Source organism: Stegostoma tigrinum, chromosome 21, assembly GCF_030684315.1.
Source record: "Stegostoma tigrinum isolate sSteTig4 chromosome 21, sSteTig4.hap1, whole genome shotgun sequence".
Classification (NCBI taxonomy): domain Eukaryota; kingdom Metazoa; phylum Chordata; class Chondrichthyes; order Orectolobiformes; family Stegostomatidae; genus Stegostoma; species Stegostoma tigrinum.
The window spans coordinates 57,466,514-57,533,523 of NC_081374.1; the positions used below are offsets into that span (position 1 = coordinate 57,466,514).

General features: G+C 44.3%; 1 long non-coding RNA gene across 9 annotated transcripts; it reads left to right on the forward strand.

The window, feature by feature from the left end:
• Positions 1-27,501: 27,501 nt before the first annotated feature.
• Positions 27,502-60,435, forward strand: LOC132210857 (uncharacterized). 9 transcript variants are annotated; one of them, XR_009447045.1, is made up of 9 exons: positions 27,502-29,066; positions 35,742-35,888; positions 38,850-39,118; positions 43,050-43,249; positions 43,748-43,894; positions 44,090-44,218; positions 47,713-47,854; positions 54,320-54,394; positions 60,314-60,435. It is a non-coding gene; the product is annotated as an uncharacterized LOC132210857 (long non-coding RNA). The 9 variants fall into 9 exon arrangements; XR_009447046.1 differs by having other exon boundaries at positions 27,503-29,066; positions 44,102-44,218; XR_009447043.1 differs by lacking the exon at positions 44,090-44,218 and adding an exon at positions 48,423-48,547 and having other exon boundaries at positions 27,713-29,066.
• The last annotated feature ends 6,575 nt before the right edge of the window (positions 60,436-67,010 follow it).

A 67,010-nucleotide genomic window follows, 5' to 3' on the forward strand; every position in this document is an offset into this window, starting at 1 on the left:
CAAGTCCAACCTATTTGACCTCCTTAGAAAGAAGATCCTTCTGTACCTAGAATCAACTTAGTTAACCTTCTCTGGACTGCCTCCAATGTTGAGATTTCTTTCCTTTGATGAAGGGCCAAAACTATTTGCTGTGTTTGATATGTGGTCTGTCTCGTACTTTGTATTGTTTCAGCAATACTTCCCTCTTCTTTTATTCCATTCCTTTTAAAGGCCAACAGGACACCTCCTTCTTAGTTGCTGAGCATGGTTGCTAACTTCTTATGATTCATGCACAAGGAGCTTCAAATTCCTCCTGCACTGCAGCTTTCTGCAATCTTTTTTCCATTTTAATAACATATAGCTCTTTTATTCTTCTTGCCAAAGTGCACAACCTGACATTTTCCACATTATATTCTATCCGCCAAGTTTGTGGCCATTCACTTTCCACGGAAACATAAGAAGTAGAATGAGAAATGGGCCATTTGGCCCTTTAGGCTTGCTTTATCATTCATTATGAATATATCCAATCATCCAACACAGTAGCCTGTTCCTCCTTTAACCTTATATCCTGTGATCCACTTAGTTCCAAGTGCTAAACCCAAACTCCTTTTTGAAACTGTGCAATGTTTTAGCATTGATTGATTTCTGTGGTAGTGAATTCTGTAGGCTCATCAGTCTCTGGGTGAAGAAATATCTCCTCATCTTAGTTTAAGGGTATGAAGAATGACTGTGACTCCTTTGTTCTGTACATCCCTGCCATCAAGAACATCTGCCCTCCATTTGACTTGTTTAGTCCTGTAAGAATTTTAAGCTTCGATGAGAAGCCCCTTCATTCTTCTGAATGCCAGTGGTATAATCTTATCTGACGCAACCTCTCCTAATATGCCAGTCTGCCTTCCAGGAATCAGTCTGCTAAACCTTTGCTGCACTGTCCCTAGAACAAGAGTGTGCTTCCTTAGATAAAGAGGCCGAAACTGCACGTAATATTCTTGGTATGTAATTGCAGCAAGACATCCCCACTCCTGAATGCAAATTCTCTCACTATGAAGGCCCTTCTGCTATTTGCCATCTTTACTGCTTGCTGCACCTGCATGCTTACCTTCAATGACTTAAGTACAGGTTTGCCCAGATCTTATTCTACATACCCATGTCTTAATTTATATCCATTCAGGTAATGATCTACCTTTCCGTTTTTGCTCCCAAAGTGAATAATCTCACATATATCCGTGTAATACTGTATCTGTCTCACATTTGCCCAGTCATTCAGCTTGTCCCAATGACACTGAAGCATCTCTGCATCCTCCTTACAGCTCACCCTCTCATCCAGCTTTGTGTCATCTGCAGATGTGGAGATAGTGCATTTGATTCCTTCGTTTGAATAGGTGGGTAGCCGGAGTCTGAGCACAGATCCTTGCGACACACCACCTGTCTCTGCCTTTGGAAAAAGACCATTTATTCCTATCCTTTGATACTTGCTGACCAGTTTTATTTCCATCTCAGTATATTGCGACAATCCCATGGGCTTTAATTTAAAGCACTAATCTCTTGTGTGGGATTTTGTTAAAAGCCTTCTGAAAGCCCAAAGAAGCCACATCTAGTGGTTCCCCCCTCATCAACTGAATGAGTTACATCCACAAAGAATCCCAAAAGATTGTCAAGTATGATTTCCCTCTATCCCTTTCATAAATCCATGCTGTCCCTGTTTGATCTTGCCACAGTTCAGCTGTTAAATATTTTATAGTAAAGAGACCTGAAATTCCTCCACCCAGAGAATCCATTGTTCCTGGTATTATGGCAGGGTGTGGGAATGTCCTTCGTTGCCTGAGGAGCCTGGTACCGCTAGAGAAACCGGGTTTCAAAACTTATGAAGAAATGGTAGGAATAGTGGCAGCTGAGAGATGAGCACCAACACAGACTCACAACTGCCATTGGTGTGAAAGAGCACTTCAATCAACAGCAAATTGCTGGTATAAATTAGTCGTATGCAGAAACTGCGGCAATAAAGGGCCCATTGAATGGGTGTGTTTGAGAAAGAAATATGAACAGTGTACAGCAAAAGTACTGAAAGTGAAGAGTTGGAAAAAAATCTACATGTAACAATGACAGCATGGATAATCTGCTAGTTTCACTGGGAGGACCATGGCTGGAAAAAAAATCAAACTCAGTTGGGTTGAACTAAGTTGCTTGTCAGATTCTGAAACTGATTCATTGCAAAATTCTAAAGAAGCGTGCAATTATTTTCATCGGGATCTGGGAGACATGGAGAAGACATCTGTCGAATTGAAAATCAAGTGTGAGAGTCCAGCAAAATGTTGCAAGGCAAGATCAGTGCCTCGTGCAATCAGACTAAAGCTTGAGGCAGAATTAAACCTACTTGACAGGGCTCAGAAAGGATTTCCAATGATGTTGCCAGGGTGGAGGATTTGAGCTATGGGGAGGCTGAATAGACTACTTTCCCTGCAGTTTTGGAGGCTGAGGGGTGAACTTGGAGGTTTATGAAATCATGAGGGGCATGGAGAGGATGAATAGCCAAGGTCTTTTCCTTCGAGTAGGGGAGTCAAAAACTAGAGGGCATAGCTTTAAGGTGAGGGGTAAAGATTTAAAATGAACGTAAGGGGCAACGTTTTCCAAGCCGAGGATGGTGTGTGTAAGGAATGAGCTGCTGGAGGAACTGGCGGAAGCAGGTACAATTAGAATATTTAAAAAGCACTTGGATGGGTACATGAATAGGAAGGGTTTAGAGGATATGGGCCAAATACTGGTAAATGGGATTAGAAAAATAAGGATATTCTGTTCACGTAGATGAGTTGGACCAAAGTGTTCTGTTTCCATGCTGTACGTCTCTATGACACTATGACCATAATTGAGTGACACTGGTCAAGATGGGAATCCTTGAATCCAAAAATGATTGGCCCACACCTATCATTCCACTGATAGATGGAGTATACATCTGCGCTGCTTACAAGTTCGCTACTAATCCAGCACTATGTGCTGAGCAGTATGCTTTGCTTGTAATCGATGACCTACTTGTTGGACCAGCTAGAGGTCTGCTTTTCAGTAAGATTGAACTTAGTCAAATCTATCTCCAGATTAATAGAGTTCCTGAGTCACGGAAATACTTGATTATTGTAACACGTAAAGTAGTATTCAATAACTAGAGATTTCCATTTGAAATCCATCCTTGCTTGGATTATTCTAACATGCCATGGATCAGATTTGAAGTGGATTGAAAGGAGTCTAGTGTTGCCAAGACAATATTTTACTCACAGGGAGAACCTAAAAAAGAGCACCCTCACAAGTTAGATTTGAAGAAGTGAGGAAAAATGACTATGATTTTAAAAAATAATTTCCATACAATACTAAGGCCATATCATTGATGCCGTGGGATTATACAAGCCCCCTTCAAAAGTAAAAACTGAAGTTCACTGTGGGATGCTGTAAATCAGAAACTGAGAGATTGCTGAAGGATTTTAGATTACCTTTGCCAAATGAGTTGACAACGAACAGTCCCTATGTAGACATTTTCTACTTCGAGCAAGTAGGGAACACTCTGGCAACGGTAGGACAAATTAAGAGAGACAGTCAAAATGACCCACGACTACGTGAGTGGTGGGTGTGGTACTGCAAAGGGAGCAACCGGAACTGAAACCATTTGTCACGTGGAAGCTAGAACTATCTATACAAGGAGGAGGTCTCCTGTGGGGAATGAGGGTCATCACTCCATCACAGCTAAGGAAACGCATGTTTAAAGGTCAGGATCGGGATTCCCGGAAGGTACGTTGCCTCCCTGGTGCCAGGGTCCGGGACGTCTCCGATCAGGTGTATAAGGTTCTAAAAGGGGAGGGCGAACAGCCAGAAATCGTGTTACGTATTGGCACTAATGATAAAGCCAGAAAAAGGATTGAGGATATAAAAAGTGATTTCAGGGAGTTAAGATGGAAGCTGCAAAGCAGGACGAACAGAGTAGTGTTCTCTCGTTTACTACCGGTGCCACGAGATAGCGAGGCGAGGAACAGGGAGCGGGCGCAGCTTAACACGTGGCAGCGCAGCTGGTGTAGGAGGGAGGGCTTCAGTTATGTAGACAATTGGGATGCCTTCTGGGGAAGGTGGGACGTGTACAAGACGGACGGGTTGCATCTGAACTGGAAGGGGACCAATGTCCTGGGTGGAAGGTTTGCTCGAGTAGTTCGAGACGGTTTAAACTAGTATGGCAGGGGGTTGGGAACCTGAGCTGTATACCAGAGGGGAGAGTTGATGCAGGTGAGGCAGTAGCAAGAGGTAGACCAGCTAGTGGGAAGGATTTTCCTGGGAAGGAACCAAGGGATCAGTTCAAGTGTGTTTGCTTTAATGCAAGGAGTATCAGGAATAAAAGTGATGAACTTAGAGCATGAATCAGTACCTGGTGCTATGTTGTTGTGGCCATAACAGAGACATGGGTTTCTCAGGGGCAGGAATGGTTGCTGGATGTTCCAGGGTTTAGAACATTTAAAAAGAACAGGGAGGGGGGAGAAAGAGGAGGGAGTGTAGCACTACTAATCAGAGATGGTATCACAGCTACAGAAGCTTCCATTGTCGAAGAAGATCTGCCTACTGAGTCAGTATGGGTGGAAATTGGGAACAGCAAGGGAGTAGTCACCTCGTTAGGGGTTTACTACAGGCCCCCCAATAGCAGCAGGGAGATTGAAGAAAGCAGAGGTCGGCAGATTTTGGACAAGTGCGGACGTAGTCATGTTGTTGTCATGGGTGACTTTAACTTTCCCAATATTGATTGGAACTTCCTTCGAGCAGAAGATTTGAATGGAGCTGTTTTTGTAAGGTGTGTTCAGGAGGGTTTCCTAACTCAGTACGTTGACAGGCCGATGAGGGGAGAGGCCATTCTAGACTTGGTGCTCGGAAATGAGCCGGGGCAGGTATCAGATCTTGTGGTGGAGAGCATTTTGGTGATAGTGACCATAACTGCCTCACATTCTACAGAGCTATGGAGACGGAGAGGATTAGGCAAAATGGGAGGATATTTAATTGGGGAAGAGGAAACTATGATGCGATTGGACATGAGTTAGGAAGCATGGACTGGGAGCAGTTGTTGCATGGTAAAGGCCCTATAGACATGTGGAGATGGTTTAAGGAACAGTTGTTGCGAGTGAAGAATAAATATTTCCCTCTGAGACAGGCAAGAAGGGGTAAGATAAAGGAACCTTGGATGACGAGAGCGGTGGAGCTTCTAGTGAAAAGGAAGGAGGTAGCTTACATTAGGTGGAGGAAGCTAGGGGCAAGCTCAGCTCTAGAGGATTACAGGCAGGCGAGGAAAGAGCTCAAAAATGGTCTGAGGAGAGCCAGGAGGGGGCACGAGAAAGGCTTGGCAGAACGGATTAGGGAGAACACAAAGGCATTTTACACTTAGGTGAGGAATAAGAGAATGGTCAAAGAAAGAGTCGGGCCGATCAGGGATAGCATAGGGAACTTGTGTGTGTGGAGTCTGAGGAGGTAGGGGAAGCCCTAAATGAGTTTTTTGCTTCTGTCTTTACGAAAGAAACGAACTTTGTAGTGAATGAAACCTTTGAAGAGCAGGTGTGCTTGCTGGAATGGAGAGAGATAGAGGAAGCTGATGTGCTGAAAATTTTGTCAAACATTAAGATTGACAAGCCGCCAGGCCTGGACCAGATTTGTCCCCGGCTGCTTTGGGAAACGAGAAATGCAATTGCTTCGCCACTTGCGAAGATCTTTGCATCCTCGCTCTCCACTGGAGTCGTACCTGAGGACTAGAGAGAGGCAAATGTAATTCCTCTCTTCAAGAAAGGAAATAGGGAAATCCCCGGCAATTACAGACCAGTAAGTCTCATGTCTGTCGTCTGCAAGGTGTTAGAAAGGATTCTGAGGGATAGGATTTAAGACCATCTGGAAGAGCATGTCTTGATTAAATGCAGTCAACACAGCTTTGTGAGGGGCAGGTCATGCCTCACAAACCTTATCGAGTTCTTTGAGGATGTGACTAGAAAAGTTGATGAGGGTCGAGCTGTGGATGTGGTGTATATGGACTTCAGCAAGGCATTTGATAAGGTTCCCCATGGTAGGCTCATTCAGAAGGTCAGGAGGAATGGGATACAGGGGAACGTACCTGTCTGGATACAGGACTTGGATGAGGGGATTGAAGGATGGGTCAGCAAGTTTGCAGACGACACGAAGGTCGGAGGTGTTGTTGACAGTATAGAGGGCTGTTGTAGGCTGCAGCGGGACATTGACAGGATGCAGAGATGGGCTGAGAGGTGGCAGATGGAGTTCAACCTGGATAAATGCGAGGTGATGCATTTTGGAAGGTCAAATTTGAAAGCTGAGTACAGGATTAAGGATAGGATTCTTGGCAGTGTGGAGGAACAGAGGGATCTTGGTGTGCAGATACATAGATCCCTGAAAATGGCCACCCAAGTGGACAGGGTTGTTAAGAAAGCATATGGTGTTTTGGCTTTGATTAGCAGGGGGATTGAGTTTAACAGTTGTGAGATCTTGTTGCAGCTCTATAAAACTTTGGTTGGACCGCACTTGGAATACTGCATCCAGTTCTGGTCACCCTATTGTAGGAAAGATATGGATGCTTTGGAGTGGGTTCAGGGGAGGTTTACCAGGATGCTGCTTGGACTGGAGGGCTTATCTGACGAAGAGAGTTTGACTGAGTTCGGACTTTGTTCATTGGAGAAAAGGAGGAGGAGGAAAGGGGACCTAATTGAGGTATACAAGATAATGAGAGGCATAGATAGAGTTGATAGCCAGAGACTATTTCCCAGGGCAGAAATGGCTAACACGAGGGGTCATAGTTTTAAGTTGGTTGGAGGAAAGTAAAGAGGGGATGTCAGAGGAGGGTTCTTTACACAGAGAGTTGTGAGAGCATGGAATGCGTTGCCAGCAGCAGTTGTGGAAGCAAGGTCATTGGGGACATGTAAGAGACTGCTGGACATGCATATGGTCACAGAAATTTGAGGGTGCATACATGAGGATCAATGGCCGGCACAACATCGTGGGCTGAAGGGCCTGTTCTGTGCTGTACTGTTGTCTGTTCTATGTTCTAACTTTGGATTGTTGGACTCAAAGCATTGGCTTTGTTTTCTCTTCACTGATGCTGCCAGGCCTGTTGAGTTTTTTTGTTTCATAATCAAGCTTCTGCTTTTGAACATTTCAGCCTCCTGGTCGTTCTTGGAACTGAATAGCCTTCCCACTTATTTTTATGTCATCTGCAAACCTGGCAATAGTATGTTTGCTTCAAGTATATAAGTCAGTAATATTTTGACAATAAGTATGGATCCAGCACTGATCCCTGTGGTACTCCATTAGTTACACCTCCCTTCAGCCCAACTAACACTTCCGCCATCTACGATCCGACCCCAGCACCCAAGACATTTTTCCATCCCCACCCTTGTCTGCCTTCCCGAGTGACTCCCTTGTCCACTGCACACTCCCCTCCAATCCCACCACACCCAGCACGTTCCCGTGCAAACGCAGGAAGTGCTACACTTGCTCCCACACCTCCTCCCTCACCCCCATCCAAGGCCCCAAGATGACTTTCCATATTAAGCAGATGCTCACCTGCACATCTGCCAATGTAGTATACTGTATCCACTGTACCCGGTGTAGCTTCCTCTACATTGGGGAAACCAAGCGGAGGCTTGGGAAGCGCTTTGCAGAACACCTCCACTCGGTTCGCAATTTCGTGAGAGAGAAAAAGTTTGAGAGGTGACTTCATTGAAACATATAAAATAATCAGAGAGTTAGAGCCTTTATCCTTTATCCGGCAAGCACGAGGGGGCATAGCTTTAAATTGAGGGGTGAAAGATACCGGACAGATGTCAGTGGTGGTTTCTTTACTCAGAGAGTAGTAAGGGAATGGAACGCTTTGCCTGCAACAGTAGTAGATTCACCAACTTTAGGTACATTTAAGTCGTCATTGGATAAGCATATGGACATACATGGAATAGTGTAGGTTAGATGGGCTTCAGATCAGTATGACAGGTCGGCACAACATCAAGGGCCGAACGGCCTGTACTGTGCTGTAATGTTCTCTGTTCTATAAACACGTACACCCCCCAGTTGCGAACCATTTTAACTCCCCCTCCCATTCCTTAGACGACATGTCCATCATGGGCGTCCTGCAGTGCCATAATGATGCCACCCGAAGGTTGCAGGAACAGCCACTCATATTCCGCTTGGGAACCCTACAGCCCAATGGTATGAATGTGGGCTGCATAAGTTTTAAAATCTCCCCCTCCCCCACTGCACCCCAAAACCAGCCCAGCTCATCCCCTCCCCCCACTGCATCCCAAAACCAGCCCAGCTCATCCCCGCCTACCTAACCTGTTCTTCCTCTCACCTAACCCCTCCTCCCACCTCAAGCCACACCTCCATTTACCACTTACTAACCTCATCCCGCCTCCTTGATCTGTCTGTCCTCCCTGGACTGACCTATCCCCTCTCCACCTCCCCACCTACACTCTCCTCTCCACCTATCTTCTCCTCTATCCATCTTCGGTCCGCCTCCCCCTCTCTCCCTATTTATTTCAGAACCCTCTCCCCATCCCCATCTCTGATGAACAGTGTCGGCCCAAAACTTCAGCTTTTGTGCTCCTAAGATGCTACTTGGCCTAGACAATAAAATATGAGGCTGGATGAACACAGCAGGCCCAGCAGCGTCTCAGGAGCACAAAAGCTGACGTTTCGGGCCTAGACCCTTCATCAGAGTTTATTATCTTCGATTCTCCAGCATCTGCAGTTCCCATTGTCACTGCTACTTGGCCTGTTGTGTTCATCCAGCTTCACACTTTGTTATCTTGGATTCTCCAGCATCTGCAGTTCCCATTATCTCTCCCTTCAGCCCAACTGCCTATTTTCTATTCTTTGACCAATTCTGAAAACATGCTAATATACTATCCCAAAATTAAGTGTTTTTTTTCTTATATTAGGTAAACTTAGGGCGATATTTTTTCAAGTGCCATTTTAAAATCCAAACACAATACTTCTACTGGTTCTGTTTTATCCATCCTGTCTGTTACTTACTCAAAGAATTTTTAAAAAATTGTCAGGCACAATTTCCCCACCATGAAGCCATGCTGACTTTGCTTGATTATATTATCTACTTCCACAGTTATGGACTAGACCAAGTCCCCAACACATATGTATCAAGGAGATAACCTAGACTCCAACTTTTATTTAAAGACAAGTCTCGGGTGCTCTGTTCTAGATGTAAATCGATTAGGCACACCACTCAGATTTAAGCAAAACCACTTTCCCCCTAGTTAAAATGCAAACAAAAGAAAGAAGAATTGAGATTAGTTTAACTCTACTGGAAAACTTAATTGAATAATATATTACTTAACTACCAAACAACAACTGTTCCAATATAATAATATCCCATAAACACACCTTGGCAAAGACAAAGTCAGTAAAACAGATTGTCTCACATGATTCTGGTCACAGAAAGAGAACCCCTGCTTTTAGCTGTAACGCAGAGAGAGATGGGGAGATACGGAGAGAGATAACAGCTTCCACGGCCAACTTCAAACCTCAACAACTGTCGAAATCTAAACTAAAACCTTGGTTCTGTGGGAGCCTGACATGACCCATTCATACTGAGATAGTAAGAACTGCCGATGCTGGAGAATCTGAGATAACAAGGTGTAGAGCTGCATGAACACAACAGGCCAAGCAGCATCAGAGGAGCAGGAAAGCTGATGTTTTGGGTCGAGACCCTTCTTCGGAAGTTACCCATCCCCAAGGCCTCTCGAGCTGTTTATTGGTTTAGAGAAGAACACAAGCCAGGACAAAATACACCTCTTAAAGCCATAGTATTGCCAGACCACATGACCTGCTGTTGCATCTTTTATAACAGACTGCAATATTTTCCTAATGAGAGGTTGCCTATTTTTTGTCATCCTTCCTTTTCATATGAAGTTGTTACATTGGCAGTATTCCAATCTACTGCTTGAAATGTTCCAGATTCCCGGGATATTTGGAAGATTACTGCTAGTGCATCCAGTATCTCTGGAGCTACATCTTTTAATATCCTAGTGCAGGGTACATCAGGTCCAGGATACCTATTGACCTTTAGCCCCATTAGTTTCCCGAGCACCTTTTCTCTGGTGATATTTCCTGTCTGCTTTTTGTACCTTGTTAAGTAAGTAATTTTGAGATTGTATTTGTTTCTTTTGCTATGGAGACTCATATGAAGTAATTATTTGTCTCATTTGCCATTTCCTGATTCCCCATTATTATTTTTGCAGCCTCCATTCTTTAAGGGATCTGCGTTCTCTTTGACCTCTTCCTTCCTTTTCATTTGTTTAAATAAGCTCTTATTGTCGGTTTCTTTTCTATTTCTCGGCTTTGAAATCTTTCCTTATTTCTGGTTTCCCACTAACCTTGGGCACTGACTGTTGAATTGGCAGAACATTGGAGAGAATGCTGAGGATATGGAAGTTTTGGTCTGGTGAATAGTACTCGACATGGTGCTGTTGCCCCCACTCCTGCTCAGGTGTCTCCCAGTTGAAATGCCAAATGGGACCCTGCCCATGCTCTTCACAGCTGCCCTGCAGCATTAAATGGCTGGAGGCAGGACATGGGGCGCCCTCTTGGATGGAAGTTCTACCTTGTAGAACTCCTGGCCACTTAGAGCCCAGAAGAGTCTGAAGTTGCTGATGGCTGGATGGCAGGTCCCGGACTAGAGGTGCGGAGTGGTCGAGGGTTGTTCGGGGTTGTTGAAACGTTGGATGAGAGTTTAAGGGCGTGAAGTGCCTTGGATCAGGCCAAGGGGCCTGTGGATGAGGATCCCCTACCAACTCAGTTTTTCGAGGCTGGATTGTGCATGTAAAGCTGACTGCCTTCCTGATTGACATCTATCTCCTTACGCAATAGAGGGGATCCCTTAAATTGCCATCAATTAGTCTCAGGAGGTCAAAGGATAGGCAGGCTGCTTGACAGTTCCCCAGAACTTCCACACATGTACACACAGTGCCCTCCAGATTTTATGTGTTTCTTCCCACTTTCGTATCTGTGGGATGGGGCTTTATAATGTAGCTCATGCAGTGCTAAAACAAAGAAGTTATCCTGAACCTTGAAATAGGACTGGAATGATACACCCAAATCTGGTGACTAAACTTAAAGAGTAATAATTTTGGTAATATTGAGTAATAATGATGAAATTTACCCAACTTGTTTTAAGAATGTGACATTTTATCAACAAATTTAACTAATGCTATTTTCATTGGAGTACAGGGGATTAATAAGTAGTGAATGGAGACATAAAGGATTATGATTGGTTGGGATAAGATAAACGTGGAAAGTCTGTGTTCCCATGGCTGATGGATGATGTTACAAGGAGAATGGAATACATTGATGTTTTGGGGAAAAGATGTAGGGGGATGTTAGGAGGAATTTTTTTCAAGCAGTGAAGGTTCATGGGCCAGGATCTTGCTGCCTGTGGAAGGGTTAGAAGCCGAGAAAATAAATGATTTCAGTCACATGAATGCATATCTCTGGGAGCTTCGTTCCTCATATTGCCATTAGATTTTATTTATGGAGGTTCTGTTATATTTAGAGTGGTTTGACTGGCATTCGATGTTTTGACAAAGTTTGCCAGATTTTGTTGGCATCATGTGAACTAACATTGAATTGATACTTGCTTAACTACTAATTATTTTTGGTAGACGCTGTAGAACATACCATATGTATGACAAAATAGCAAAATTACAAGAGAAATCTAGTTCAAAACCGAGGTAACAGAGCACCTTTTTAAAATTAACAAGAACATATAATTAACACACTTAATAGCTGTGGCATAGTGTGATTTAAAAGAATGCTGATGACCAGAAGTGAAATAAGGGTTGTAAGATCCACTATTTGAAACGGAGAAAGAGCCAATTAGATTGTACTTTGGATTTGGATGTAGTGAGAATGAACATCGCTTGAAAAAGATGGATGTTTCAGGTTAAATTGTTCTGAGTCCTGCTTCATAAATACAAAGGAGGGCTTCATGACATACAAAGCTACTGTTCCTCCACCATTGTTCTGCAGGAATTACTGAACCAAACAACAGTATATGACCAGCATCACTGACGGTTCCCTCGTTGGATTTGACATGTTGCATTTGAGAAGGAAATGGCCTGTTTCCATCATTCCAGAGTACTTTTGTGAATCCTTGTATTTATTTCTGGGCCAAATACAGGAATTAATTTTATTTAATAGCTCCAATAAGTTAAAACTGTAATCGAAGTTAGTTTTCTTCCTCCTTTGTCGTGTATCTGTTGGAGTTGCACACAGCACAACGCGTCTTGGCTCAACACAAATTGACACAAAATGAGCAACTTCTAAATGTGACTGAAGTAATCAACCGTTTAATGACCATTTATGATGGTTTGGAACAAAATCACAAGGACTTGGTCAACGTGCCACTCTGTGTCGAAATGTGTCTGAACTAGCTGCTGAACGTCTTTGATACCTATGTATGATTTACACTTTAATGTAGTAAGTTTAGATTGTCCTAAGGTGCACTAAACTGCATGCGACATATTGGATTTTGATATGTACAGGATCAGTTAAGTAAATGTGAAGATTGTCGACTGATTAAAATCAATCCGAGTATTGTTGACATAAGGTTTCAGTATGTTCTAGTTTCATTTCAGTTCAACAGATAAAGTAGTTGACAGTTTTAGCGACTTTTGTTTTAAATCAATAAAATTGAAACTGATATACTTTTGATTCCATTTGGTCAGATCTGCCCAGGATCATGTAGACATCTTGACATTCTGATTGTAATGCTCTTCACGGTGACAAATGTTAGTGCTAGAGAATGACGTGTATAAAATACACAATATGAACATCATCCAGTTAATGTCAAGGAATAAACGGCCAGATGTAGAATAAATTTTCATATGACCCTCAATCTCATAGAGTCATACAGCATAGAAACACCATATCTATGCCTACCAACAAACACCAAGCTGCACTAATCTCATTTGTCAACACTTGGTCCAGAGCCTACTTTGACCTAGCATTTTAAATGCTCATCCCAGATGCTTTTTAAATGTTGAGAATACCTGCATCAAAAACCCTCTCAGGCAGTGTGCTCCATATGTCTGCCACTTTTTAGATGAAAAAGCTTTTCCTCAGACTTCCTCCAAAGCATTTAATCCTCACCTTAAACTTGTGCCATCTGGTCTTAGACACATGTGCCATGGGGAATGGATTCTCACCATGTATTCTGCCCGTGCCTGTCATAATTTTCTATGCCTCAATCAGATCCCCACCCACACCTCCGCCTCCTCTGCTCCAAGGAAAACAAACCCAGCATACCAGTCTATCTCATAACTGAGACTTTTTAACCTAGCCAGTATCTTGAAGAGCATTAACTGTGCCATTGTGGTATTTTCCAGGCTAATTGTCCTTCAGCTTATCTCAGTCAGATTGTTTAGTAAACTCCATTCCGGAATAATGTTATGCACTTCACTTGGAAATGTATTAAGACTGTGACAGTATATTGGGGAATCCTTGCAAGCGGAGAGAATTTTATTTTCCTTCAGTCCAAGCTGGATATAATTCTCGGACTTGGAGATGAAAGTCCGGGGTTAATCTTTCGGTGTCCTTCTCTGCACCCGACATGACCTCCAATTTTTCATTTGTATAAAGTTGAGCTTTGTCTGCATGAGATGTGTTCCAATATTAAATCATTTTTGCGACTGTCAATTTTGACATTCTTCATTTGGTGCGTACCCGTCATATTGATTGCAGCTCAAGTTCCTTCTGGATGTCAAAACCAAAATGTTTCATTTTGCAGTAAAATTGCAGACATTGAGCAGAAATTCGCGCTAGGGAGCACAAAAAGGCATAGATTATTTCTCAGTACCACCCTCATTAATAATTATTCCCTTTTTCTACCTGCCAGACAGGAACTAGATGCTGAGAATTACCGAAATGAAATTCAGAGTGGGTGTGTGGTGCTTCCACATTGCTCAATGCTCCTCTGGATCCCCAACTTGGACACTAGTCACCAGCATCTCCAGCCACACCCATCAGTAGCACCCCATGTCCACAGTTTTGACATGTGGCATGTTCCAGCCTCAGCACATCATGGCACATCTCAGATCTGCTTTCAGTACTCTTCTGTACTTCATTGCTGCATTTTGGATTGCAGCAGCCCCCCTCATTGCAGTGCTGCTGCCAGGGCACTTTTATATGCAGGAACAGGCACCCATTCGTGTATTGGGCCACGTTACACATCAGGACACCTTGCTTGAGCTCTCCACTCTCATTTTGTCCCCGCATGAATGCTAACAGCTCCTCTGCCTTGTCTTCATTTGCCTTGTCTTTTTATGGGTTGCCCCCTCTGCCACATCTCACAGACTCATAATGCTAGTATATTGATTAACTTTTTGGCATCGAGACCAAGCCAGACAGCTTGTCGTGTTTGTCAGCAGTCATCAATCAAAGGAGTGGATGTGTTGCCGTTCAGCACCGTGATATGTTGATCTCACACCTGCAGCATGTGCCAGCTGCAGAAGCACAGAATGCGTTGCATTGTCTCCAACCTCATGGTCATGCTTCATGTTCTGAGGGGAATGGTCTCCAGTCAAGGGAGGCAGTTTCAGGCAGCAGATCTAGCTAACTCCAGGGCATTGTCTGATATCACTCGAGGGGCTTGGATGCAATCAGTTGGCTGCTCAGAATGATCATGGTCAGGACACTATCCTCATAGGTTGTGAGAAGTCAAACGTTAGACACCTCACTACCTGTGTTGGCTCTTTCTGCCCTACTGTGGGCTGTTTTTCCTGGAATGAAACAAAGGGAGGGATTGAGTGAGATGAAATGAGCTGGTGCATTTGTTAGTGCTCATGTATGTTTGGGAAGGGAGGTGAGGTCTCCTGGGTGAGAGCAAGAGGCACAGAGAACATACAGGAATAATAGCCTTGGGGCCTCAAGTAGACGAGAGCAAGCGAAGACAGACATTGAATGCTTTGGTGAGAATGGTATTACATGAGCTGTGCTGAAGGGTGGTGCAGAATTAGAGAGAGTGTGAATGTGAGGTAGCACAGAACAATGAGGCTCTTCTTCTGTTGGAGCAGGGGTCACTGATCTTGCAGCAATGCTGGATGGTTCTTTTGGTGGTTGAGACTGCATTGACACTGGACAGCCTCAGATGAGTCTGGCCGAGTCTTGTGTCATGGCCTCCTGTGCTTGTCCTTGGGAAAGAGGACAGTTCTGCACTGCACCAATCCATCCACCAGGACTTCCAGGTCCCTAACTGTAAAATAAGGTGCTAATTTCCCCTTTCCTACCCTGTCTGGGACAAATGCTATGAACTGTACAAGGCAGTTCTGGATTCTGAGCATTTTACTGGTTCACAATAGCCTTTAAACATGGCACTAGTGCCAGTAATACCAGGATGGTCCAGTTACGATGAGTAGGAGAACTAACTAGCATCGGCTGAGAGAGGCACAATAGGAGCATTGTTGCCAGTTATTGAATAGGTTTGCCACAACAGCGTGAGAAAATCTGTTCGGTCTTTTGGAGAGCTACTGTCCTTGCAGTGCAATAAAAATGACACTGAACTGATTCATTCCAGTGTTTTAGACCTGAAGATTTAAGAACAGAATTAGACCATTCAGCCCATTGAGTGGGATCAATCATTCTCAATCCCATTCTCCTGTGTCCATACTAAGCAAGAACATATCTATCTACGCCTGAAATCAACTCTGACTTGGCCTTCACAGGTTTCTGCATCAACGAGTTCCACAGATTCACAACTTTCTGACTGAAGAAATTCCTCCTCATCTCCATCCTGAAGGGTAGTCCCTTTGACTCTGAGGCTGTGCCCCCAGGTCCTGGTCTCTCCTACTCGTGGAAACATCATCTCCATGACCACTCTATCCAGGCCTGAATTACCTTCAGTGTGACCCCCTTCATCCTTCTAAACTCCATCGAGTACAGACCCAGAGTTCTCAGCCATTCCTCACATGACAGTCCCTTCATCGCCAGGATTATGTTTGAGAACCTCCTCTAGACCCTGACAAAGGCCCGCACATCCTTCCTTAGACAGATGGCCAAAAACTGCTCTTAATATTCCAAATGCAATATGACCAGAGCCTTACACAGCCTCAGCAATACATCTCTGCTCTTGTATTTTTGCCGTATGGAAATGAATGCTGACATTGCATTTGCCTTCCCAACTGCCAACTGAACCTGCATGTTAAAAGAATCCTGAACTGGGGCATCTTTGTGCTTCAGATTTCTGAAGCCTTTCCCCATTTCGAAAATAGCCTATGCCTGTACTGCCACTTCTCTACAGACTCTCTGTGACCTCCCCACTTCCTCAACACTACTTGCCTCAAGTTGATGAGGGTCGAGCTGTGGATGTGGTGTATATGGACTTCAGTAAGGCATTTGATAAGGTTCCCCATGGTAGGCTCATTCAGAAGGTCAGGAGGAATGGGATACAGGGGAACTTAGCTGCTTGGATACAGAATTGGCTGGCCAACAGAAGACAGCGAGTGGTAGTAGAAGGAAAATATTCTGCCTGGAAGTCAGTGGTGAGTGGAGTTCCACAGGGCTCTGTCCTTGGGCCTCTACTGTTTGTAATTTTTATTAATGACTTGGACGAGGGGATTGAAGGATGGGTCAGCAAGTTTGCAGACGACACAAAGGTCGGCGGTGTCGTTGACAGTGTAGAGGGCTGTTGTAGGCTGCAGCGGGACATTGACAGGATGCAGAGATGGGCTGAGAGGTGGCAGATGGAGTTCAACCTGGATAAATGCGAGGTGATGCATTTTGGAAGGTCGAATTTGAAAGCTGAGTACAGGATTAAGGATAGGATTCTTGGCAGCGTGGAGGAACAGAGGGATCTTGGTGTGCAGATACATAGATCCCTTAAAATGGCCACCCAAGTGGACAGGGTTGTTAAGAAAGCATATGGTGTTTTGGCTTTCATTAACAGGGGGATTGAGTTTAAGAGTCGTGAGATCTTGTTGCAGCTCTATAAAACTTTGGTTAGACCGCACTTGGAATACTGCATCCAGTTCTGGGCGCCCTATTATAGGAAAGATGTGGATGCTTTGGAGAGGGTTCAGAGGAGGTTTACCAGGATGCTGCCTGGACTGGAGGGCTTATCTTATGAAGAGAGGTTGACTGAGCTCGGTCTCTTTTCATTGGAGAAAAGGAGGAGGAGAGGGGACCTAATTGAGGTATACAAGATAATGAGAGGCATAGATAGAGTTGATAGCCAGAGACTATTTCCCAGGGCAGAAATGGCTAGCACGAGGGGTCATAGTTTTAAGCTGTTTGGAGGAAAGTATAGAGGGGATGTCAGAGGCAGGTTCTTTACGCAGAGAGTTGTGAGAGCATGGAATGCGTTGCCAGCAGCAGTTGTGGAAGCAAGGTCATTGGGGTCATTTAAGAGACTGCTGGACATGTATATGGTCACAGAAATTTGAGGGTGCATACATGAGGATCAATGGTCGGCACAACATTGTGGGCTGAAGGGCCTGTTCTGTGCTGTACTGTTCTATGTTCTATGTTCTATGTTCTACTTGCCTCTCCACCTATTGAAATGTCATCTGCAAACTTAGCAACAACCCCCTGTGGACAACAATACCATTAGTTCCTTTGTCCAGATTGCTAATGTATAACGTGAATGGCTGTAGTCTGAACTCTGATGACTGTGGAACTCCTGTAGTTGCTGGCTGCCATCCTGCAAAAGACCCTTTTATTGCCACTCTCTGCATTCTGCCAGTTAGCCGATCCTCTATCCATGCCAGTACCTACTCCCTAACACCATAAGCTCATTTTTTTTATTTTGAAGCGTCCTGTGTGGCACCTTGTCAAAGGCTTTCTGAAAATCCAAACAGATAAAGTTCAATGGCTCTCTTTTGTTTTTACTCACTGGTTACATTCTCAAAGAATCTAACAGAGACCTTCCCTTGACAAAGTTGTGTTTTCTCAGCCCAATTTAACATGTAGTTCCAAGTATTACCATGTCCTTCCAAGTACTCTCCGATCTCATCCTTAATAATGGATTCTAAAATCTGACCTAATGACAGGCTAACAGGTTTTTCTCGTCTTTTAATTTCTTGTCTTTTGCCTCCCTCCATTTTAAACAGGGGTGTTATATTTGCCATTTTGTACTCCTTTGGGACCCACCCTGACTCCAGTAATTCCTGAAAGATCATCAATACCTGCATGGTCTTCTTACTTATCTCCTTCAGAACTCTGGGGGGCAGTCCATCTGGTCCATGTAATTTACCATCTTCTCGGAATTATAGAATTCCTACAGAGCGGAAAGAGGCCATTGGGTCTGCACCATCTCCGTCAAGAACATCCCACCAAGACCCAGCCCTGTACTGTGTCCCGGCAAGCTCACATTTGCCATGGCTGATCCACCTTGCCTGCACATCTTTGGACTGTGGATGGAAATCAGAGCACCTGGCGGAGACCCGTGCGGACATGGGGAGAATGTACAAATTCCACACAGACCCTTCAGCTTCCCCTGTACCTTCTCCTTAGTGATGGCCACCGCACTCACTTCTGCTTCAGACTCCCTTAAAGTTCTACTACTGGTGCCTTCCAACCTGAAGACTGATGCAAAATACTTGTTCAGTTCCTCTGCCATTTCTTTGTTCCCCAACACTACTTATTTGGCCCCTCTTGAAATTTTCTTTGGATTTACAGGGGTGTTTTACAATAACAATATCTACTTTATTGTGTTGACAAATGGATTGTTGAGATGATCACAGAAACAATAAGCAAAATTCATCAGTACTCTCAATTAACAATCATATATATATTAATATCACAATCAATGCATTTCCATCAGGTAAGCACGTAACTGGATCTTTCTAACCCGGCAGTTTTCACTTTTCATTTCTCAGATTTCACTCTCAGACAGAACAGTTGATGTAGTCACACTGTTCGTTAAAAATAGCATCCACTGTATTTTTCCCCATGTTGTAGCTCGTGGATTTGTGTAACCTTCATGTATAGAATCTGTGTTCGTTTTCAAGGAATTTATTACTTTCGTGATTTCAGGTGTTACATTCAGAAGGGTACCATGCTGCAATTCGAGCCTGCTGTTTCCAGAGTAATCCCAATGTGGAAGATTTTAAAAAGTATGTAAATTTCCCTAATTTACCTGTCTTTTAGATCCAAACTGATGAAGACCACGGTCCAGGTTTCTGTTCTTAACAAGAATGCCTATTTATTGCAAATGCATGGATTCTCACTACAGACAGATATTTACAAAGATTGGACACATATATGTACAAATTAAAACTGTAAGGCCCCTGTAAACTCATCTTCCTGCAGACAAACTTCGAGGGGAGAAGGATAAAACATGGATATTATAGGTGGAAAAAAATTCTAAGTCAGCTGTTCAGTGGTCCCTGTTCACAGGATTTGCGAAGATGATCTTGAGGATATAAAACAAATGAATAAATATCCCAGATTGACTTATTATCTATTAAAACCTGTGTTGATGATATGGCATTGCTATGATCATAAAGTAGAACATTGTCCAAGTTCCTGTGAGCATTACCGTAGTTTTCATTTGTATTCTCCATGTCGGGAACATAGTTAATTTGTACTTTACTGACTAAGTGACCTTTGCTCATCTACAGTTCAGTTGCAAACAGGCAATATTTTATTATTCTAATTTCGTAACTTTGGTTTGGAATTTTGTCATGGGAAATGTATTTCACTTATGCTCCTCTGCGTAATTGTAGCCAATCCTCCATTGGCAAAGAAGCACACAACTACAGCAGTTAATAAAAGAAAGAACTGCATTTATGTAGCATATTTTATGGTCTCCGGTATAAAAAGTACTTTATAGGCAGCTAAACTACTTTTGAAATGTCGTCACTGATGTAGCATAAGAAAACATGTCGTATTTAAAATAGTCAGAAGTAAAGAAAATGAAATAATAAAGAAATAGTAAATAGTAAAATGAATATGAAATTATGAATGTAAAGAAATATAAAATCTTCAGCCCCTTGCGAGTGGAGACATAGAATCAGGAGATGCAGAGTCAGTATGGAGCCTACCAGGGAGGAGGCAATTCTGGATCTGGTGTTGGGCAACGAACTGGATTTGATCAGGGACCTCGAAGTAAGGAAGCCATTAGAGGTAGTGATGATAATATGATAAGTTTTAATCAGCAATTTGAGAGGGAGAAGGGAGAATCGGAAGTGTCAGTATTGTAGTTGAACAAAGGGAACTATGGAGCGATGAGGGAGGAGCTGTCTAAAGTTCAATGGTTCAATACCGTAGCAGGGATGGCAGTGGAACAACAATGGCAGGTATTTCTGGATATAATGCACAAGGTGTAGGATCAGTTCATTCCAAAGAGCAAGAAAGATCCTAAGGGGAGGCAGGGACGGCCATGGCTGACGAGGGAAGTTAAGGACTCTATAAAGATAAAAGAGAAGTATAACATAGCAAAGATGAGTGGGAAGCCGGAGGACTGGGAAGGTTTTCAAGAGCAAAAGAAGTTGACTAAAAAGGCAATACGCAGAGAAAAAAATGAGGTACAAAGGAAAACTGACCAAAAATATTAAGGAGGATAGTAAGGATAACAAAGTGTGGAGCTGGATGAACACAGCAGGCCAAGCAGCATCTCAGGAGCACAAAAGCTGATGTTTCGGGCCTCGATGAAGGGTCTAGGCCCGAAACATCAGCTTTTGTGCTCCTGAGATGCTGCTTGGCCTGCTGTGTTCATCCAGCTCCACACTTTGTTATCTTGGATTCTTCAGCATCTGCAGTTCCCATTATCAAGGAGGATAGAAAAAGGTATGTGAAAAAAAAATGGTTAAGACTAGAATTGGGCCCTTGAAGACAGAAAAGAGTGAATTTATTATGGGGATCAAGGAAATAGCAGAAGAGTTGAATAGGTACTTTGGATCTGTCTTCACTAGGGAAGACACAAGCAATCTCCCAGATGTAATGGTGGCTGAAGGACGTAGGGTAATGGATGAACTGAAGGGTATTTATATTCATCAGGAAATGGTGTTGGGTCTGAAGGCTGCTAAGTCCCCGGTACCTGATGGTCTGCATCCCAGGGGACTTAAGGAGGTGGCTCTAGAAATCGTGAACGGATTGGTAATCATTTTCCCATGTTCTACAGATTCAGGATCAGTTCCTGCAGGTTGGAGGGTGGCTAATGTTGTCCCACTTTTCAAGAAAGGAGGGAGAGACAAAACAGGAAATTATAGACCGGTTAGCCTGACGTCAGTGGTGGGAACGATGCTGGAGTGAATTATAAAAGATGAAATTACAACTCATTTGGATAGCCGTAACAGGATAGGTCAGAGCCAGCATGGATTTACGAAGGGGAAATTGCGCTTGACTAATCTTCTGGAATTTTTTGAGGATGTAACTGTGAAGATGGACAAGCGAGAACCAGTGGATGGAGTGGACCAGGACTTTCAGAAAGCCTTTGATAAATTTCCACAGAGGAGATTAGTGAGCAAAATTAGGGCACATGTTATTGGGGGCAAAATACTGAGTTGGATTGAAAATTGGCTGTCTGACAGGAAGCAGAGAGTAGTGATAAACGGGTCCCTTTGGGAATGGCAGGCGGTGACCAGTGGGGTACCACAAGGTTCGGTGCTGGGACTGCAGCTGTTTACAATATACATTAATGATATAGATGAAGGCACTAAAAGTAATATTAGCAGATTTGTCAATGACACAAAGCTGGGCGGCAGTGTGAAATGTGAGGAGGATGTTATGAGAATACAGGGTGACTTGGACAGGCGAGGTGAGTGGACGGATGCATGGCAGATGCAGTTTAATGTGGACAAATGTGTGGTTATCCACCTTGGTGGAAAGAACAGGAAGGCAGATAACTATCAAAATGGAGTCAAGTTAGGTAAAGGGGAAGTACAACGAGATCTAGGTGTTCTTGTACAGAAGTCAATGAAAACAAGCACGCAGGTACAGCAGGCAGTGAAGAAAGCTCATGGCATGCTGGCATTCATAACAAGAGGAATTGAGTATCGGAGCAAAGAGGTCCTTCTGCAGCTGTACAGGGCCCTGGCTTACAAGGATGAGAGGGGGTCTGATTGAGATGTATAAGATTATTAAAGGATTGGACACTCTGGAGGCAGGAACCATGTTTCCGCTGACGGGTGAGTCCAGAACCAGAGGACACAGTTTAAAAATAAGGAGTAGGGCATTTAGAACAGAGTTGAGAAAAAAACTTCTTCACCCAGAGAGCGGTGGATGTATGGAATGCTCAGCCCCAGAAGGCAATAGAGGCACAAGTCTCTGGATCGTTTCAAGAAAGAGATGGATAGAGCTCTTAAAGATAATGGAATCAAGGGTTATGGGAATAAGGCAAGAACAGGATACTGATTGTGGATGATCAGCCATGATTATAATGAATGGTGGTGCTGGCTCGAAGGGCTGAATGGCCTACTTCTGCACCTGTTGTCTACTGTAAAAGTTAATTGTATAAGATTGATTCAGACGGTCCCATATTTCTGGTGTTGGCAGCTTGTTCAGATAGGGAAAAGAACATGGTTGATCTTGATGAAGGGCCTAGGCCCGAAACGTCAGCTTTTGTGCTCCTGAGATGCTGCTTGGCCTGCTGTGTTCATCCAGCCTCACATTTTATTATCTTGGAATCTCCAGCATCTGCAGTTCCCATTATCTCTGGTTGATCTTGATTCTGCTCCTGTTTGTGACACAGTAGCCTCTTCGAGCAACAATTCTTGAATGTTGATGGGACATTGAAACGCAGGTAGATTATCGTGATCACTTGTTGAAAATGGATAGCAGCCAGTAGTTCTCTTTGCTCTCAACCAGTGACCAGTAGGCAATGGTCAAACAGTACGTAACCCAGAGGCCACAAGCCCCCCTGAGACATGATGTCAGTTGAGTCTCATGAATAACTACCCGCTCGTGGACTGTCTGCCGATAAAGCATGGTATTAAATCTCACATACACTGCTCTCTACCATTTTAATCGAAGTATTTATCACTCGTTGTATAGAAACAGATCACACAAACTGAAATGGCATATGCGCAAATACCAACATAGAAGTTCTATATAGTAGCATTTTGTTTAAAGTTGTATTTATAAAATGAAAGGGTGAAATATTAATTTTCACAAATCATATTAAGGTGCTATAGAAATCTATGGAAGTGAGAAATTTGTTTTTTGATTCAATACATGTCTGACAAATGACAATTCAAAGAGATCTTTGTTTTAGCTCGAGTGGGTCGCGGAATCATCCTCATTAGGGGCATTTAAGTGACTATTAGACAGGCATATGGATGGTAATATAAGATAGGGGTGGAGGTTTGATAGACCTGAGGTTTCGGGTAAAAGTTCGGCACAACATCGTGGGCTGAAGGGCCTGTACTGTTCGATGTTCTATGTATCTTATGCTGTATTCAAATCAGTAAAGTGAGTCAGTGACATTCTGCAATTTCCTTTTCCAGGGGTTGGAGTCGAAGAATCAGAGTGCTTTCTTTGAAAATTGTCTTGATCTGTCCATCCAAGCGTCAACTGGAGGAAAAATACAAGTGTCAGTACTAAATCTATCATTGCTGATACACTTGTAAACTGTAGGTTTAACTGGAGGTAAACTTTGTTTAATAAACTAGCACACTCAATAAACTGACAAAAATTACATACCAGATGTTTACTGTCTTCTCATAATCTCTGTGATGTCTGGTGAGGGTGCAAGTGAGAAGGCTCTCTGCCAGTAAGTTTTAGTTCACGCAAAGTTGCATCATTACTGAAGTTATTTATGCTGTAAATGAAGGAGAACAGTGATGTGTATATCCTGTGCATTATGTTCCTATTATCGAGTGTGTGTTTTTTGTGTGTGTGGACCTATTGATCAACTGGAATTTTTGATTATTCAGCACATTCCTGGGACCACAGGTGCTGTTTAACAAAAGGTTTGCTGTATTAGTATATTTCTGTATTTAGTCACTGCCACGATGAGTGTTAAATCATAACTTGGTCTGTGCAGAATGTGCACAGTGCATTCCTGCAAGATAAATGATGCGCTACATATGTATGATGCTATTGTTTCTCAAAGACACTAGCCTCAGCAGCTGTTTTTGTTCCCAATCATGTTTTCATCATTAGAATACTGGGAAAAATATTCAGAAGTGTGGTATGACTCTACTGCTCACTTGCAGCAGTGATAACACTTAATGTGAGGTCATGTTTTTGCCCATTTGTTGTTCTGTTGGTCAGCAATGTAACTCACAAACTAATGGGCATATTTCATTGAAAACTGATACATATGAGTATGGTCCAAGGAAGAACTGATTAGTTCTTGACAGATCTAGATTTATTTCTCTATTTTCTAAAGCATCTGTTAAAATTGGTAGGAACGGCAAATGATCATCTTTCTGGAATATTGTTGATTGATTTAGAATGTTGTGGATTGTGTCAGCCCTGATAGTAGAATTTGTCATAACTATCAAAATATGAGCAGATTTTTGAGAGCAGATTATCAAATTGGCCTGAAGCTTTCTCAGTGAGATGGAAGCTTTTAATAAAAGGATTTATTTTGTCGGCCTTGCATTTACAAAGAATCAGTCAAGTGGAGAAATGCCTCAAAGAAAAGCTGTGTAATTATAGACTCATGGATGTTTGGTGCACAGGAGGAGGCCGTGCGGTCCGTAGTTCCTGCACTGCTCAACAAAGCTCTGTCTACATTGAACTCACATGGCATTGATTTCCGTTTTGATTGTTTGGCCCATAGCCCTGGAGCCTACGGCAACACAAGTGAACATCTAAATACTGCTTAAATATTCAGACACTTTCTGAATCAGTCACACTTTCAGTCAGTGAGCTCAGGACTCCCACCACACTGGGAAAATAGGTTCTCCTCAGCTCCCCTCTTAGCTTTCTACCTGTGAACTTCAATCTGTGCCCCCTGTTTATTGACATGTCTACGAATGGAAAAAACAACTTCCAGTTAACCTTTCCATGTCCTTCAAAATCTTAAACACCTTCACCATGTCCCCTAGTCTGCTCCAATCTTGGCATCGGTCAGATGGGCAGGTCACTGGCGGATTGATGTAGCCTGAAGAAGGAATAAGATGAGAGTACTTAACGTGGCAAAGCCTGTCGTGCCCGATGGAGGTCAGCAATGGCAGTCAGCAGTGAAGTCCACTGGCAAGGATGGGCGGGCCCTAGCCCAACGCAGGGGAATACAAACCGTCACGGGGGAAGCCTCGTTCAGAGTGTCTGCAAATTCGTGGCTTAAGAAAGGACTGTAATGTTTGACTTTTTAAACTTTTGTTTTTATTTTTCTACTGTTATACTAAGAAGACTGTCGTGCTGAACTTTTTAACTTATTCATTTATTTTTCTAACATAGAACGTGGAACGGTACAGCGCAGTACAGGCCCTTCGGCCCACGATGTTGTATCAAACTTTTACCCTCATCCTAAGGTCTATCTAACCTCCACCCCTACCTTATATTGTCATCCATTTGCTTGTCTAATAGCCAATTAAATGCCCCTATTGAGGCTGACTTCACTACCCTCTCCGGCATTGCATTCCACTCCCCTACGACTCTGAGTAAAGAAGGATGGATACCTTTTCTACTTCTGCAACTAAAATTTCGTACCAAGGTACTTTGTCCCTGAGATGACACCATCTGAGGTGACATTGTACTCTTGTACCGTGTATTGAATACATGTGATAATAAAACCTAAATCTAAATCTAATGCATAGCAGGACACTGGGAAGCTTAGAGGAGAAAAGGGATGCTGGGGTGCTTGTTCATAAATTCCTGAAGGGGTCAGGACAGGCTAGTAAGGGTTGTTACAAAGACATATGGGACATCTCCCTTTATCAGTCGTGGCGTAGATTCTAAGAATGGGGAGGTCACTTTGGAGCTGTTTAAAAGTTTGTTTCGGCCACAGCTGGAGTCGTGTGTGGCGTTTTGGTCACCACCCATTAGGCCTTGTTAGCCCTCCAGAGTTCGTTAGCCCACATTTTTCCTGGTTGAGTTCCAATTGCTGTGCCCAGCTGACCAGTCAGTTGATCTCCTCCTGAAGTTTATTCATCCTGCCTGTCAACCAATTTTAGATCCAGTGTGCCACTTTGCCTTTGATCCCATGGCTGTTATTTACATGACCATTCCACCGATATCCTCCTCACTGAATTAGTGATTTGCTAGCGACACGGTCATACACTCTGTGTTTAAGCTGAAATGATGAATCTCATTGACAAATTTCAAGGGCCCTTGTGGCAAGCCCTGCACAACCCCACTCAAAGCAAACATCCTGTCAGATAGATATCTCTCTACCGTCAATCACCCTGTGCTCTCTGCCTCAGCCAGTTTTGGCTCCAGTGTGCCTCTTTGCCTTTGATCCCGTTGACTGCTGTTTTCTTGATCACTCTGCCAAGGCGGGCTTTACTAAGTCCACATCAAATGCATAAGCTCATCAACACTCCAACATCTCCTCAAAAAAGGATCAAATTTCTGAAATGTGACCTCATCTTAACAAATCCATACTGACTATCCCTGATTAATTCATGCAAGTACATTCTACCCCTAAGAATGCCTCTTTATAGCTTCTCCAGTGCTGAGATTATTCTGACTGGCCATAAATTTCTTGGTCTGTTCCTCTCTCCGTTTGTTCATAGTAGGACAACGTTAATAGTCCCTAGAGTCAGTAATTAAGAAAGCGCATGTAATGTCGTTTATCTCAAGAGGGTTGGAATATAAAAGCAGCAATGTGCCTCTGAGGCTTTATAAGGCTCTCGTTAGGCCCCATTTAGAATACTGTGTCCAATTTTGGGCCCCATGCTTCAGGAAGGACATTCTAGCCCTGGAGCGTGTCCAGCGTAGATTCACATGGATGATCCCTGGAATGGTAGGTTTAGCGTATGATGAACGGCTGAGGATCCTGGGATTGTACTCATTAGAGTTTAGAAGGTCGAGGGGAGATCTAATAGAAACTTACAAGATAATGAATGGTTTAGAAGGGGTGGACGCTCGGAAGTTGTTTCCGTTAGGAGGGGAGACGAGGACCCGTGGGCACAGACTTAAAATTAGAGGGGGTAAATTTAAAACTGAAATGAGACAACATTTCTTCAGCCAGAGAGTGGTGGGCTTGTGGAATTCATTGCCGCAGAGTGCATGGAGGCCGGGTTGTTGGATGCCTTCAAGGCAGAGATCGACAAATTCTTGATCTCAAAAGGAATCAAGGGCTGCGGGGAGAGTGCAGGGAAGTGGTGTTGAAATGCCCATCATCCATGATTTAAATGGCGGAGTGGACTTCATGGGCCGAATGGCCCAACTTCGACTTGTATCTTGTGGTCTTAAGGGGCTGGACATGAAGCCATTAGAGGTGAGTGTAGGTGGGGAGGGAGGGAGGGGATAGGTCACTCTGGGGAGGACGAACAGGTCAAGGGGGTGGGAGGAGCTTCATAGGTAGGGAATGGGGCTTGGCTTGAGCTGGGAGGAGCGGATGGGTAAGAGGAAGAACAGATTAGGGAGGTGGGGACGAGATGGGCTAGTTTTGGGATGCAGTGGTGGGAGTGGAGATTTTGAAGCTTGTGAAATCCACATTGATAGCATTGGGCTGCAGAGTTCCCAAGGCTCAGTTAAGGAAGGACAACAAACATTGATCAGTCAGTCATACATCCAGCAAGAAAACTTTATTTTTTTTAAAAAATAGGATGCATCTGTTAATCAAGTGGCAAAGCATTATCGAGTTTTGAGAAGATTTGTAGCTCAGGGTTCAGGTTCTGGATGTAAGATTGCTCAATGAGCTGGAAGGTTAGTTTTCAGATGATTCGTCACCATTCCAGGTAAAATCATCAGTGAGCCTCCGGTGAAGCGCTGGAGTTCGGTCCCGCTTTCTCTTCAAGTGTTTCGGTTTCCTTGGGTTGGTGATGTCATTTCCTGTTCTTTCTCTCAGAGGATGGGAGATGGATTTGGAGCCAATGTGTCCTCCCTGGTGTAGTTTGTGTATGGAATGAACTGCCAGAGGCTATTATACTCACAGTATTTAAAAGTCACCTGCATGGACACATGAATAGGAAGGGTCTGGAGGGATATGGGCAACATGCTGGCAAATGGAACTAGTCAGTTACGATATCTGGTCGGCCTGAAGGGTTTGTTTCCCTGCTGTACAACTCTGCGACTCTGTCTCTTTGTCTCCCCCTCCCCCTCTCTCATTTGCTCCAGACCCACCCCCCACCACACACACAATCTCTGTCTCTCCATCTCTGTGTGTGTGCGCCTCACTCTCTGTCTGTCTGTGTCTCTCTCTCTCTCGCTGTGCACTTCTCTGTCTCTCTCCTTCTCTTTCACTGTCTCTTTGGTCTTTGTGTGTGTGTGCCCCTCTCTGTCTCTGCCTCCCTCTGTATGTGCTTCTGCCTTTCTCTCTCTCCGTCGACCCCCCACCCACTCTGCGCCGCCCCTCCCCCCGCCTTTTCCTCCATCTCTCTTACTCTCTAGCCGAGCCTCTCCACCCGCTCAGCAGGGAGCGTTGTGAGTTTCTTTCGAACAAAGTTTAAAGATCTCTGTTTGAACCCAACCCATCCGCAATCAGACTGCATTTCTAATCCCCCCCCCCCTCTCTCTCTCTCTCTCTCTCTCTCTCTCACTCACACACACACACACACACACACACTGTCTCTTTCTCCCTTTCAGTCAATCCCCTTCCTCTCCTGGTCCTACTCACGCCTTTTCCCACCCCCCGACTCTGCCTCGGCGATGAGTCCGCTGTCTGGATCCCTTTACCCAGGAGTGGGCTGAGGACCCAGCGGTTCGGCAGCGGGGATCATCGCACCACGCTCCTGGACCCCTACAACCTCCTGTTCTCCAGCGGCCTCCAGCATGACCACCGGGCTAGGAGCAGGCATCCGGGCTGCCGGAGCGCTCGCTGCTCAGTGGCTCAGCCCTGCGCCGCCTTTGCCGGGAGCGGGGATCCGAGGTGGGAGAAGGCCTCTTCGCCCGGCTCCTGGGCACAGCTACCTGCCTGAACAGCTGCCTGGCACCGAGCCTGCGCTCCCCGAGCACCCGGCCTAGGGTCCGCGACGCCTTCCGGGGCTGAGTAGCCGAAAACTATCTCCTACTGCAAGGTGAGAGCGGGGTTTGGGGTGAAGGGAGGACTGGGGACATGAGCACGGTCCCTGTTTCACATCCTGCGCCGCTCCTATCACAAGGCGAGGGGTTGGGAATGTATGTTTTGGGGGTGAGAATAGCCCTCCTCGGGTGAGGGAAGGCTGGGGACATTGGGAGGGTGTCTATTATACAGCCCTGCGCGGGTTTCCGTAGCCGAACAGCCTACTGCTCTCGTACTACAAGGTAAAGGGAAGGAGGGGGTTGGAATGGGGTGGGGTTTCGAGGATAGCCGTCCTGGAAGTGAGAGGACATGGTGAGAGTCACTATTGTACAGCCCAGTGACTGAATGGCTTACAGCTACTGCAAAAGGGTCGGTTTAGGAGAGGGGTGTTGTAGGGAGGTTTGGGGTCACGGGCAGAGCTGCTTTCTGCAGCTGAACAGCTACTGCCACAAGATGAGATGGGAGAAGGTGTTTTCGGAGTGAGGGGATGCTCCCTCACCCCGCCGCTGTGGGAAGTAGGATCTTTATCGCACAGCACTCCGACGACAAGGTGGGAAGGCAGGAGGGGCTCCTGGGGATGAGGGAAGGACAGAACCAGGGTCAGTATAAGGTTAGGGGCTGAACAGACCCCTTCCAGGGGCTATGGGGAGCTCTTGATGCCCTGCACCAAGCGACCAGCCGAGATCGACCCGCAGCTCTCCGACTACAAGGGGACCCTGTCTCAGAGGCTGGAGCATTTCTAGCCGGAGCTCTGAGGGAAAGGGTCATCGCATCCAAAACGTTATCTCGGTACTTTTTCTTCACAGATGCTGAGCATTTTCAGCAACTTGTGTTTGCATTTCTACCCGGAGGTGGGTTTGTGGTGAGACACCATGGGAAGGGAATGGGTGTGGGGTTTGATGGGGCAGTCACAGAGACTGTCGAGAGAGAGAGAGAGGCAACCCCTGTGTCAGGGTTTGGAAAATCTCCGGCAGTGCTTCATTTCTCTCTCAGCCGAAGGCGCTGCGTGCTTTGGTTTCCTTTGCTCTTGTACTCTCTCCCCCTGTGAATAAAGCCAGAGTGAGAGAGAGAGAGTTTGTGGTGGGAGAGAGAAAAGGGACAGAAAGATGGAAATAAAGGAGCATGACAAGGGAGTGAAATTAGGGCCAGCAGAGGTGAGAGAGGGGGAGAGAATCAGAGTGAGGGAGGAAGAGTGATAAAACACAAACAAAAGAGAATGGGAGGTAACGAGGTGTTCATGAGCATGAAACAGCAGGACATGCAGCATCAGAGGCCAGGGAAGCTGATGTCAGCCTGTCTGCTGTGTTCATCTCCCTTCCTCCGTTCCCCCCCTCCTCCTGCCCCTTTGCCCCCCTCCTGCTGCCCCTTTGCCCCCCCGCCCCCTCGTCCTCCTGCCCCTTTGCCCCCCCTCGTCCTCCTGCCCCTTTGCCCCCCCTCCTCCTCCTGCCCCTTTGCCCCCCCTCCTCCTCCTGCCCCTTTGCCCCCCCTCCTCCTCCTGCCCCTTTGCCCCCCCTCCTCCTCCTGCCCCTTTGCCCCCCCTCCTCCTCCTCCTGCCCCTTTGCCCCCCCTCCTCCTCCTGCCCCTTGCCCCCCCTCCTCCTCCTGCCCCTTGCCCCCCCTCCTCCTCCTGCCCCTTTGCCCCCCCTTCCTCTTGCTCCCTCCATTCATCCATTCCTTCTTCCAGTCAGTCCTCGCTCGCTCCCTCCCTCCCTCCCTCCCTCGCTCCCTCCCACCAGCCATCCATTCCTCCCTCCCTCGCTCCCTCTAGTCAGTCAAAACAACTAAGAAAATTACAGCACAGGAACAGGTCCTTCAGCCCTCCAAGCCTGCGCCGATCAAGATCCTCTGTCTCACCTGTCACCTATTTTCTCACGGTCTGTGTCCATTTGCTCCCTGCCCATCCACGTGCCTGTCCAAATATATCTTAAAAGACGCTAACGTGTCTGCGTCTCCCACCTCCGCTGGCAACACGTTCCAGGTGCCCACCAACCTCTGTGTAAAGAACTTTCCATGCATATGTCCCTTAAACTTTGCTCCTCTCACTTTGAACTCATGACCCCTCGTAATTGAGTCCTCCACTCTGGGGGTAAAAAGCTTTTTGCTGTTCACCCTGTCTATACCCTCATGATTTTGTGGACCTCAATCAGGTCCCCCCCAATCTCCATCTTTCTCATGAAAATAATCCTAGTCTACTCAACCTCTCTTCATGGCGAGCACCCTCCATACAAGGCAGCATCCTGGTGAACCTCCTCTGCACCCTCTCCAAAGCATCCACATCCTTTTGGTAATGTGGCGACTGGAACTGTGCACAGTAGTCCAAATGTGGCCAAACCAAAGTCCGATACAACTGCAACATGACCTTGGCAAGTCTTGTACTCAATACCCCATCCAATGAAGGAAAGTATGCCATATGCCTTCGAGACCACCCTATTGACCTGCGTTGTCACCTTCAGGGAACAATGGACCTGAACACCCAGATCTCTCTGTTCATCAATTTTCCCCAAGACTTTTCCATTTACTGTATAGTTCGTCCTTGAATTTGATCTTCCAAAATGCATCACCCTGCATTTGCCCGGATTGAACTCCATCTGCCATTTATCTGCCCAACTCTCCAGTCTACCTATGTTCTGCTGTAACCTCTGATAGTCCCCTTCACTATCGGCTTCTCCATTCCTCCCTTGTAGTGTGATTAGGCAAGACTAAGGAGGCATAGAATGGGTTAGCAAAATGCAGGGCAATGGGGACAATTGAATTGTGGAGCTGGTTTAAGGAGCAGATATTGCGTGTCCTTGATAGGTACGTCCCTGTCAGGCAGGGAGGAAGCGATCAGCTAAGGGAACCGTGGTTTACTAAAAAAATTGTATCTCTTGTTCAGCAGAAGAGGGAGGCTGATGTGACGATGAGACCAGATGGTTCACATGAGGTGATGGAGAGCTACAGATTAGTTAGGAAGGATTTAAAGAGAGAGTTAAGAAGAGCAAGGAGGGTACACGAGCAGACACTGGCAGGTAAATAAAGGAGACCCCGAAAGCTTTCGATAGGTATGTGAGGAATAAGAGGATGACTTGGGTAGGCATAGGGCCAGTCAAAGACAGAAGTGGGAAGTTGTGTGTGGACGCTGTGGAGATTGGAGAGGTGCTAAATTAATGTTTCTCATCTGTTTTCACTGAGGGACAGGAGAATATTGTAGAGGAGGTGACTGAGTTAGAGGCTACTAGAATTGAAAGGGTTAAGGTTAGTAAGGAGGAAGTGTCATCAATTCCACAACGTGTGACGGTAGGTAAAGCCCCTGGGCCTGATAGGATTTTTCCGAGGATTGTCTGGGATGCTAGGGAGGAGGTGGTGGAGCCTTTGGCCTTGATCTTGGAGTCCTCATTATCTACAGGTTTCGTACCAGAGGAGTGGAGGATTGCAAATGTTGTGCCCTTGTTCAAGAGGGGCAGTAGGAATGACCCAGGCAATTATAGACCTGTGAGCCTTAGGTGTGTTGCAGGAAAAATTTTGGAAAGGATTATAAGAGACAGGATTTATAATCATCCAACAAGCAACAACTTGATTGGAGATAGTCAGCATGGATTCGTCAAGGGCAGGTCGTGTCTCACAAACCTCACTGAGTTTTTTGAGAAGGTGACCAAACATGTGGATGAGGGTCGGGCAGTTGGCGTGGTGTACATGGACTTCAGTAAAGTCTTTGATAAGTTTCCCCATGGTAGGCTCTCGGAGAAAATACAGAGGCTCGGGATTGAGGGAGATTTAGCCATTTGGATTAGAAACTGGCTTTCGGTAAGAAGGCAACAAGTGGTGGTTGATGGAAAATATTCAGCCTGGAGTCCGGTTACGCGTGGTGTGCCTCAAGGATCTGTTTTGTGACCACTGCTGTTTGTCATTTGTATAAATGACTTGGACGCAGGAATTGGTGGATGGGTTTGTGAGTTTGCAGATGACACTAAAGTCGGTGGAGTGGTGGACAGTGTGGAAGAATGTTGCAGGTTGCAGGGAGACTTGGATAAACTGCAGAATTGTCCCGAAATTTGGCAAATGGAGATTAATATGGATAAATGTGAGGTGATTCACTTTGGGAGGAATAATAGGAAGGCAGAACACCGGGTCAACGGAAAGATTATTGGCAGTGTAGATGAGCAGAGGGATCTTGGTGTCCATCTACATAGATTCCTGAAAATTGCCACCCAGGTTGATAGTGCTGTTCAGAAGTCTGATGGTGTTTTAGGTTTCATTGGTAGAGGGATTGAGTTGCGGAGACGTGATGTCATGCTGCAACTCTACAAAACGCTAGTGCGGCCTCGGTTCGAATATTGCGTGGTCGCTCCATTACAGGAAGGATGTGGAATCGTTGGAACAGGTGCAGAGGAGATTTACCAGAATGTTGCCTGGTCTGGAGCGAAGGTCTCATGAAGAAAGGCTGAGGAACTTGGGTCCCTTCTCATTGGAGAGAAGGAGGCTCAGGGGGATTTAATAGAGATATACAAGATGGTCAGTGGATTAGATAGGGTGCACAGTGAGAGTCTTTTTCCGAGGATGATGACTTCAGCTTGTACAAGGGGGTGCAGCTACACATTGAGGGGTGATGGATTTAAGACAGATGTCAGAGGCAGGTTCTTTACTCGGAGAGTGGTAAGGGCGTGGAATGCCCTGCCTGCCAATGAAGTTAACTCAGCCACATGAGGGGCATTTAAACAGCCCTTGGATCAGCATATGTTTGACAATAGGATAGTGCAGGGGAATGGGCTTCGATTAGTTCACAGGTCGGCGTAACATGGAGAGCCGAAGGGCCTGTTCTGCGTTGTGTTCTTCTATGTTCAGTTACAGTTCACAGATTACTCTACCACTCATTTTAGTGTTGTGTGAAAAGGATAATGAACATCTGCAGAAGGACGCAGAAAGTGTCAGTGAATGGACAATGGCAGATGGAGTGCAACGATGGTAAATGTGAGACTCCATTTTGGTAGCAATTAGGGCAAAATGGAGTATTAGTTAAATGGTGAAAAATTGTAGCATGCTGCTATTCCCCGGTTGAATGTTTTAAAGGCCAAGACAGACAGATCTTTGAACAGCAAAGGAATTGAGTTTAAAAATCGGGAGGGGATGCTTAAGTTGTATAGGGTGCTGGTGAGGCTTGATGTCGAATAGTTTGTACAGTTTTAGTCTCCTCACTTGAGAAAGGATGTGCTGGCAGTGGAGGGGGTGCAAAGGAGCTTCACAAGATTGATTCCACAATTGAAAATGTTGCTGTATGGGGAGAGATTGAGGAGACTTGGATTGCACTCTCTGAGACTTCGAAGAATGAGGGGTGTTCTAATAGCACCTTTTAAAATGATGAAAGAAATAGATAGGAAAGAAACACGGAAGTTGTTTCCGCTGATGGGTGAAATTACAACCAGGCAGCACAGCCTCAAAATAAGGGTGAACAGTTTGAAGACTGAGTTGAGGATGAGCTTCTTCATCCAAAGGGTTGTGAATCTGTGGAATTCTCTGCTCAGTGAAACAGTCAAGGTTCCCTGGTTGAATGTTTTAAAGGCCAAGACAGATAGATCTTTGAACAGGAAAGGAATTGAGTGTTATGGTGAATGGGAGGGTAAGTGGAACTGAGTCCGCAAAAAGATCAGCGATGACCTTATTGAATGGCGGAGCGAGCTGGAAGAGACAGATGACCTACTCCTTTATTTCTTCTGTCCATATGTCCTTAGATTGCCATCCTTGTCATTCCTCCTTCCCTGGAATAGACCAGTTCTGAACGCTGATCAGTAGGTCTTTAAATATCTCCCGCGTATCAAATGCCGACTTGTTCAATCAAAGCTCCTCCCAATTAATACTGCTCAGCTCCTACCTAATACTGATGTAATTTTCCTTCCCACAATTTCGTAGCTTCCCCCAAGGTCCTGATTATTCATAGCTATCTTAAAATGTAAGGAGAGGCGATCACCCCGTTTAAGAAGCTCCTGGTTCAGTGTTTTTCCCCATGTGGGAGTCAACTACAGGTTTTCTTGTTCCAAGGTTGGGGAGGAAATAGCCGAGTGGTATTATTGCTGGACTGTTAATTCAGAGACTTAGATAACATTCTGGGGACCTGTGTTCAAATCCCAGCACAGCAGGTGGTGGAATTTGAATTGAATACAAAAGAAAATCATGAATGAAGAATCTAATGATGACCATGAATCCATTGTCAAATGTCAGAAAAACCCACCTGCTTCACTGATGTCCTTTCGGAAAGGAAACTGCCATCCTTACATGGTCTGGCCTACATGTGACTGCAGACCCACAGCCAGATGATTGACTCTGAACTGTCCCCTGGGCAATTCGGGATGGACAATAAACACTGCCGAGCTAGTGATGTCGTCCTCCCATTAGCAAATAAATAAAATTGGATTCTATGTCTTCCGATTGAAGATCGTTTCTTGTTCTCACAGTAATTTCATCGCTTAGTCAGTTTCCCTCTTGCCTGTCTTTTTGGAATGTCACGTAGCCCTGCACATTTACCTCCAGTGTTGATCGCCTTATAACCATGTCTTTGTAATAGCTCTCAAATCATGCCCGTCAACCTGTATGTGTGCTACGAATTTGTTGATTTTGTTCTGAATACAATGAGCACGCAAGCAAAGAGTCATTAATTTTGATTTATAACTTTATTTCACCTCTTGACACTATTTACAGCTGTTTTCTGTTTCTACATGCAGTCTTTTCCAGTCCCATGCTGAGTATTGTTATCCCAATAGTTCTTTAATGTCAGTGTGTGTGTATTCCTGGGCGACTATGCTCGTGTGGTCTACGGAGTTGTGGAGGTCACAGTTCTAGGACAGCCATTTCATAGGCCTCTGCTGCAGGTAAGAAGAAAAGAAAATCTCTTGCTCTGAGCTCTGCAAACCAGGGCAATGTCAAAAAGGAACCAAGGTCAAAAGTTTCAACAAGAATCTCAAAATTAACTGCTGAATTCACATAAGCATTCCGGGGATCGCCCAATGTAGTGGCCACAACATCCCACTTTCTATTCCTCACAAACAATCCAAAGGCTGAACTATCCGTATCCCTCTTAACGGTTATGTTTTTTGAGCTAATTTCTTGTTTCTAACTTGTGTGTATTTGTGGTGCCTTATGACTTCTTGCGTTTAGCAATTGATAAACTCACTTTCTCACTAATTCAGTAAAACCTAGTTTTATAGAATCCCCAGTGTGGAATCAGGCCATTCAGTTCAAGAAGTCCACAGCAACCCTACAAAGAGCATCCCACCCAGACCCATCCCCATTCCCTACTCTATCCCTGTCAGCCTGCATTTCCCATGGCTAATATACCTAACCTACACGTATGTGGGCAATGTGGGTAATTCAGCATTCCCAATCCACCTAACCTGCACATCTCTGGACTGGTCAAAACAATGATTCGATTTGAATTAGTTAGAATGCAGCTGTTAACAGTAATCCTCCGTCCCTGTGTTGGAGCGAGATTTAACATTCAAGATCAAAAATGAAACACTTGAACAAGGTAGCTCAAATTGAGGTTGTTGACTTGCTCGCCGAGCTGGCTTGTTTTCATTGAGACGTTTCGTCACCATGATTGGTGACATCACCAGTAGAGCCTCCAACGAAACAATGTTACTTTACTCTGTCTGGAATTTATACTGTCCGGTCTGTTACCATGAGTACTGTCATTTCGGGTTTTGATCTGTATGGGTTTGTATGTGCGGTCCAATTGTATCTGTTTGTTGGTTGCATTATGGGTGGAGAATCACGCCACTCATATGAAACTGGGACAAGGTAACCATAGTAGCCCAAGCCAAGTGTAGACACGCAGAGGAATTCCTAGAGGCATGGTTCTCCACCCATTCTGCAGGCTCACATTCTTGGTCTCTTCAGTTTGAATATGATCACTTAACCATATCCTTTATGACAAACAACAGAGTCTTACTTCCTAAAATCTTCAAACAGGACTGTCCAGACAGATCCACTTGTTCTCATGATATCGTCTTCTGTTGGAGGGCTTCCGAAATGTCTGCATTCTTCCTCAACTGAGCATTCCTTGCGTTCGTGGTTGACAGAGCTCTCGGCCATGTCCAACCCATGTCCTACACTTTGGCCTCACCCCTGATGAGGTACCCTGGTCCTCAATGACCAACCCATCAATATCCACATCGAGAAGAACATCAGCCACGATTTCTAACAAGATCCCACCACCAGGCATATATTCCCCTCCCCTCCCTTGTCAGCCTTCCGCAGGGACCATTCCATCAGGACACCTCGGTCCACTCCTGATCCGTTCACAACACCTCCCCATAACCCGACAGCACTTTGCATGCCACCACAGAAGGCATAACATCTGCCCATTTACTTCCTCCCGCTTCACTATCCAAGGCTTCCAGGGGAAGCAGCGATTTACCCACACTTCACTCAATCTAGTCTACTGTATTCACTGCTCTCAATATTGTCTCGCTCTGCATCGGGGAGACGAAACACAGACTGACCAACCACTTGGCTGAACACCTATATTCTGTCCATAAAAATGGCCCCAGGTTTCCAATTGCCTGTCACTTGAGCACCCCATCATGATCCCTGGCCAAAATCTCTGTCTCAGGCTTGCTGCAGTGCTCCAGTGAGTGCAAGGTTGAAGACAAAAATCTCATGTTTGCTTTGCAGAACACCTCCGCTCGGTTCGCAATCAACAACAGCACCTTCCAGTCGCCAACCATTTTAACTCCTTTAACTCCCCCTCCCATTCCTTAGACGGCATGTCCATCATGGGCCTCCTGCAGTGCCACAATGATGCCACCTGAAGGGGGCAGGAGCAGCAACTCATATTCCGCTTGGGAACCCTGCAGCCCAATGGTATCAATGTGAACTTCACAAGCTTCAAAGTCTCCCCTTCCCCCACTGCATCCCAAAACGAGCCCAACTGCATCCCAAAACCAGCCCAGCTTGTCCCACCTCCCTAACCTGTTCTTCCTCTCACCTATCCCCTCCTCCCACCTCAAGCCGCACCTCCATTTCGTACCGACTAATCTCGTCCCGTCTCCTTGACTTGTTCGTCCTCCCCGGACTGACCTATCCGCTCTCTACCTCCTCACCTACACTCATCTCTACTGGCTCCATCCACACCTCTTTAACTTGTCTGTCTCCTTTCCACCTATCTTCTCCTCTATCCATCTTCAATCCGCCTCCCCCTCTCTCCCTATTTATTTCAGAACCCTCTCCCCCTTCCCCTTTTCTGATGAAAGGTCTCAGCCCAACATCTAAGCTTTTGTGCTCCTGAGATGCTGCTTGGCCTGCTGTGTTCGTCCAGCTGCACACTTTGTGATCTCGATGTGTCTTAACAACCTCATTAAGTGAGTTCTGGAGAGAACTATGCAGGGGAGACTTAGGGTTTGTCATTCTAACTTGCCTGTCCTGAAAGATGAAAGTTGGTTTATTTTGGATGTTTGTTTCATAGCTATGAAAGATATCCTGAAAGGATTTTTCATATCTTTTGTTGAGAATTTTACCCGTTTAGTCACTCTAATCCTTTTCCTTTTTTAAAGTTTGCTTGGTAGTCATAAATTTCAAATATCGGCCGAATTTTATTCGGCTTTGTATTGGTTCTCCGTGATTCCCCGTTAATGGCTCCGTGACCTGCTAGCTAATTACAGAATTTATCATTGATGTGCCTGTCATAAAATCTTTAGTCTTATACTATGTATTCCCAATTTCAGGAGAAAGTCCAGAGACCTTTTAAAGGAAAGGGGTTTAGAAAGAACACTTAAGTTCTATAGATCCAAGTCATGAATAGTTGATAAATTATTTGCACTTCATATTTCCAGAATCTACCCCGGAAGAGAGAGCCCAGAGAATTGCCAAAGCTGTCTGCAAGCAGTCAATTGACGTGAAGGAAAATTGGGAGCAATTGAAAACCCATGCGAGCAACTGGCAGAACAAGGTGGAAAAGGCGTTAGAGAAACTTCAAGAACTGCAGAAAGCTCTGGATGATCTTGAGTCTCATGTGATAACACCTGAGGGGGTCCACATTGATTGGCAACCTGTGAATGACCTGTTTATTGACGCATTGCAGGATCACATGGATAAAACCACAGTAAGTGCAATTACTTTACACTTCACTTATGAACAGATGTAACTGCAATGTTGTATCGAGACGATCAGTAATATGAGTAGTGAAGTAATATTGATTGAATGGTTGTTAACTTAATTTGTAAATTAAAACTTAGTTGAGCATGCCTTCTGATGATATCACATTGGTAATATGAGTATAATTGAGGATTTTATTGGTCAGTGACATCAAGTGAGTTATCTGCTTGTTGCCATGTTATCAGGACTAAAGGTGAAGTCTGACCACGCCATTTGGCCACTCCTTAGAGAGACACAACTGGTTATGATTTAACCTGAAGATCACCATGCCTCGGGCAAGTAAAGGGGTTGAGGCGAAGATCCTTTGTGGTAAGGTCACTGGTGTGGCAATTGAGCCCTCTCTGCAGGGCATCACTCTGCATCACAAACCAACTGTTCAGCCCACGGAATTTGAATAGAATTCTCATGAAGTTAGCGAGAGGGATACTACACGAGAGGGATACTACTGAATAGATCGATGTTTTGAAAAGCGGATGAGATATGAGCAAAAGTTTAATTGATGTGGAAGACCAGCCACAATCATCATCAATGGTGGAGCAAGCTTGAGCGGCCATGCAACATTGTGCTGCCGCTATTTGACTTGTTCAGTGGAAAGGAAGGAAGATGGTCCAAGTGTCAAAAATGCTGAAGACCACATCCTTGTACAACCTCAAAATTTGATTGTGTTCAGCATATTATCACTCCTGGTACCCCTAAATCCTGGTCTATCATCTCAGCAGCTTGACTCTGCCCAAAAGCTGGTTACTTGTGACATTTTTGAAGGATCTTCCCAAGTCTGAAAATCATTTTTGTTTTTGTGCAATCAGAGTTGGCCAGTGTGGAAGGAGGTCATTTGGCATATCATAGCTCTTTGAAATAACTCCCCAATTCGTCCCCCTCTGCTTGGCAATGACTTCAACCACTTATAAAATCTCTTTAATGGAGGGATACTTTGAAGACATCTGAAAGGAGTATTAACGATCCCAGAATACAACTGAGCCTTATTAAGTTGTTAGTTCAGATGATCAAGAGCTTGATCAAAGAGGATTGTTTGAAAAAGTGCCTTAAAAGAGGAAATGTACAGAGGCTAAGAGGTGTAGGAAGTTAGTGAGTTTTGAAAGATTTGTGCTCAGGTTGAGGTTCTGGATGCGAGTTTGCTCGCTGAAGGTGGAGGAAGTCTCTTCTTGGGTTTGAAGCCTACACAATTAAATGTTTGGCAACCAGTAGTGGGCCGTTTGAAATCAAGAGTGGGCAAGAGGACGTAATTAGACGAGTGCCGATATCCTCAAGTATGGTTGGATTGGTGGGGATTACCAAAGTAGCGATAGGCATAGCCAAGGAACAAAAATGAGAATTCAATAAAATTACTGTTAATAGTATCAGTTAGGTGGAAAGTACAGAGAATAGGACTTGGTTCAAGATGAGACTCATGCACTGGAGTTTTAGATGACCTCAAGTGTTCAATGGGCAAAAGTGGGACTCCAGCAGGGAATGCATTGGTATTGTCAGGCCCAGAGTGAAGTAGTTCCAGATGAAGGTTTCACTGCTAATGAGCCAAGACAAGAGACAGGTAGGCAGGATTGAAAAGATGGAAAGAGACAGCTTCAGGGATTGCATGAATGTGTGGTCGGACGTTCATCGTGGGATAAACAAGATGCCAAGGTTGTGCTGAGACAAGCGTAACATTACATTGTTGCCAAGGCGGAGTAATGCAGTCAGTAGGCAGTGAATAGAGGTTGGTGTGGGGACCACAAACAGTGGTCTTCCCAGTTTTAAATTGTTATCTCTACATAGTTCCGCAACTTTATGTTCTGTTCAAAAGGCATTACTGACAAGAAAACAGAAGTTAGCCATTTGTTTACTTGTTAATATATCTTGATTTTTCCACCATCTTCTCCAATTATGAACACCACATGTGAAGTGTACTAAGTGAACCATTCAAACCTTCAAAGGAAATGTTAAAATTGTGGAATATAAAGTTAAATTTATTTTCTTGAAAATTTAAATAAATTACATGAAGGTTTGACCAAGACTGAAAGGAATTAGATGGAACACCAGATGAATAAAACAAGCAGTAGTAAGGTGGTATTAGCTGAATGTTCCTGAAGAAAGAGAACACAGCCAACCTTTCTTCCATCAGGGGGATTAATTGTGTGGTGTCAGACACAGTTGATTAAATCATTCCTTCTGTTTTTACTGTCTGACTGTACTATGGTTGTAATATTTCCTTTTTTAAAGGCTCAAGGCTCGACATACTTCTCATTTTCTAAATTTTAAGAAGTTGGCTTCTTGTCAAGTCACGGTAGGACTGAAAACACAGTCTATGACTGTTTGAAGTCACATGACACCAGCTTATTGTCCAACAGGCTCATTTCAAGTCACACAAGCTTTTGGAGTGCAGCCCCTTCATCAGGTGCAGTTGGTGAGGTGACCACACAGACAAACAATTTATAAGCAGAGAGATCAAAAGATCATAGAATTGGCCTGAGTGGAGTGTCAGATAATAACTCTCTAACACTCTTGGTAGCCTGTATAAGCAAGTAAAGTGTTTATAAAGTCAATGTCAGTGCTGTGCTGTCATGATACTCAGGCAGCGCAACTGGAATGTACAAGGTGACATCTCGGGTCAGACTCTGACTTGTAGTTTAGAGGCTTGTGTTCAGAATCTGTCTTAGAGTTTTAACCTTTATTTCAAAACCAGGAATTTATAACACACCACACTGACTGTGACTACAAGCTGTGTGTTTCTTCAACAAAATATCTGCAACTAAACAAACATCCTGGATGAAGACTTATTATCTGACACTCCACTCACACCAGTTGTATGATCTTTTGATCTGTCTGCTTATAAATTGTGTGCCTGTGTGTTTTCCTCTCTGACCGCACGTGATGAAGGGACTGCACTTCAAAAGCTTGTGTGATTTCAAATAAACCTGTCAGATTATAACCTGATGCCATGTGGCTTCTGACTTTGTCCATCCTAGTCCAACACCAGCACCTCCACATTATAAGTGTTTGGAACCAAGTCAGTGCAACAGGCATAGGTCGAACATTTGACTTCGGAAGGATGCCTCGTGCTGAAAAGTTTATTAATAACAAAGGATTTCTCCATTATGCCATCTATCATAACATGCTGCGCCTCACAGTCATAATGAAAGGATGCCCACTTTAATTTAGCAGCGCCAAGAACAGTTATGGACATTTTTAGCATGGGAGAAGGCCATTCAACCTATTTTATCTGTACCAGCTCTCTCCCAGAGCAAAAAAATTAATCCTTTTCTCGAATTCATTCCACATATTTCACAGGATTGAAATATATAGGTACATAGTTAAGTGATTTTAACATCGAGTGAGCAGTTCTCGCACTTCACCTTGTCACTAACAATTGAAAACGTGACTTAGAAAGAGTGGGTCTTTATTTTGTTCTGTTGTGATGATGAAGAAGATGCAAGTCGAAGTGCTGGAACTGGCCTCTTGAACTTAGAAACATTTAAATGTGTATAAAATGAATTCTGTGCGCATCTATTACAAGCAGTTTTATGGAAGGAAAAGGTACCAAAGAAGATTTGGTGTGTTGTACTTGATGCTATTATACTCCAACCTGTGAAAACAGAACTCTATGACTGTGAGTGTTGAGATCTGAGAGGGTGCTATCTTGTTTGAATTTACATTGCTAAGTCTAGGCCTATTTTCTCAACAGCAAAATTGGTAATCCAGAAAGAAATGGATGTTTCTCGCATTTGTTGGCTGTAAGTGTCTGTTTAAAGTTTGAGTACAGTGTCCTCATATACAGGTGCTTAACCTGCTTTTACAGTTTGAACATTTGTTGTGCCAATGAAAATTGTTTGAATGGTTTCACCTCCAGTTTTCTTCTTTGTACATATTTGGTATTTTTTCAGGTTAAGGACTGCCTGCAAAATCTGAGATTGGGTTTTGAAACACATCAACCTTTGCTTGCGAGAGATAATGGTAACTGCAGATGCTAGAGAATGCGAGATAACAATGTGTGGAGCTGGATGAACACAGCAGGCCAAGCAGCATCTCAGGAGCACAAAAGTTGACATTTCGGGCCTCGACCCTTCATGCGAGAGAACGTAACGTAAGAAAGAAGAACAGGACTAAGTAGTATTATCCTTCAAAGCCTTGTTGAGTTGATTTGTCCTGTTTTGTTCCTTACTTTTACATTTATTAAATCCACATTTTTTAAAGCATTCTTTCACAGGATGAGGGCACTGATAGCAAGGCTAACATTCATTTCCCATCCAGGAATGGCTTGGTAGGCCATTTTGGAAGTCAGTAGAGAGTCAACCATATTCCTGTGAATTTGAAGTCAGATACCAGAATTGTGAAGGGATGCAGATTCCCTTCCCGAAAGAATAGATTAGTGAATTCAGTTTTCTGTTAAAATAATTTATGATAGTTTCATCGTCACTGTTACTTTTAACTCGAGATCTTTATTAATTAAATGTCATTTCCAGCAGATGCTTTTGTATATTATATTTAATATTAGGATTTTAGTTTTAACTTAATTTCTTATTAACATTTAATCATTAATTTCAGGATGTTTCTCAGATTTTATACGCTTCCTCTCCATTAGGTTTTTAAAGAAGAAATTGCCCCAGTCAAACAAGAAGTCAAAATATTAAATGATCTGGGATGTCAGTTATCTCCGCTTGATGTCTCTTTCTCTCCAAAGATTTCTCACCAGCTTGATGACCTAAATATGAGGTTGAAATTTATACAGGTAACAGTGAAAACATTTTCTAAACTAGCCAATCTGTTGAAGAAAGTATGTCCAAATAATTTGGCTTCAAATATATGAGCAAGATAAAGAACCCTTTCAACTGAAGCAAGCAATTAATATTTTATTATCATGGTTTATGAAGTTATCCAATTTTATCATATTACTTTTTCAAAAATACAATGTTCTTGTCTGTAGTTTGCACTTTAGAATGTAATCGCAAAACAAAATCCAAATAGTGAGAGATGTGAGCATCCGAACTACAGTCTGAAATGGTTCAGGACTGGAACAATTTGAATATATTCAGGATGAAGCTGCAGGTAGCAGGTATTTTTCCCGATCCATCTAAAAGAATTTGGAATTGGAACATTGTGCTCACTGCTGTACACTTCAGTATTATGTATTGTTTCATATTTTAAGTCCCTGAGAAAGACATACTTTAATGAATTACAACAAAGATATACTTGATGCATTGAAGGGAAGAATGACATAAAGTTGTCTGAACTGCATGTATTTATTTCAATTGAGCAGATTTTGATTGATGTCAGCAAAGTAGTAGATGAAAGTTTTATTTATCCCATAAAGCCGCATGAAATGTTTTATTGAGCAAATTATTTCAGTCTTGTTCTGTGTCAGCAGCTCGCTTGGCCATGTAGCACAATAAAACTCCTTATCGGTTCTAGCAAGCAGACAAAAACATAAATAGCACCAGGATCTGGATGTTCTACCTCTTGACCCTACCTCACCATCCGATAAGAGATGGCTGACCTGCCCAGGACTCAACTCCTCTTCTATACCAGCTTCTCAGACCGCTCAAGTTCTCTATTTCAAAAATCTTATCTACCACCTTCTTTAAATACTTCCAGTGATCTACCTTTCACAATTCTCTTGTATTCTAAACAATCGCTACCTGCTGAAAGAAGAAATTCCTTTGCATCTCAGGTTTCAATAAATGTTCCCTTCTTCTGTAACTATGTTGCTGAGTTTGAGATTTCCACAATAATGGAAACATTGTCTTCACATCTAGCCTGTCAAGCCCTCTCAAAATTTTGTGTTTCAGTAAGATCACCCCTCATTCTTCTAAACTTGAATGAATAAAGACCTTCTGTGCAACCATTCTTGATAAATCATGATCCGATGAATCAGCCCGGTGAGTCTCTTTTGAACTGCTTCCTATGGCTGTGTATCCTTTCTTGTATTTCTCCAAGTGTGACCTCCTCAATAGCCTGATCAGTTGCAAAAACACTTGCCCATTTTTAAACTGAAACCTCCTTACAATAAAGGCCAAAATTCCATTTGCCTTCTTAATTACTTGCATCACCATCGTCATGGCTCACATCAACTCCAACCTACCAAAGTGCTTTGATCCTTTGCAATTCACCTACCACTGCAACAGGTCTCCAGCTGATACCGTCTCCCTGGCCTGACAGTCATCCCTGGAATGTCTGGATAACAAGGATACCTACATCAGTCTGTTACTTATTGATCAGAGCACCACCTTCCACACTGTAATTCCAAACAAACTCCTCTCTAAACTCTGAGACCTGCGCCTCAGCATCCCTCTGTGTAACAGGATTCTCGACTTCCTGACCCAGAGACCACAATCAGTAAGGATAGATGACAACACTTGCTCCACCGTAAGCCTCAACACCGGTGCCCAGCAAAGCTGCCCCTACTCTATACTCCTTATGCAATCATGACTGCGTGGCCCCAACTCCATTTACAAGTTTGCTGATGACGCTTCCATTGTAGGTCGGACCTCAAACAACAATAAGTGAGATTACAGGAAAAGCAATTGAGTGCTTGCTGGCATGATGGAAAGATAACAATCTGTCCATCAGCATAAGCAAAATGGAGGAGCTGGTCATTTTTTTCAGGAAGCTTCTGTCTGCAGCAATGGTGCTGAGGTGGAGATGGTTGATAGTGTGAAGTTCCTGGGAATGTTGCTCACCAACAATCTGTCCTGGCCAATCCATGTCGACATGATGGTCAAGGAGGCTAAGGAAATTCAGCATGTCCATGAGGACCCTACCTGTTTTTGTAGATGCATCCTATCTGGATGCATCACTGTGTGGTATGGCAGTTGCTGTTCCCAAGACTGCAAGAAGCGAAAGAGAATCATGAGCACAGCCCAATCCGTCACGCAAACTAGCCTTCCATCCATTGACTCCATCTACACTTCCCACTACCTTGAGAAAGCAACCAACATAATCAAAATACCCCCTCACTCTGATTATACTCTCTTCCGTCCTCTTCTGTCGGGCAGAGGATATCAGTTTGAATAAGCGTACAAATAGATTTAAGAACAGCCACTTTCCTGTTGTGACTTTTGAATGGACCTCTCAAATGTTAATTCTGATCTCTCTCTCTCAGCCTCTTCTCTCTGGCTGTAACACTATTCTGCACTTTGTACGGTGTGATTTGCCTACACAGCATGCAAATCAACACTTTTCACAGTATCTCAGTACATGTGTCAGCAACAAAGCAATCATTCACCTGCATGCTAGTATGTGTTTCATGGACGAGAGCATCCAAGTCCCCTACCATGCATTTTCTTTAGAGTCTATCTTTTGATCCTTCCTACCAAAGTGTACTTTCCGACATTAAACTCTCTCTGCCAACTTTTTTCCGACTTGCTTGACCTGTCTATCCCCTTGCAGATTCTTTCTGTCCTCATGACAACATTCCCTTACTCTATTTTTGTAGCATCAGCAAATTTGAATGAATTTATGCCTTGTCCCCTCCTCTAAGTTAGGAATATAGAGAGTAAATAATTCTCGTCCTTGGACTGATCCCTGTGGCACTCCACTAGTTATGGCTTTTCGGCCTGATAAAGATGGTGGTTAGAAAATAACTGGCTGAACCACTGAAATGAAAAATGTGAAAAAATATGCGTTTTCATTGTTTGTGAAATACTTAAATCAGATTGTAGATAATAAAATATAAATATTGCAGTAGTTCTTCATAGTTTCTCATTGAGCTTTCTGAGAATTCTGAATATAGTTCCTGATTTATGATAGCATCAGTTTTCATGCATCTTTGTCTGAGAATTCAGATTTGTTTTGTCAAAAATTGTGCTGTGCCACACATGATATTTGCTAAATCTGTCCTGTCCCAGCAGTTCAACTCGTTCAGTTTTGAGAACTTTTGTCAGGACCCCACAGTTGAGCTACCTTGCGTTGATAGCTCACTACACACTTCTTGCATTGAAACAAATGTACCTCAGACTACCTGTCCATCAGCGTTCATCATCTGCTCTGTGTCTACTCTTCCTCTTAGTCACACTGACTTCATTATCTAGTTCCTTACAGGCTGTAGTTATTATCTTGTTACTGCCCACTAACCTGTGCATTTGGCTCCCATCCCCCTGCCACATTACGAGGTCTTACGAGGAAAGGCTGAGGGACTTGAGGCTGTTTTCATTAGAGAGAAGAAGGCTGAGAGGTGACTTAATTGAAACATATAAAATAATCAGAGGGTTAGATGAGGTGGATAGGGAGAGCCTTTTTTCTGGATGGTGACGGCGAGCACGACGGGGCATAGCTTTAAATTGAGGGGTGAAAGATACAGGACAGATGTCAGAGGTAGTTTCTCGACTCGGAGAGTAGTAAGGGAATGGACCGCTTGGCCTGCAATGGTAGTAGATTTGCCAACTTCAGGTACATTCAAGTCGTCGTTGGATAAGCATATGGACGTACATGGAATAGTGTTGGTTAGATGGGCTTGAGATCGGTCTGACAGGTCGACACAACATCGAGGGCCGAAGGGCCTGTACTGTGCTGTAATGTTCTGTGTTCTGTGTTTTATTTATTGTTGAATAGCAGCAGGAGGTGAGGAGGCAGAGACTGCAACCCTGAGGTCACGGAGGGAAGGAAAAGAGGCTCTTACTTGGAGATTGAGAAGCAGGAGAGGGCACAACCCAGAGGTTTGGGAGTGGAGAGAGGCTGCAAGTTGGAGGTCAAGGTGAGGAGAGGCACCAGTTGATGTTGTAGATTAAATGTAATACAGAAAATTGTGAAGTGGTTAAGTTTGGTTCGAAAAACAGTACATAAAACAGAAGGAACCATTCTAAATGGGTGCAGAAGCAGACCGGTTTTGCTGTTCTGTGCATAAACCATTCAGTTAAACCACAGCTAGTCTGAGCTTCAACTCTGTTTACCTGCTGAAAAGTCATGTCGACTGAAAACATTAGCTTGCTTTCTCTCCATGGCTGCTTGCCTGACCTACTGTGGTCTCCGGCATTTTTTGTCGTCAGTCTGTTTACCTCCCTTTCTTCTATGTCCTTTCATAGCCTTAGCTATCAAAAATAATTTCAGTTACACTCATTGTTATTGATCCAGCACCCACATTCTTTTATGAGAGAGTATTTGAGATCTTGACTGTTGTTTGTATTAAGATACAAGTGCTTCCTGATTTCAGTTCTGAATGGCTTGCCATTGAATCTCATATATTAATAGATAATACTTCTGATAAGAAATGTTTTCAGAGTGTTATAGTGGAAGCTTCTATGTTTTGTGCATCCTCTATCTAGCCACCAGACTCAGAGTACCTGTTGGGACCATCCAAAAATGACTGAATATTTTCACTCATTCGGTCAGTAGATTGATAATAGGACTCTGGTTCTGTGCCACTGTCAGATCATTGTGACTCCAAAAGGTACCAAAGTAAATTCTGGATTCTAGGCAAATATACCTATGTGTTTAGATCTATTTAGATGCATTCATGTCGGCTAAAAATACTTGAAATAATGTATAATTAGGAGTGACAGACAACATCTGTGACATTAAATGAAAAACAAGAACAAAGAACTTTGGTTCATATTTCAGCTTCGACAGGCACTAAACAACTAAAAGCACTGTATAACCAATGAAGTAATTTTTTGAAGTATGTTTGTAATGTCGGAAACACAGCAACAAATATATGCGCAGAAGGCTTTCACAAACAGAACTGTAAAAATGACCACTTACTTTGTGATATTGATTGAATGCTAAGTGTTGGCCAGAATGTAGATCCACTGAACTGAATACAGGTGGTTTGTGGGTAAGAAAGTCTTAACCCTTTGGACAAACCTAATTTTATTTGTAATTTATTAGCAATAACTGAATTGTGCAATTTAAGTTCAGAAGTTCCCAATTTTAAGTGGAGTTTTAACAAATTCACCTTTGAAGAGCGTTTGGGCTTGATGAACCCAAGTCTCAACTGAGTTAACTCAGCCTTTTGTGTTAGGGATGTATAAATTATCCATCTTAGGGGAGGCGATGGCCTCACGGTATTGTCACTGGACTGTTCATCCAGAGAGACAAATCATGTTCTGGGGACCTGGATTCAAATCCCGCTGTGGCAGATGGTGGAATTTGAATTCAATAAATATCCAGAATTCACAATCTGATGATGACCATGAATCCGTTGTTGCTTGTTGGAAAAGCTCAACAGGTTCACTAATGCCTTTTAGGGAAGGAAACTGCCATCCTTACCTGGCCTGGTCTGCATGTGACTCCAGACCCACAGCAATGTGGTTGACTTTTAACTGCCCTTTGGGTAATCAGGGCTGGGCAATAAATGCTGGCTCGCCAGTGACGCCCTCATCCCGAGGTTGAATCAAGAAAAAAAATTACGATTGCCTTTTCTAACTTCTCAGCCTTCAGTAATTGATTCTTCCAGTGCTAGAGAAGAAGTGGTGATTGTGGCTTATTCTCTTCCCATGGTTTAACATGATGCAACTGATGGTAAAGTTAATAAGCTTTATGAAAACATAAGTAAATATATATAATTAAATAAAAATAGCAAAGTCATTAATTAGAACTCGGCTACAACATGTAAGAGCTCCTGTGTTCCAGTATGGTCTGGTGCAAGCATGTTTGCTGTAAGCACTTAATGTTTGAGTAGCTTGTGTTTATGAGCTGGAGGCTGATCTAGGGATGCTGGGACACATCAGAAGGATTCTTTGCACCAAGAGGCAGTCACAGCCCTTAAGTTTGTGTTTGTCTGATTTGGTCAGTCTTCAGGCGCAGGAGAGGTCGATGGTGGAGGTTCATTACGCTAATACTGGGGAAAGTAGGACTGTCCTGTGGTGAGTTATGGATTCAACTGGGCCTGTGTTCATGAGAGTTTAAAAAGATGAGGGGTGGATCTGATTGAAATATAGAAAGTTGGAACTGAGCCAGATGAACTCAATGCAGGGAAGCTATTTTCCCTGTTTGTGGTGCTAGGACCAGGGGTCACAGTCTCAGAATTTGGGGTAGATCAGTTAGGACTAGGATGAGGACAACATCTCGTCATTCAAGCAGAGTGAATCTGTGAAATTTTCAACCACAGAAGACCATGGGGGCCATCACTGAATGTATTCAAGAACAAGACAAGGTGGCTCGGTGGCTCACCACTGCTGCCTCACAGTGCCACTGACCTGTTTTGATTCCACTCTTGGGTAACTATCCGTGTGGAGTTTGTACATTCTCCCTGTGTCAGTGTGGGTTTCCACCAGGTGCTCCGGTTTCTTCCCACAGTCCAAAAATATGCAGGCCAAGTGGATAAGGCATGGTAAATGCATAGTTACGGGGCAAGGATGGAGGGGCCAGTCTTGGACACGATGCACTTCGAAGGGTCAGTGTCGACTTAATCAGCTGAAAACATTTTGCATTGTAGGGATTCTTTGATTTTGTGATAGATTTTTAGATGTTAAAAGATTCAATAAGTATACAGGAAAGTGGGAATATGATATCGAGATGTAAGATCAGCCATGATCTTATTGAATGGTGGACTTGGCTTGAAGGGCTGATTGGCTTATTCCTGCTTCTAGTTTCCATGTTCTTCTGTGACTGAATGAGGCTGATAGCGGAACTAGAATGCCTGAGCTTTAGGGTGGATGTGCAAATTGACTATCGCACTGTGGTAAAAAACACACTTTCAAAGGGGCTTGATAAACGCAATGTAGTATAATCAGTGGGATTGACACTATTCTGTGTAGCAAAGAGTGAGAGTCTGTAACTGTGGAAGCCATTGCCACAGAAGACTGCGAAGGCTAAGTCATTGAGTGTATTTAAGACAGAGATAAATAGGTTTGTGGACAAGTAAGTGCATCAAGGGTTATGGGGAGAAGGCAGGAGAATGGGGTTCAGAAGTATGTCAGCCGTGCTTGAATGACAGAGCAGACTCAGTGTGCAGAATGGCCTAATTCTGCTCATATATCTTCGGGTCTTATTTGCTCAGACGGGAAAAGACCTTGCGGTGGGAGGTGGAGAATCCAGACATTGTAGGCAGGACAAAAAAAGAGTTTGTGAATAGTTGTAATGAGGAATTTGGCACCATGAAGCAGAGCCTTCAATGTCATAATCTCTGGATGCATAATGTGTTGGGCAGAAAGGCTTATTTCCATGCAGTGTGCCACCAAGATTCTAACTCCAGACAAACATATCCATCTTCTTTGCGCTCAATCTGACTCCTACGAGCAGGGAGCTTTCCCCCCATTCCCGTTAAAACCAGTTTTGCTCGGTTCCCTGGATGCCACATTTGGTCAAGTGTGGCCTTGATGTCAAGAACAATGACTGTCGCCCTCACTTCCTCACCTCGTTTGTCCATTTTTGAACCAGGGCATCAATGAGGCCAGGAGCTGGGTGGCCCTGGTAGAAACCCAACTGAGTGTTAGTGAGTAGGTGATGCCTTTATTTTCACCTACTGTAGTCCCAATCATGCAACTCTGTCAATTGCTGCCCCTGCCAAGCGCTGGAAGCCTCCCCAGAGTTATCCAGACAGCAGAAAATTTGTTTCAGGAAGACGAGGACCTGCCCTGTCAAATTTCATGTGGATGTGCTGTTGCACATGCACAGAGCGTGATTAAAGGGAGTCAGCATGGCTTTGTGACGGGCGGGTCATGCCTTACAAATCTGATTGGGTTCTTTGAGGAGGTCATGAGACCGGTTGACGAGGGGCGAGCAGTGGATGTGGTGTACATGGACATCAGCAAAGCATTTGATAAGGTTCCCCACGGCAGGCACTTTGATGAAGTCAGGAGGTATGGAAATCAGGGTGACTTGGCTGTCTGGATTCAGAATTGGTTGGCTGACAGGAGGCAGAGAGTGGTTGTAGATGGTAAATATTCTGCCTGGAGGTCAGTGCTGAGTGGTGACCCGCTGGGCTCTGTTCTTGGGCCTCTGCTCTTTGTAGTTTTTAGAAATGACTTGGATGTGGAGGTTGAGGGGTGGGTTAGTATGTTTGCTGCTGACACAAAGGTTGGAGGTGCCGTTGATAGTATTGAGGGCTATTGCAGGCTTCAGCGAGACATTGACAGGATGCAGAGGTGGGCTGAGAAATGGCAGATGGAGTTCAACCTGGATAAATGCGAGGTGATGCATTTTGGAAGGTCGAATTTAGATGCTGAATCTAGGATTAAAGGCAGATGCTCGGCAGTGTATAGGAATCGCGGAATCTTGGTGTTCAAGTGCATAGCTCCCTCAAAGTTGCCACACAAGTGGATAAGGTTGTTAAGAAAGCATATGGTGTTTTGGCTTTCATTGACAGGGGGATCGAGTTTTAGAGCCGCGAGGTTATGCTGCAGCTGTACAAAACCCTGGTGAGACCACACTGGAATATTGTGTCCAGTTCCGGTTGCCCTATTATAGGAAAGATGTGGAGGCTTTGGAGAGAGTGCAAAGGAGGTTTACCAGGTTGAGAAGGTTGACTGAGCTTGGACTTTGCTCTCTGGAGAGAAGGAGGAAGAGAGGTGACCTGCTCAAGGTGTACAAGGTAATGAGAGGAATGGATAGAGTCGATAGCCAGAGACTTTTCCCCAGGGCAGGATTGACTGCCACGAGGCATAGTTTTAAGGTGTTAGGAGGAAGGTATAGAGGAGATGTCAGAGGGAGGTTCTTCACCCAGAGAGTTGTGAGTGCATGGAATACTTTGCCAGTGGTAGTGGTGGAAGCAGAGCCATTAGTGACATTTAAGCAACTGCTGGACATGCACATGGACAGCAGTGAATTGAGGGGAATGTAAATTAGGTTAGGTTATTTTTGGAGTGGGATTATTCCACGGCACAACATGGTGGGCCGAAGGGCCTGTGCTGTGCTATACTTTTCTATGTTCTATGTTGTGTGTAAGAGTCAGAAGCCCAGTTGTTATTGGCTTGGCTCTTTAGCTCAGTAGCTATCCCTTAATTTTTTGATGGCCCAAAGTGGCTGGCAAAGCAGACTTGCAACTTGAAAGCATTATGACATTGGCCAGGATGTGAATCATTGACCTACATGGTTTTTTGCAGATGTCTATTACTGCATCCATGTCTGTGAATGATTTGCGTAGCAGCCATGAAGTTTTCACAGAGTCCTTCAGAACTTAGATGTGGACCTTGGCAACTTTAAAGAAGTCTAAAAAATATCAACACACATCCATTTTGGCAATAACAGGTATGAACATCGATAGAGAGTGGATAGCCAGAGACTTTTTCCGAGGGTGAAGGTAGCTCTTATGAGGAGGCATAGTTTAAAAGTAAGTGGAGATAGATCTCGGGTAGACGTGAGAAGTAGGTTCTTTACTCAGAGAGTGGCAGAAGCGTGGAATGCATTGCCAGAGAGGGGAGTGGAGTCAGCTTCATTAGGAGCATTTAAGCAGCTATTAGACAGGCATATGGATGATAGTATAAGGTAAGGGTGGAGGTTAGCTAGACGTTAGGTTGAGGGTAAAAGCTCAGCACAACACTGTGGGCTGAAGGGCCAGTCCTGTGCTGTACTGTTGTATGTTTGTATGCTCTATGAATCCATCAGTAATTAATCTGCAAGTAGCTGACAGTGTCTTTAAATAACTCTGGCAGAGGGATTATTCATGTTCCTGGTGATCATACGTTCAGCAATGTGTCATTGAGGGACTTTAAGCATTGAGCTCTGATATCACAGTATTGGCAATATCTTGCCTCCTCGACATCATTTCATCAGATATTTGCTGCATGCAACATAGAATTGTCAGAATAGCATCCATGGCAACTTGCATTTGATGTGTGCTCATGAGTCAAATATACAATTTCAGATCTCAAAACCCTTTGTGGCCCTGAAAAACCAGGCGGCGAGATTGCAGACTTTACACCAAGCATGATTATCTGAATCTTTTCTCTCCTACTATAAAGCTGACAGTGAGACTTCCGTGAGTTCCACTGTATTCACCAGATGCTGTTTGCCAGTTATGACATGAATTTCATGTAGCTTTTGACCACCTACATGAGGAATGGGTAACAAATGCTGGTCCTGTCAGTGATGTTCCCATCCTTGAAAATATGTGGAAATAAATTGAACCTAGTAGTTATCATGTCCTTTTACTGTGCCTTGTATTCTTCAGCAGATATTTATCCCCCTGTATTCATTGCAGAGTAGTTGAGAATGTGTTCCAATTGAAATGGTTTGTACTAACAGTTAGGAAAAATGTATCTAAAGATTTTTTTGAATGCAGGTGATTTAAACACCGTGCGTTTTTCTGCATATCGGCCAGCAATGAAGATCCGCCGACTCCAGAAAGCACTCTGTTGTGAGTACATTCACACATTGCAGAATTTGTAATCTCGTGCTGTGTTTTGTTGTGAGCATCCTTGCTTGCCTGTTGTCAGATGTCATTGATTACAATTAGCTTGGTTTTGCAGTTGTTGAGACATCAGTTCGGCATGACCTTACAACCTTCCACTCAAAGGACGTTTGTCTATAAAGTTGCTGAAAATGCAATCTGATAAGGGCAGCCAGGCATCTTAGACTAGAGTGAATGAGGAAAGCAACAGGATGTCTTCTTAATGATTGGGAAACAACCACATGAAGGACCGAGGAGGACAGTGAATTAAAAGAGGAATGGTTTGTTTCAAATCAGGTACAGCAAAAGAAATTAAGAGAACGTAAGGAAGGTTGAAATTGAAAAGGCAAGTAATGGTTTATGTTCATTGGAAACCATCAACAACAAAAGTACAATGAAGAAAGTATTTGAGAAAATACAGAAGATTTCTTCAAATGAAAGGGAGACACTGTCTTCATGATGCCAATAGCACGGAGTGCAACTTTGGCGTTTAACCACATCATCCCTTGGCCTGAAGTCACTGTACTATTTACCCATTTTATAACAGAAAAATACTTCAATGATGAGTGTCATGGAGAATTTCAGCCCCGAATAAAACCATATTCTGAGCAATTGCCACAACAGCTTCTATGACATGACTTTATAAAACATCCCAAGGCATGTCATAGGAGCTTTATAGAGTAAAATTTGATACTGAGTATTGAAAGAGATCCGAAGGTAGATTGATTAAAACCTCATCAAAGAGGTAGATTTTAAGGACTGTTTTGAAGGAGGAAAGAATGATGCAGAGGTTCAGCAAGGTAATTCTATAAAGCTTAGGCTCCAAGAAGTTGAATGTAAAGCTGTCGATGATGGAACAGCACAAATTGTGTTGAGAGGCTGGAATGAAAGGCGTAAATGTGCCTAGAGGGGCTATGAGTTCGACATTGTCAGGGGATGTGCATGGGTGTTGCCAGGTCAGGGAGGGATATGAAAGCCAGGACAGCAATGTGAAAACCAAGGCACTGCTTAACTGTGAGCCATTGTAGATCAGAGTGCGCAGAGAAAGTTGGGTGAATGGAACTTGGTGCGTGTTAAGACAGAGTCAATGGACTTTGAAATGATGCCATGTTAAAGAAAAGGAGAACTTGGGAGGCCAACTTGATATTCATAAGAATGGTCATGTTCAGAGTTAATCAATGCGGTCGGGTTTCAAAACTAACGGACTTACCTGGGGCCAAATGTTGTGGATGTGAAAATAAGTAGACTTTGTGACATCAGGCCTATGTGGCCAGAATTTAAACTCTGGGTCAAAATAACAAAGGGTACAACGAAAACCAGTAGCTAGCAAGCAGACGTCCTTTCAAGGACCAAAGATAATGGCTTCGTTCTGTACCAGATTTAATAGATGGAAACTGTCCGGTTATGTAGAGACAGTGGAAGAAATGCATGAGGGGGTGGTGAGATAGACCTGGGCATTGCCACCATGTATGTGGAAAGTGCAGTGCATTCACATGATATTGCTCTGGGGCAGTGTTCAGATGAGAAAAGGAGTGGGATTTTACTGATTTGGCCAGACCTAGGTGATTCACACCCACAGCCATGCTGTCAAAGATTTGTGGATGCCAGAAAAACTGAACTTGACTGTTTGCAGTAAATGTACAGCATTTCAGATGTCACTTGATCCTGCAGATTGACTCCCTAGAATCTGCTTGTCAAATGATTTATATGGCTAAAAGGTTCAAGTATGAGTTTGCGCTGTGGAACTCATCTCGCACCGAAACTGGCCAGTTGTTATATCAAGATTTGGAGAAAGTATTAGTTTTTTGAAGAATGTTCTGATACAGAGAGAGAGACTAATAGTTTCTTGAGAAATCGTGGGGCATTGGCCAGGAAGTTAAACAAACAGTGGGGGGGAAAAAAACCTTGACCTGAATCCTATGTTAAGTATATAATGGATTAGTTCGACAGTGAGGATGTCAAAAGATATTCTCATTTTTAAGATGAGACGCTTGGGACAATTTGGGTAGGATGCACTTCTTGAAGCGACCAGAAAGGTACAGAATTATCCATTGGATGTGAAAAATTTGAAATGAAGACAAAACTTTTTGAGGCTGGGGTGGGGAAGAAATGAAGGTCCGATTTTGCTCCTTCAACCTCTCCCATGACAAAATGCACTTGTATAAGAAAGGTGACTATAAGATTGGTGACGGCACTTAAATGAAGAAAAATCAACATGGACATTTCTTCTGCTGTATATATAACATTAACATTCAATCTCTTGGCAAGGATAATGTGACAGGGCGTTTGAAAAGCCAAGTTATTGTAATTTGAATTAAGAGATCAGGCTGTAGAACCTGAGATCAATCTCAGAATAAAATGTAACAACAGCGATAGATGAGGAACCTCTTCACTCACAGAGAGGTGAACTTTGTAATTCTGTACTCCAGAAAATGTGGCGCCTCAGCCAAGAAGTATGCTCAGAACGGGGATTGACATGCTGGGGTAGTCAGTGAAGCACTATTAATGTCACAGGATTAGTAATCTGGAGGCCTGGGACAATGCTGTAGAGTATAGGCGTAAATTCCACTGTAACAGCTGATGGAATTTGAATTCAGTTCAATATAATTTTGGGGGTAGGTAGGAATGTGGAGCCGACATTGCAGTCAAGTCAGCCACGACCTTATTGAATGGTGAAGCAGGCTTGAGGGGGCCAGTTATCCAACACATGCTCAAATTGATATAATCATAAACAAAGCTGGTCTCAGTGACGGTTACACTGTCACTGTTAAACTATTCACTGTTATAAAAACTTGACTCATTCACCGATGTTCTTTAAGAAAGGAGCTCTGCCATTCTTATTTGATCTCACCTCCATATGACTCCAGATCCACAATAATGTGGTTGACACTTAACTGCACTCTGAAATAGTCAAACAATTTGGAGGAACTATGGATGGGCAGCAAATCCTGTCCTTGCTATTCCTGCTCCTTGTTGCTATGACTGTACATGCTTTAACATATTAACCAATTTCCTCTTTGAATCCGTTTGAGGAGCAGTGTATATTTTGTATTGCTTGGTGATTCTCTAAGTATCTGATGGGTTTTGCATAGTTCCTTCTACCTTCTAAATGTGAGCCCCTTCCAGTGTTTAACCTTTTAAGGTAGGCAATCGTTCTCGAACCTTTTTGATTGAATGCCTACATATTAATAGCAATCACTAACCTATCTATTATTAATTGCATATTCATAATACAAAGGGCTACGTGTAAAGAAGTGTTCTAATCATCTTTTTAAAAAGCTCCTTCCTGACGCTTATCATGGAGATGAGATTAGATTCCCTACAGTGTGGAAACAGGCGCTTCAGCCTAAGAAGTCCACACCGGCCCTTGTAGCATCCCACCCAGACCCATCCCCCTATCACCGACACACCACCCTGAACACCATGGGAAATTTAGCATGCCCAATCCACCAAGTCAGCGCATCTTTGGACCGTGGGAGGAAACCGGAGCACCCGGAGGAAACCCACGCAGACACGGGGAGAATGTGCAAAGTCCACACAGACAGTTACTTGAGGCTGGAATCGAACCCGGGTACTAGGTGCTGTGAGGCTGCAGTGCTAACCCGCTGAGCCACTGTGCTGCCCCGATGTGTGTATTTGCTTCCAACTGTGATATCTGTTAGTCCCTGGACTGGTGTTTGATACGGGCACTCATAATGTATATCCACTTTATCCAAATGCTCTTCTATTGTTAGCCTGATAAATCAAGAAAAGGGCTGGATCCTTTTGTATATTTTTCACATCACATATTCATGATTTACATATAGTTGAGAGTTTCAAACTGCAATAATTAAACATGCATGTTAGATAAAAGCATTCCAGAATTGTTTCGACTTGATGATAAATAGTGAATATCTTTTCTTGACTGCAGCTTTCCAGCCTATCAGTGCAGAAAGGCAGTGCTTAGCAAGGTTGGATGAGGAATATTACTGTTCCAATTAGTTACATTTAATTTATCACCATTGAAGCTCGCGTTAGTTAGTATGCTTTTTTCCAATATATTTAATCTGTAGTTATGACAGATGATTTGGTTTGTAGATCTCCAATTACCTCTCTACTGTAGAACCCAGTTTTGAAACAATTGATATAAGGCACTTATTGTACTGTCACTGATGCTGTCATTATACTACCAGAGTATGGCTGTAATGCTGAATTACTTCAGCCTGCCTTCATGAAGCAATGCAATCTTTCCTAGATAAGGATGAGGGGAAGGTGCACATAAAAGACTGATTTATAAAATTGAGATTCATGGAATATATAGGTCACTATCAAATTTGGTTAAAAAAGATGGCTGAAGGACAGAAGCAGCAAGTTATGATAAATAGATGAGAAGATCGCTATTAGCAGTTTCCCAAGTATTAGGACACTGATTTTTGGAGATAGATACATGATTTGAATTTGGGAATATGGCATACAGAAGGCCCTTCAGCCAATCAAGTCTATGCAAACCTAACTGCACTAATCCCACTTTGCAGCACTTGGAGAATAACCTTTAATTTCATGTGCTCATCCCAGTACTTTTCTACAAGTTGTGAGCTCTCTTGTCTCAACGACCCTTCTGGGTAGTGCATTCCAGATTACCACCACCCTCTGGGTAAAAATATTTTTCCTCAAATCCCCTCTACATCTCCTGCCCTTCACCTCATAATTGTGTCTCCTTGTTATTGACCCTTCAACTAAGGATACAGCTGCTTGCTGACCTTGCCCCTCCTAATCTTCTGCACATCAGTCACGTCCCTCCTCAGCCTTCTCTGCTCTAAAGACGACAAACTGAGCTTATCCAGCCAGTCTTCATAGCTGAAGTGCTCCGCCCCAGGCAATATCCGAGTGAATAATCTCTGCACCCTCTCCAATTCAATCACATCCTTCCAACAGCATGGTGATGAGAACTGCATACAGTATTCCAACTTTGGCTTAACCAAAGTTCTATACAATTCCAACTTAACCTTCCAGCTGAAACCATCTGTGCCATGACTGATAAAGGCAAGTTCTCAGCACGCATTCTTAATCATCGTGTTAACCTGTCCTGCCACCTTCAAGGATAATGGGAACTGCAGATGCTGGAGAATCCAAGATAATAAAATGTGAGGCTGGATGAACACAGCAGGCCAAGCAGCATCTCAGGAGCACAAAAGCTGACGTTTCGGGCCTAGACCCTTCATCAGAGAGGGGGATGGGGTGAGGGTTCTGGAATAAATAGGGAGAGATGGGGAGGCGGACCGAAGGTGGAGAGAGTATAGGTGGGGAGGTAGTGAGGGGATAGGTCAGTCCAGGGAAGACGGACAGGCAAAGGAGGTGGGATGAGGTTAGTAGGTAGATGGGGGTGCGGCTTGGGGTGGGAGGAAGGGATGGGTGAGAGGAAGAACAGGTTAGGGAGGCAGAGACAGGTTGGACTGGTTTTGGGATGCAGTGGGTGGGGGGGGAAGAGCTGGGCTGGTTGTGTGGTGCAGTGGGGGGAGGGGACGAACTGGGCTGGTTTAGGGATGCGGTGGGGGAAGGGGAGATTTTGAAACTGGTGAAGTCCACATTGATACCATTAGGCAGCAGGGTTCCCAGGTTCCCTCCTGCAGTGCCACAATGAATCGCAACAGACAACTGCACCTCCCAGTCGCAAACCACTTCCACTCCCCCTCCCATTCTTTAGATGACATGTCCATCATGGGCCTCCTGCAGTGCCACAATGATGCCACCCGTAGGTTGCAGGAACAGCAACTCATATTCCGCCTGGACTCTTTAATTTTACATCCTCAAAGACATTTAGCAGGGATAGCGTGGATTATAGAGTGAGTTGAGTAGATTGTTTCATTATTAATTCTTTACTAAATTTGATTTATATTACATTTTTAGACCACATCAGGTGAAGATGTGTGTGATTTCACCAAGGTGCTGAAAAATAACTTCAGATCAAAGAAATACTTTGCCAAACATCCTCGCTTGGGTTATTTACCACTACAAACAGTCCTAGAAGGTGAGAACCTTGAGATGTAAGTTTATTGATGTGAGATTTACTAATGTATCAATGCCCATTTGGGGGTTGACAAATATTGCCGCATTATTCATTCTGCAGCTTAGCAGGAGAGTGAGGTTGTCCATTTGCGCATATATCAGAAGTACACAATACAAAAACAAGGGGGGCTTAACTGATATCATTGGTCCTCTCGCCTTGAAAGCAGTGTAGTTACTCAGAGTGCATCTGCTGTGGACTTGTTGATACTGTCACTAACGTGCAACCTTCCTTGATATCTTTCTCTGTCCTCCAGTTCTGTCTTTAAAAACGACAATCAATTACCCTCTCCTCAAAAGAAAAGAACCTTTGGCTGAACATAGAACAAAGAACAGTACAGGCCTTCAGCCCGCAATGTTGTGCCGACCTATTATCCCACTCAGATCAAACTACCCTGCATACCCTTCATTTTACTATCCTTCATGTGCCTATCCAAGAGTCGCTTAAGAGTCTCTAAATGTATCTGACTCCACTCCCACTGCCAGCAGTGCATTCCACACACTCTCTGTGTAAAGAACCTACCTCTGACATCTCCCCTATTCCTTCCTCCAGTCACCTTAAAATTTCTCCCCCTCGTAATAGTCATTTCTGCTCTGGGAAAAAATCTCTGACTATCCACTCCAGCTATGCCTCTCATCATCTTGCATACCTCTACCAAGTCACCTATCATTCTTCTTTGCTCCAATGAAAAAAGTCCTCGCCCCCTCAACCCTACCTCATAAGACGTGCCGTCCATTCCATGCAGCATCCTGCTAAATCTCCTCTACACCCCCTCTAAAGCTTCCACATCCTCCCTATAATGAAGCGACCAAAACTGAAGGCAATATTCCAAGCGCTGCTCCATCCCCACGAACTAATGCTCTATTCCAAATCCCTTTCCTCTTGATGCTTCAAATTCCTTGCTGTCTTTCGTGTAATTTCATATTTGAATTCACCTGAACAAATTTCACCTGCAGCCCTGACCCACTAACAGCGATTTGCCCCCTCTGTCCTGACCCGCTCACAGTGATTTGCCCCCTCTGTCCTGACCTGCTTACAGCGACTTGCCCCCTCTGTCCTGACCCGCTCACAGCGACTTGCCTCTGCAGCCATGACCCGCTCACAGCGACATGCCCTTGCAGTCCTGACCCGCTCCCAGCGACATGCCCTTGCAGTCCTGACCCGCTCCCAGCGACATGCCCTTGCAGTCCTGACCCGCTCCCAGCGACATGACTCTGCAGTCCTGACCTGCTCCCAAGTCAGCGACTTCGATGTTGTGGCCATTTCAGAGACATGGATGGAGCAGGGTCAGGAATGGATGTTGCAGGTTCCAGGGTTTAGATCTTTCATTAAGGTAAGGGAAGGTGGTAAAAGAGGGGGAGGTGTGGCTTTGTTGGTGAAAGACAGATCAGAGTAAACCGGTTGATGTCGTGTATATGGATGTCAGCAAGGTGTTTGATAAGGTTCCCCACAGTAGGCTATTTTGCAAAATGCAGAGGAATGGGATTGTGGGAGATATAGCAGTTTGGATCGGAAATTGGCTTGCTGAAAGAAGACAGAGGGTTGCAGTTGGTGAGAAATGTTCATCCTGGAGACCAGTTACTAGTGGTGTACCGCAAGGGGCGGTGTAGGGTCCACCGCTGTTTGTCATTTTTTTAAATGACCTGGATGAGGGCACAGAAGGATGGGTTAGTAAATTTGCAGACGACACGAAGGTCGGTGGAGTTGTGGATAGTGACGAAGGATGCTGTAGGTTGCAGAGAGACATAGATAAGCTGCAGAGCTGGGCTGAGAGGTGGCAAATGGTGTTTGATGCAGACAAGTGTGAGGTGATGCACTTTGGTAGGAGTAACCGAAAGGCAAAGTTCTGGGCTAATGGTAAGATTCTTTGTATTGCAGATGAGCAGAGAGATTTTGGTGTCCATGTACACAGATCCTTGAAAGTTGCCACCCAGGTTGACAGGGCTGTTAAGAAGGAATACAGTGTTTTACCTTTTATTGACAGAGGGATCGAGTTCTGGAACCAAGAGCTTATGGTGAAGCTGTACAAAACTCTGGTGCGGCCGCACTTGGAGTATTTTGTACAGTTCTGGTCGCTGCATTATAAGAAGGATGTGGAAGCTTTGGAAAGGGTGCAGAGGAGATTTACTAGGATGTTGCCTGGTATGGAGGAAAGGCTGAGGGACCTGAGGATGTTTTTGTGAGAGAGAAGAAGGTTGAGAGGTGACAATTGAAACATATAAAATAATCAGAGGGTTAGATAGGGTGGATATGAGAGCGTTTTTCCTAGGATGGTGACGGTGAGCACGAGGGGGCACAGCTTTAAATTGAGGGGTGAAAGATATAGGACAGACGTCAGAGGTAGTTTCTTTACTCAGAGTAGTAAGGGAATGGAATGCTTTGCATGCAACGGTAATAGATTTGCCAACTTCAGGTACATTTAAGTCATCATTGGATAAGCATATGGACGTACATGGAATAGTGTAGGTTAGATGGGTTTCAGATCGGTATGACAGGTCGTCACAACATCGAGGGCCAAAGGACCTGTGCTGTGCTGTAATGATCTATGTTCTATGAACGTATAACGGTGGCTGAAAGAACTTTTGAGGAGGACTCGTCTTTTGAGGTGGTATGGACTGAGGTTGCCGAGGAAGGGTTATCGACTGAGTCAGTATGGGTGGAAGTTAGGAACAGCAAGGGAGCAGCCACCTCACTGGGGGTGTTCTACAGACCCCCAAATCACAGTAGGGAGATCGAAGAACTCACTGGCTGGCCTATTGTTGAAAAGTGCAAACGTAGCAGGGTTGTTGTTATGAGTGACTTCAACTTTCCCGATGTAGATTGGAACCTCCTTCGTGCAGATGGTTTGGATGGAGCCGTTTTTGTCAGGTGTGTTCAGGAGGGTTTCCTTACTCAGTATGTGGACAGGCCAACGATGGGGGAGGCCATTTTGGATTTGGTGCTCGGCAATGAGCCAGGACAGGTGTCAGATCTCGTGGTGGGAGAACACTTTGGCGACAGTGACCACAACAGCCTGACATTTACCATAGCCATGGAAAGGGAAAGGAGCAGTTACCAGGGGAAGATATTTAACGGGGGAAAAGGAAACTATGACGCTATCAGACAGGAGTTGGGAAGTAGAGATTGGGAGCAATTGTTCCACAGAAAGGGCACAGCAGACATGTGGAGGCGGTTTAAGGAGCAGTTGTTGCGAGTGATGTATAAATTTGTTCCTCTGAGACAGGTAAGAAGGGGTAAGATTAAAGAACCTTGGATGACGGGTACAGAGGTGCTTCTTGTCAAAAAGCAAAAGGCAGCGTTCGTAAGGTGGAGGAAGCAAGGGTCCAGCACAGCTTTAGAGGATTACAGGCTTGCTCGGAAGGAGCTCAAAAGTGGACTGAGGAGGGCCAGGAGGGGGCAGGAAAAAGGCTTGGCAGGAAGGATTAGGGCGAACCCGAAGGCATTTTACTCATACGTGAGGAATAAGAGAATGATCAGGGAGAAGGTAGGGCTGATCAGGGATAGCATAGGGAACTTGTGCGTGGAGTCTGAGCAGATAGTGGAAGCCCAAAATGAGTTTTTTGCTTCGGTTTTCACTAAGGAAAGGGACGTTGTTGTGAATGAGAACTTTGAGGAGCAGGAAAACAGGCTTGAACAGATCAAGATTGAGGAAGTTGATGTGCTGGAATTTTGGCAAACATTAAGATTGATAAGTCCCCAGGGCCAGATCAGATTTATCCTAAGTTGCTCCGGAAAGCGAGAAAGGAGGTTGCTAAGCCGCTGGCCAAGATCTTTGCTTGCTCGTTTTCCATGGGAGTCGTATCGGAAGATTGGAAGGAGGCAAATGTTGTTCCTTTTTGCAAGAAAAGGAATAGGGAAATGCTTGAAAATTACAGACCAGTCAGTCGTCCGTCTTAGGTCTGCGGTCAACAAGATTTTGGAGAGAATTCTGAGGGATAGGATTGATGACTATTTGGAAAAGCATAGCATGATTAAAGGGAGTCAGCATGGCTTTGTGAGGGGCAGGTCATGCCTTACAAATCTTATTGCGTTCTTTGAGGAAGTCACGAGACAGGTTGACGAGGGTCGAGCAGTGGATGTGGTGTACATGGACTTGAGCGAGGCATTTGATCAGGTTCCCCATGGCAGGCTCATTCATAAAGCCAGGAGGTATGGGATACAGGGTGATTTAGCTGTCTGGATTCAGAATTGGTTGGCTGACAGGAGGCAGAGAGTGGTTGTAGATAGTAAGTATTCTGCCTGGAGGTCAGTGCTGAGTGGTGTCCCGCAAGGCTCTGTTCTTGGGCCTCTGCAGATTGTAGTTTTTATGAATGACTTGGACGAGGAGGTTGAGGGGTGGGTGAGTATGTTTACTGATGACACAAAGGTTGGAGGTGCCGTTGATAGTATTGAGGGCGATTGCAGGCTTCAGCGAGACATTGACAGTATGCAGAGCTGGGCTGAGAAATGGCAGATGGAGTTCACCCTGTATAAATGCGAAGTGATGCATTTTGGAAGGTTGAACTTAAATGCTGAATATAGGATTAAAGGCAGGATTCTCGGCACTGTGGAGAAACAGCGGGATCTTGGTGTTCAAGTGCATAGCTCACTCAAAGTTGCCACACAAGTGGATAAGGTTGTTAAGAAGGCATATGGTGTTTTGGCTTTCGTTAACAGGGGGATCGAGTTTAAGAGCCGTGAGGTTATGCTGCAGCTGTACAAAACCCTGGTGAGACCACACTTGGATTATTGTGTCCAGTTCTGGTCGTCCTGTTATAGGAAAGATGTGGAGGCTTTGGAGAGGATGCAAAGGAGGCTTTCCAGGAGCTGCCTGGACTGGAGGGCTTGTCTTACGAGGAGAGGTTGACTGAGCTTGGACTTTTCTCTCTGGAGAGAAGGAGGAAGAGAGGTGACCTGATCACAAGATAATGAGAGGCATGGATAGAGTCGATAGGCAGAGACTTTTCCCCAGGGCAGGTTTGCCTGCCTCGAGGGGTCATAGTTTTAAGGTGGTCGGAGGAAGGTCTAGAGGAGACGTCAGAGGGAGGTTCTTCACCCAGAGAGTTGTGAGCGCATGGAATAGTTTACCAGTGGTAGTCGTGGAAGCGGAGTCGGTAGTGACATTTAAGCAACTCCTGGACATGCACATGGACAGCAGTGAATTGAGGGGAATGTAGGTTAGGTTATTTTATTTTTGGATTAGGAATATTCCACGGCACAACATCGTGGGCTGAAGGGCCTGCACTATGCTGTGCTTTTCTATGTTCTATGTAGTTATAATCAGAGGCAGTGTAGTTAGGGGAATGAACACTGTTCGTTGTGACTAGGATCGAGAGTCTCGCAAGTAGTGTTGCCTGCCTGGTGCCCAGGTTCAGGATATTCCATCTCGGCAACAAAGGAACTTGAAGTGGGAGGAGTAGAAATCCAGCTATCGTGGTACACACATGTACCATTGATATGGAAGAAAGAGGAAAGAGGTTCTGCTGAGGGATTATGAGCACCGAGGTGCTGAATGAGAAAGCAGAACCTGAAAGGTTATAATCTCTGGATTCTTATCTGAGCAATTTGGCACGGTGTGAACAAAATTAAAGATGTAAATGCATTGTTCAAATGGTGGCATGGCAGAAAGGTGTTTGAATTCATGGGACATGGGCATCGCTTTGGGGAAGGAGGGAGTTGTTCTGGTGGTACAGACTCGATCAGAATCATTTTGGGACAAGTGTCCTGGCAAAAGACACAGATAATAAAATGTGAGGCTGGATGAACACAGGAGGCCAAGCAGCATCTCAGGAGCACAAAAGCTGACGTTTCGGGCCTAGACCCTTCATCAGAGAGGGGGATGGGGACAGGGAACTGGAATAAATAGGGAGAGAGGGGGAGGAGGACCGAAGATGGAGAGTAAAGAAGATAGGTGGAGAGAGTGTAGGTGGGGAGGGAGGGAGGGGATAGGTCAGTCCAGGGAAGACGGACAGGTCAAGGAGGTGGGATGAGGTTAGTAGGTAGCTGGGGGTGCAGCTTGGGGTGGGAGGAAGGGATGGGTGAGAGGAAGAACCGGTTAGGGAGCAGAGACAGGTTGGACTGGTTTTGGGATGCAGTGGGTGGAGGGGAAGAGCTGGGCTGGTTGTGTGGTGCAGTGGGGGGAGGGGACGAACTGGGCTGGTTTAGGGATGCGGTGGGGGAAGGGAAGATTTTGAAACTGGTGAAGTCCACATTGATACCATATGGCTGCAGGGTTCCCAGGCGGAATATGAGTTGCTGTTCCTGCAACCTTCGGGTGGCATCATTGTGGCAGTGCAGGAGGCCCATGATGGACATGTCATCAAGAGAATGGGAGGGGGAGTGGAAATGGTTTGCGACTGGGAGGTGCAGTTGTTTTTTGCGAACTGAGCGGAGGTGTTCTGCAAAGCGGTCCCCAAGCCTCCACTTGTTTCCCCAATGTAGAGGAAGCCGCACTGGGTACAGTGGATGCAGTATACCACATTGGCAGATGTGCAGGTGAACCTCTGCTTGATGTGGAATGTCATCTTGGGGCCTGGGATGGGGGTGAGGGAGGAGGTGTGG